This window comes from Cibotium barometz, chromosome 61 (genome assembly GCF_041138505.1).
Source record: "Cibotium barometz isolate CiBa-2024 chromosome 61, ASM4113850v1, whole genome shotgun sequence".
NCBI lineage: Eukaryota > Viridiplantae > Streptophyta > Polypodiopsida > Cyatheales > Cibotiaceae > Cibotium > Cibotium barometz.
In genome coordinates, this window is record NC_141106.1 from 15,598,558 (window position 1) to 15,670,646 (window position 72,089).

General features: G+C 41.7%; 1 protein-coding gene across 2 annotated transcripts; it reads right to left on the reverse strand.

The window, feature by feature from the left end:
- Positions 1-25,798: 25,798 nt before the first annotated feature.
- Positions 25,799-46,466, reverse strand: LOC147604592 (uncharacterized). 2 transcript variants are annotated; one of them, XM_086794766.1, is made up of 4 exons: positions 46,309-46,466; positions 44,822-45,007; positions 26,305-26,658; positions 25,799-26,124 (listed from the first exon to the last, which is right to left on the reverse strand). In XM_086794766.1, the coding sequence occupies exons 1-4, from the start codon at positions 46,376-46,378 to the stop codon at positions 26,105-26,107; spliced, it is 630 nt and encodes a 209-aa protein (XP_086650892.1). In that variant the 5' UTR covers positions 46,379-46,466; the 3' UTR covers positions 25,799-26,104. The 2 variants fall into 2 exon arrangements, with proteins under 2 accessions (XP_086650892.1, XP_086650891.1); XM_086794765.1 differs by having other exon boundaries at positions 26,071-26,658.
- Between the last annotated feature and the right edge of the window lie 25,623 nt (positions 46,467-72,089).

Consider the following 72,089-nt stretch of genomic DNA (forward strand, 5'->3'; position numbering starts at 1 on the left):
TTCTCAATGCAACTTTGAAAGACAAGGGCATCAAAGAAGGAGATCTTGTGCTAAAGTATGACAATCGACTTGATAACCGGTTTGATGCCAAGTTTTAAACTAGATGGCAGGGACCATACATTTTCAAGAAGGTTTTCAACTCTAGCTATTATCAGCTCACGGATCGACTTGATAACCGGTTTGATGCCAAGTTTGAAACTAGATGGCAGGGACCATACATTGTCAAGAAGGTTTTCAACTCTAGCTATTATCAGCTCACGGATTTGGATGGCAAAGAACATTCTAAGAAGGTTAATGGCTACAGACTCAAGCCATACTTGAGTCGCATTCTACCGACAGACTTACAAAAGCAACCACAAAAAGGAGATAAAAGGGCATGTAAGTTCTATGGTTTGAGTGATGTCTGTGGTGCAAAACACGAGGAACATAAGAAAGATGGACAAGAGAACTACATTACACCACTTGATTTGGAAGGCCTACTTTATGATGGTACATGAATATACCATCATCTAGGGGAAGGGCTAAATGATAGCCATTTTTTTTACTATCCACATTACCCCACAGGGAGCTACCGCGGCCAAGGAAAATCATATAAACTCTTTGTCATAAATACATTTTCACTGTAAATAGGCGTGTGTGCGTTAGGAACTTTACCCATATCTTCTATATATTTTTATATTATTAAAAAAAAGATTTTGCTAGATACTTATTAAAAATTAATAAAATTATTATGGCCCATTTTGTGTAAATATTTCATTTCATATAAGGGCCTAAATATGGGGATATCTATTTTCTCTAATTATGTAAATACTTCATTAGGTGTGTGTATTACGAAACCTAAGTATATTTTTATTTTTTATTATTATTATTATTATTATTTTCTTCATAATACTTTTGGACCATCATTGTACATATGCTTCAACACCATGCATAAGTAAATCCTATGCCCTCACATTTCTACCAACACCGTGTAGAAAGCCAAAAAAATAAAAAATCTACTACCTAAATCACTTTTTCCCTTAGACTATTTCATCTTTTATTCTCTCATCTACCCTAAAATAATGAGGGTCTCCCTCCCTTTTGACTTCCATAGTAGAGTATTTTTGTTTTTCCTATATCAATTATTTTTGTATATTTTATTTTAGTATTTTTATTCACAATTAGATCTTTTTGTTTATTTTATTAACCATATTATCATGATATGTTGACTAGTTAAAGTACTAGCTTGTTTTTTTCTTATTATGTAAATCCTTCTATAAAATGGAAAAGATCTCCTCCATGCAAGTGTCCACATACACTTGAGTCTCTAAGGTCAAGATGTGATGTATTGGTGGGGGGGCTCACTCTTGGAGCTATCAAGAAATTCCACCAATGGGGACCCACACAAAGATTTTGAAAATTTTGAAAATACATGATTCTGCTGAATTTTTTGCGCCCACCTCCACTCCGAATTTGGACTGGTCACCAAAAGACAAAAGTTAGCCAGTGAGCTGAGGAATATGCTCAAAGTCTTTGAGAATTTTTGGAGCTAATGGCGGTGAGATATGAAGTCTTTATTGGACCCTAGTAGTCTGCCCTCTTTGTGGCAAGGTACACCTAGTATCTTCTCACCTCCCTTACACATTCATCACCTACACCCTTACTCATTCCTTTCTCACTCCATCAAACCTGCAAACTTCATGTCCTCTCTCACCCTCTCCACCTTTGCCCTCTCCTTCCATCTCCATTTGCTCTCATATCTACTCTACACCCATACCTCATCTCCATTTCTCTCCCTACTACTCCCATATTACTAAATTATTTTTCCAATCTCAAAAAATATATAAAAATTCAGCATGAATGTATCATATTAACCTCTGCAAATATGGGGTTTCCATCTACAAAAACCCCCATGCTCTTCACCTCAATCAACTTTTGTGGCATCAAATGCAAGAAGCAGACCGGCGGTTAACTTAAAGATCTACACATAGGTGAGTCCAAGCTTCTTTGAGCTTTCAGCATGAATGTATCATATTAACCTCTGCAAATATGAGTTTTTCATCTACAAAAATCCCCATGTTCTTCACCTCAATCAACTTTTGTGGCGTCGAATGCAAGAAGGAGACCGGCGGTTAACTTAAAGATCTACACATGGGTGAGTCCAAGCTTCTTCGAGCTTTCAACCACACAAAGGATCTTTCCAAATCTTTACTCCTCTCACTCAACCTCTTAGCCCTTCTCATCCATTTGTACATTATTGTACTACTAACCTTTTATAGTGATTACTAACTACTAACCACTAAACATATGTAAATAAGCACCCACTCTACTACTTTTTGAGTAGGCATTACTTGCTCAAACCTATACATCACACTCTCCTCTCACCTTCAATAATTCTTTCACCTTGAGCCTACATCCATGAGACTCAAGGGATAAGAAGAGGCCCACTCTCATTTCAAAATAAAAAATCCATAATCTATGATTTCTCATAATAAAATTGATTAGGCTTAATCCTAATTGAGGCTTCTAAAACCTATAAATAGAGCCCCTCCATTCCTTGTGGAGAGGGAGATTACACACATTGTACACCACTCCCAACTCTAGTGTGTAAGGAGATAGTGAATTTGTGAGCTCTCTCTATACATCAATACCTTTGATTGCATAGAGAAGCTTGAAGCTAGTTTTGTCATTGTGAGGGCTTGAGTGATGCCATACTCCCTATCATAATTGTATCTTGCCCTTGTTGCATAAATAATATTAGTAGCTTGGGTGCAATTGTGTACAAAGTCTTGGACTCCTACATCTCCAAAGTGTATTTAGCAAAGCGGTCCGATGTTTGATTTAAGGTAAATTCGATCCTTGTATTTTGTGGTGTGATTTTATGCTTGGCAGCTTGAGGGCCTGTTTTTGATTTGTTGCGGTCGTATGGTGAGAGGGCTCCCGTAACCTTAAGACCATGTGTATACCGATAACAAAATCAAGCTTATATTGTCTCTCTAAGTTCTTCTCCAAGTTTGGTGTGCATCTATTTGTGTTATGCTAGTCTCCTACACACACAATATTATATGTTATGAGTGTTTGTTGAGGGTGTGTGTGCCTTTTGATTGATGTATATGGTTAGCTTGTGTTGATTGGCTACAAGGAAAGATCTTTGGTGTCCTAGTTTACACACATAACTAGGTGGTGCCCCTTTTCTTGTTGAGTGTGTGGTTTTGGGGTTCTTATGTTTGTGTTGCATTGTGCCCCAAGCCCATTGAGCAACACGGGAGTCTTAAGGAGTGCTTAAAGGCCGCTCTTCTTGTTACCCATCCCGGACCGCCTCAATTTTGGTGCCCCCACTGAGGACCGAGCAATTTTTGAATGGGTATTTAAGGTACATCAATCTCTTTAACACATAAATTTCCTTGTGTGCTTGTTGGGTATCATATTTTAAGAAGGAAAGTTGGTACTTTTGTGTGATCTTTCATAAATAATCCACCTCCTCCTAATCCTCTTGGGATTCAATTCAACCAGTTTCATTGGGTGCGCTCCATTACAGTGAATGTTTGCATTGATAGAAAAATTTGCTACCAACAACGCATGGTTCTTCTTTTTGGTCCAAAAAGACTAAAAGAGGTTTTAGCATCACCTAATCCTGTCATACTTCCCATTGTAGATTACACCATTTCCTTTGATGTGCATATTTTCATCTTATTTTAGCTTAGTTTTATGAATCAAGAAGACTTATACCATAGGCTACTTTCTTATGCTAGGCAAGAAATACACATAGTTGTTGGTAGTAAGTTGCAATTTCAGCGTGTCATTCGTCGTATGTTTGGACCTAGGCAAGTAGAAGCCATTAATGCCTCAGTTAATCCATTTATTTTGCCTTTGATTCGTTATGACATAAGCTTTGACCTCTACATTTTCATTCTACTTTGAAAAATAAAAAAAAGAGTGAGAGAGAAAGAGGGTGAAGGAAGACCTTTGTGCAATCATATTTGTGCTTCTTCTTCTTAAGCATGGATACCACTAGGCAAATGAGTGGCTACCCCTTATTCTTTGGAGAGCCCGGTGAGGATGCCGAGTTGTTCTTATCAAACTTTAGAATGGCACTCCACATAAAGAGAGTGGTAGGAGACCAAGAGTGCTTAGACATGTTTGAGTTGGTCCTACGAAGAGATGCTTCCACTTGGTTTCAATCTCTACCTGCACATGCACGAGTAGATTACAAGGGGGTCATACAACTTTTTAGAGACAATTACTTCACTCCTTTGAACACACAAAAGCTATGGCAAGAAATAGTTGCTCATAAGCAAAAGGATCTAGAGGACTACTTGAGTTATAAGCAAGAATTCTTACGTCTTTGGACTCTTTGGTTGCGTAGTCTTCCTAACCCTGGAGATGGTGCAGAATTCTTGAAGAAGAAGAGATTTATTGCACGGATATACCCATCACTAAATTTGCAAGTAGAGTCAAGAGAGCCCACAACATTTGATGTTGCTGAGGCTAGGGCTACCAATAAACTCTGAAAGATGAGGTGTATGCTAGGGGGGGCTTTATCTTTGATGATTCAAATCCTAGGGAAGAGGTATAGTCTTGCACTCGTAGGGAATTACGTGAGGTCACAGTCGAGGTGATAGAAAAGTTAAATGAGTCTTTAAATAACTTGTCTATCAACTTTGCACAAGCTCTAGAACAGAAGGGCCAAGCCAAAAGGGTTGAAGAACGAGAGCCACGACCTAGGCAACTCTTGCAATGTTGGAATTGTGGAGAGTCAGGGCATGGGATGTATAATTGTCCTTGGCCTCGTGGGGAGCCAGGGAAGCCTAACATGAATTAACCAATGATGATGAATGCAGGTGAAGGCACTAGTCAACAACAACCGATGATTTTGCAAAGGCCGAATGCAACAAGACCACCTCCACGAGGAGTGGAAGGAATGCCGCCCTTGTCGGACCCAAATGTACATGTGGTAGAGGTAACAAAGGCCAAGGAGGTAGACATTGAAGCAAATGGTATCAAACAAGGGCGTGGAAAAGAGAAGGAAAAGGAGGGTGTGGCATCACAAAAAGTGACCATGGATGAGGAAAGAAAGTGAAGGAAAACAAGGAAGTCAAGAGGAGACGACGTCATATAAACCTCCAAGATTTTCCCCTTGGACATGGTATGGCTCCATACAACCTTTTGGAAGACATGAGAGGTAAGGGTCCTGATATCTCGTGGCCTCAATTTCTAGCCTTATGTCCACAAGTTAGGAGAGAATTAACAAAGGCCGTGAGCACTAGTAGGAGAAAAACAAAAGAGAATGTGCCTGTTGTAAAAATTTCACAAGCCGAGATGGATGAGGACATTACACGTATTTTAGATTGCTACATCAAGGGAAGGCTAGTTAAGAAGGGTCTATTAGATGGGGGTGCACAAGTTTGCATTATGACAGAGGACCTTATGCAAAGACTAGGCATGCATATTCATGAAACACCTGAAATTAAGGTGAAAATGGCAAACAATAGCAAAGCAAAGTGTCTTGGGATTTGTAAGAATGTTTTTGTGAAAGTTTTTGGCATTAAGAAGGTTGTTAATTTTTATGTTATGTCTACCAAGGGAAGTGGTTATCCATTTATCCTAGGTAGACCATGGCTAATGAGAATGCGAGCTTTGCAGGATTGGTAAAATGGAAAGTTAATTTGTAGGAATGAAAATCATAAGAAGATTATCTTTGACATGAAGGAGCAACGACGAGAGGAGATAAATGAAGAATCTTCTCAAGGTGAAACAAAGGCGGATTGGACCGATGACACCGCAGAGGGAGAAAGCAGCAGTAGCACTATGGAAGAGGAGTCTTCCATAGAAGTCATGGGGGTAAGATTCAGAGCAAAAGACAAAGAGACACCCTGTCAAGGTTTGGAGGAGGAGATAGGACAGTATAGTTGCCCTATAGCTTTACTCCTGTGAAGAAAGCTCCTCAATCAGAGATCGTTTGCCGGTGCCTCCCGTAGAGCTCCCGAAAAGGGTGTAGTCACCAACACAAATAGGGAAGAGTAGTTGAAGCTCTTACCCTCGTACCGCTTCATGTGGTTCTCTTGCTTGCAGCTCAGCCCTTAGCACAAACCAGGCTCTGATACCATGAAAAGATGCAGGGGGGAAGAGAGCTTGAGCTCTTGCAAGCACACACACACTCACAAAACCCTAATAGAGAACACACAAGGTGAGAGGCTGAAAATCTTCTTCTTCTTTGCTCAACACTCAACACACCATATACAAGATAAGAGTACACATAATATGAAAGGTACTCAACCAATACATACACGGGTTCTCTATAGTGTGAACCCAACTAAACGAGCTGGCGCTATAACTATGCCAGTCTCTAGAATGGCTGTCACACAGCCTGTCATCCCACTGGCCGCATATCACCCATGATCTCAACCAACCATGCCAGTGGTGTAAGTGTGGGGCCTATCCCCCAAGCGGGTCATCAGTGTCCACCGCCTCACTGGATGAGCTCAATATCTTAACATACCGGACTACCTACCGAGAAGCAATGGGGTTTATGTCCTTTCACTTGGTTTATGGTCAAGAAGCGTTGCAGCCTATTGAGCTCAACATTCCAACAATGCGGCTACATGGAAAAGGTGGACTAGGAGATCAAGATGCATGGGTGGATCGACTTCTCACTTTAGTTGAGCTAGATTGGAAAAGAGAAGCTGCATGTGAGTGTTATAGAAGAAAAGCCATGCGAGAAGTTCAATGCAACTTTGAAAGACAAGGGCATCAAAGAAGGAGATCTTGTGCTAAAGTATGACAATCGACTTGATAACCGGTTTGATGCCAAGTTTGAAACTAGATGGCAGGGTACATTGTCAAGAAGGTTTTTAACTCTAGCTATTATCAGCTCACAGATTTGGATGGCAAAGAACATTCTAAGAAGGTTAATGGCTATAGACTCAAGCCATACTTGAGTCGCATTCTACCGACAGACTTACAAAAGCAATCACAAAAAGGAGATAAAAGGGCATGTAAGTTCTGTGGTCTAAGTGATGTCTGTGGTGCAAAACACGAGGAACATAAGAAAAATGGACAAGAGAACTACATTACACCACTTGCTTTGGAAGGCCTACTTTATGATGGTACATGAATATACGATCATCTAGGGGGAGGGCTAAATGATAGCCGTTTTTTCGACTATCCACATTACCATAGGGAGCTACCTCGGCCAAGGAAAATCACATAAACTCTTTGTCATAAATACCTTTTCACTGTAAATAGGCGTGTGTGCGTTAGGGACTTTACCCATATCTTCTATATATTTTTATATTATTTTAAAAAAAAAGTTTTTGCTAGCTACTTATCAAAAATAAATAAAATTATTACGGCCCATTTTGTGTAAATATTTCATTTCATATAAGGGCCTAAATATGGGGATATCTATTTTCTCTAATTATGTAAATACTTCATTAGGTGTGTGTATTACAAAACCTAAGTATATTTTTATTTATTTATTTATTTATTATTATTATTTTTTCTTCATAATACTTTTAGACCATCATTGTACATATGCTTCAACTTCACCATGCATAAGTAAATCCTATGCCCTCACATTTCTACCCACACCATGTAGAAAGCCAAAAAAATAAAAAATCTACTACCTAAATCATTTTTCCCTCAGACTATTCATCTTTTATTCTCTCATCTACCCTAAAATAATGAGAGTCTCCCTCCCTTTTGACTTCCATAGTATAGTACTTTTGTTTTTCATATATCAATTATTTTTGTATATTTTATTTTAGTATTTTTATTCATAATGAGATCTTTTTGTTTATTTTATTAACCATATAAACATGATACGTTGACTAGTTAAAGTACTAGCTTGTTTTTTTCTTATTATGTAAACCCTTCTATAAAATGGAAAAGATCTCCTCCATGTAAGTTTCCACATACGCTTGAGTCTCTAAGGTAAGGATATGATGTATTGGGGGGTCTCACTCTTGGAGCTATTAAGAAATTCCACCCATGGGGACCCACACAAAGATTTTGAAAATTCAGAAAAATACATGATTCTGCTGAATTTTTTGCGCCCACCTCCACTCTGAAGTTGGACTAGTCACCAAAAGATAAAAGTTAGCTCCTAAGCTTAGGAATATGCTCAAATTTTTTGAGAATTTTTGGAGCTAATGGCAGTGAGATATGAAGTTTTTATTGGACCCCAGTAGTCTGCCCACTTGCCAAGGTACACCTAGTATCTTCTCACCTCCCTTACACATTCATCACCTACACACTTACTTATTCCTTTCTCACTCCATCAAACCTGCAAATTTCATATCCTCTCTCACCCTCTCCACCTTTTCCCTCTCCTTCCATCTCCATTTGCTCTCATATCTACTCTACACCCATACCTCATCTCCATTTCTCTCCCTACTACTCCCATATTACTAAATTATTTTCCCAATCTCAAAAATACATAAAAATTCAGCATGAATGTATCATATTAACCTCTGCAAATATGGGGTTTCCATCTACAAAAATCTCCATGTTCTTCACCTCAATCAAGTTTTGTGGGCGTCGAATGCAAGAAGGAGACCGGCGGTTAACTTAAAGATCTACACATGGGTGAGTCCAAGCTTCTTCGAGCTTTCAACCACACAAAGGATCTTTCCAAATCTTTACTCCTCTCACTCAACCTCTCACCCATTTGTACATTATTGTACTACTAACCTTTTATAGTGATTACTAACTACTAACCACTAAACATATGTAAATAATCACCCACTCTACTACTTTTTGAGTAGGCATTACTACAAGTTATTTGCTCAAACCTCTACATCACACTCTCCTCTCACCTTCAATAATTCTTTCACCTTGAGCCCACATCCATGAGACTCAAGGGATAAGAAGAGGCCCACTCTCATTTCAAAATAAAAAATCCATAATCTATGATTTCTCATAATAAAATTGATTAGGCTTAATCCTAATTGAGGCTTCTCAAACCTATAAATAGAGCCCCTCCATTCCTTGTGGAGAGGGGGATTACACACATTGTACACCACTCCCAACTCTAGTGTATAAGGAGATAGTGAATTTGTGAGCTCTCTCTATACATCAATACCTTTGATTGCATAGAGAAGCTTGAAGCTAGTTTTGTCATTGTGAGGGCTTGAGTGATGCCATACTCCCTATCATAATTGTATCTTGCCCTTGTTGCATAAATAAGATTAGTAGCAAATCACCCAAGATCTTCCTATCAAAAGAGTGTGGGTTCATGCCACTCGGTAAGCACTTAATTGAGTGTCTTAAGGAATCTGACCACCACTATCAAAACTAGTAGTGAAGAATCCATGAAATAAGGGTTGCGATACTTTGGGTTTAGGGAATAGGAGAAACCACCCTCCCCTACCAGATCCAGCAATATCATTGATATAGCTCGTGGATTTTTTGGTCTTCAAACCAGCAATAATGAAGAAGCGCAATCTACGGGAATGGGTCCGTCACAACCAGCACGCTAGACTTGGTCCAAGGCAAGAAGTACCTATCCAACCTTCAAAAGTGTAAACTTACTCCAATCACGGGGTAAAGAGCCTAAAATAGTCATGGGTAGAAGTGAGGGAGAAATTACAAACTTAGAACCCATTAATGAATAGCCTAGAGTGGATGAAGGGTTTATAACCCTAGATGAAGAGGATAATCTACCAAGAGCAACAGGTGAAGTGGAATACCGCCTCTACACCAAAAAGGACATCGAGTAGATGATCAATCATCCCACGTTCCTAAAGGACATAGAACTCTTAATTCTGCAAAGGCATACAGAGGAGGCGGCTAATGATGAGCCATTCGAGAATGAAGTGGCCACCCATAGACCACCCAAGATGCCTAGAAAGAGCCAACATAGGAAGAGGAAGAGGTCTAGGAAAGGGGGGAGCAATTCCTCAAAGACCAAGGATGGATCCAACCATCGATCTTAATGCAACCACAAGGACGAATATGGCTGTGAAAATGGGTCGAGGAATGGTCAGGGAACTAGGCACTGCTCTAGAATCCTGACCCTCCCAAATGAAGCCACACATCATTTGAAAGCTCGTTCAAAAATTCTTTAGGGATGGGGATCCTATTCAACATGTAGATATTTTTGAATCCACATGCGAAACCTGCAGGCCAGTCACAGTGGTATAACAATGATTCATGCTTTCTCATTGACCCTAGAAGGAAAAGCGCATCAATGGTTCCAAACCCTCAAGCCCAAGGATAAGGTTAACTTCACACACGACTCAAGAATGTGTTTGTGCCCAGCTTTGCCCAGAAGTGGCGACAATGGAATCTTGTGTGGTGGCACAACTGCACAACATCAAACAAAAGGAAATGGAGTTGAATGTGAGACTATGTGTCATGGTTAAAACACTTAAATTCAAGGTGCAAACTACAGGAAAGACTAACTGACGATCACTTATTACCTTGATTCCAGAGAGGAGTTAGAGACCACAAAATGCATGATTATTTGGTATTAGCCCGACCGGCTACTCTAGATGCATGTTGCAAAAACTAGCAATTGAATATAAAGATAATATGCTGGAATTGCCACAATCGAAAGATGTCAGAATATATTTGGCAGCAACAACTTTGCATGTTTCAAGTCACCACCAAGAGATTGGAACTCGAAGCAAGCAAGTCGAAAACATGACGGTGGATGAACTCAGTAATGTAATACTAGACAAATTGAAGGTAAAGGAGGGAAGAGAAACATTTGGGCATGGGCATACCCATCTTTACCCCCGTAGGGAATTGGTGTGGTGCTCTATGTGCAAATCACACTACCACCGTATGCCCACAGTTAAGAGCAAGGCCACTACTCTATTGTGCACACTGTGTAAAATTAGGGAATCATGACACCTCCATGTGCAGATATCCAAGGTTCCAAATAGTTGCATAGCTACTGGCACCTAGAGTTCCATTAGCCTTACTAGCACCACCTTTGCAAATCACTGCAGATGCAGGACAACCAAACTCTCCCTATTTACCTAGGGGGTATTTCGGGTACAGGACGCTTCACCTCTGTCGCCACCTATTATACCATCACAACCACCACATACTAAAATCAACCAAGTATTTATTGAAGAGACATCAAAAGATATGGATATGGTGCATGAAGTAGAACTCAGTGGTGGGCGAATACTATGAGGAAGCTATGAAAATTGCACCAGAATTCTATGTCCTAAAGAATAACACACTAGTACCTGTGTTTTAAACCACGGTACAGTGGAAGGGTAAGGACATAAACTCAAACATGAGGAGAGGACCGCTACAATGTTTTGGTTGCGGTGGACCGCATCGAATCGTTGAGCCCAAACAAGAATGTGATTCATACGCAGCAACCCCAACAATTGACTGCTCCACCCAATGACATGCCAGTACTTACTTGTACTAAATGTGGCATTGATCATTTGATCAAGGATTGTCGATACCACACAAGTGGTTTGCCTTCCACTTCTAACCAGGCCACCGTCCAAACCATTAGTGTGTGCAACCTAGAAATATCATGCCACTCAATGTCTTGACATGAGCCCATGCCCAATTGGGGGACAAGGGGAAGAACCGAGTAGATGAAACCACTTCGAGAACTGGCTTGAGAAGGAGAGTGACAAAAGTGGGTAAGGGTGACACTAGGGTCACAATCCAAGATGGATCCGAAGAACATACGATCGACACCGGATCCACCCAATCAAGAGAAGAAGGGGATCAACAAGCGGTCAAAGATCCTGACCTAGAGATGCAAGGGGAAAGACCATCAACCCCTAAAAGAAATGGTGAATACCCAAATGCTGAAGAGGAGATAAGGAAGCTCGAAAACATCAGGGCCTTAGTAGAAGAGTGTCAACGACTGCATGAAGCCAAGTAAAGGGCTATCCGGGTCAGGTATACAATGTATCTAAGAAACGAGCCAACAAGGGAAAGAGAATTGGACGTACCTACTCCAATTCTAGAAGAGACAGAAGAGGGATCTCAAGCAAACACAATTTCAAGGAAACACAATGTCAAGAATGTTTCCAGCGGCGCATCCATCACACAAGTACGATATGTAATTGTGGCCATGGATTATTTCACAAAATGGGCAGAAGCCAGAGCCTCGAGCTGATGCACGAACAATAGCAAAATTCTTATATGAGCAAATTATCTTGAGATTCGACTGCCCATTAGAATTAGTTAGTGATCGCGGGGTTCACATTTCAGTAATGAGGTGATTGATCATTTACTTGGATTCTTAGTAGTCCACCGGAAGTCATCACCTTATTATCCACCACCACAGGGGGGGCTAATGGTCAAGCAGAGAGTACAAACAAGAATTTGTGTACTATCTTAACAAAAACATTGGACTGGGACCATAAGCTAATAGCAGCCTTATGGGCATACTGAACATCATATAAGGTAGCGACGGGATACACTCCCTTCCATCTAGCTTATGGTGTTGAGGTAGTAATGCCTATGGAATACCTAGTTTTGAGCTTAAGGATTGTAGTGCAAGAACGTCTAACGAAGAATGCATTAGCTAAAAGGCTAATCGATTTAGAGAAGCTTGATGAGACCAGACTAATTGCATCGCATGGACTCATGGTCGAAAAACTACGAAGAAAACATCGATTCAACAAAAACTTAAAACAAAAAGAACTAGAAATGGAGGACCTTGCCCTCATGTATGGTGTAGGGAGCACCTAAAAAAAGAAACTCAAGTACAAAGGCCTAGGACCCTTCCGGGTGTTCGAGATCACACTTCAGGGGTTGGTTAAAATTGAGACAATTAAGGGCGTACAGATGGAGGGTTATGTCAATGGGAACAAACTTATATTTTGGACCACTGACCCAAGAGATAATCTTGCAAGAACATCTTTTAAAACAACAGAAGGATCTTGCAAAAGAAAAAATCCAACAAGCTCAAGAAGAGGCTAAGGCAAGGGAGGCCAAAGCCAAATAGATACTCCAAAAGAGAATGTTGCACGTGAACATGGCTTCACTAAACTAAACATTGAGCCAGCACGACTCAGGGTGGGACTCTCTATAGCTAAATGTCATGCAATAAGCATTGCATTGATAGATACGGGATCAAGTCATAACCTAATCTCATATGAGACATGAGTAGCCTTAGATAAACCGCACCTTGAAACCACCAACACACAAGTACGCAGCAGTGTGTACTTGACAACTACGAAAGCTGAGGGATTTTTAAGTGTTAATGTTTCCATCAGAAATAATTCTTGGTTGGGAAGGTGTTTTTCATGCCTGCAGGTTCCATGGAAGAGGAAACAATCCTAGGACGATCCTGGATTTGCACTGCCACAGCAACTCTAATATCCAATGAGAGAAGAGGACAACACTGCTGAACGAGGGCAACAATGTCATTTCCATACACTTATGGAGCCTGATAAACACACAGAAGCAGGCCATGATTGAGGAGATAGAAACACCAAGCACGATGACATCAGCTCATGAAGAAAAAAAGGCATCAATTCCACAATCCCTACGCAAAAAGCATCCCAAGTCACAAGGTACACAGCATTGGGTGCCTAAGGGTCAACTTAAAAACTAGCTCTACAAGGAGGGATAAGGGGATCAACAAGGAACCAACAAGAAGGGTTCAAAAGAGAGAAAAGGGGTAGAAATGGTCTTCACAGGTAAGTTGGTTGGTGATACTCCAAACAAAACAACACTCCACAAAGAATTCATAAGCAATGGGTCTAAAAGGACTTGCTAATGGCACAAGGTTACTACCAAGGCAATACAATAGTATGGGTGCTCAAACCCCACCCAGTGGTGTTTGCTACGGTGGCCCCCACCTAGTGGTGGGGGGCCACTGTAGTAGCAAACACCTATGAATACAAAGGAAAGGGTAGTAAAGGCATTCAGAACCAACTCCCAACTAAAACCAATGCTAAGAGTGCACAAACACTGGTGTGGAGGAAGAAGCCAACCCAACAAGATGGGTTAAATATAGCCAAACCAATACCTATACCACCTCTCAAGGAGCTGGACAAGGACCTTGAAAGGAGAAAAAAGAAGGTTCAACAAATGGACACTGATATAAGCCCCAATCCACAGGACTCATTAGAAAAACAATTCAGTTGGGTGGAGGGGAGAATCAAGCACTCCCACATGGAGTTAAAATGCTTGCAACAACACCTACCCAAAGAGCCAAAGTACCACCTTGGTTTCCATGGCAAATAAAAAGATGAAGGTATCCATTAGTCACAAAATGGATACAAGGTAAAACTGGGTATTATTCACTCCTTTAAATGCATGTTTGAATGTCTGAGCATGAAGAGAAATATAGGGTATCAATCTTGCACACACATGATCCAAAAAGGTTCACGCCAGTGAACTGATCCAAAATGCTTCACACCGTGAACTAGTACAAAAAGGTTCACACCGTGAACTAATCTCAAAAGGTTCATGCCGTGAACTAGTATGAAACGGTTCACACCGTGAACTGGTCCAAAATGTTTCACGTCGTGAAACGATTACTTTTTTTGGACCAATTATAAGAAGACACGTGGCATTCTTCATTAAGGCAGCCGCCCGATCCGACAGCTGCACCATAAATTCGAAATTCTTTCCTTTTTCTGTCATTTTGCAATCGTTGGGCATCATGTGCACAAACGCAATCGTGCCTTCCTTGCATCGCCTTCCTCCTCGCTTCTTCGAGTCAAATCGACACCTACATGTTGAGGTGGGAGCTTGGGCTTTTCTTTGTTTTGTCTTTTCTTTCATATTTTCAAACATTGATCCTAATCAATTAAATAACTTGGGCAAACAATGTCTTTGCATTTCGATCAAAGTTCTTACACTTCAACAATGTCTTAAATTATCGAAACACTATCATCATCATTAATCGCCTCGTGATAGTCCTTATACAAAACTCCGCTTTATGGTGGTCTGATCCAATAATGCATTCATCAAAGTCATAAAAACGAAACCTAAATAACTCTTACTCTTTTTTTATCTACACAAACGCTCTCATTGTGTCAATATGATATAAATCTGTCTCTGAGGACCTAAGCCTAGGAGAACTAACACTCATTAAGCAAAATACTGAATGTGATGCTGATCCCACTATCATTATGGGAATTTTTCAAGGGGATGTAGTATTAACTAATCCACATGATATTTACTTTTATCCCTTGTACCCAATTGTGCTAAACCTTTGTATTTGGTGTTGGGTGCTCCAGAACTCTGAAATCCTAGACAACAGCGTCGACAAATCAGATCTGTTTGTTCTAGATCATATTTCTTACACACCTGCCAACTACGAGGTGGTAGCCCAAAGTTATCAATGGATTATAAGCCATGGGTGGCTGGAAGTATACAATACGCACCAGCACTTAAACTTATGTGAGTCTTCTTTATATCATCCTTTTGGCATTCTAAAACTCTATCATAACATCTACAAGTATCTAGAGGCAATGTTAACAAACATCCTTTACTCTTTTGATAAAACACATATTGAATATCCTAACATAAGTCCTGAGGATATCATTGAGCTCCAAGATTTTATGAAACTCCACAAACCTAGCCACCCACCCCCAAGCTCAGGCCATGGTCAAGAAGAGACATCCAGTTCATCATCTGACTCTACTTACCCCGTGTATTCTAATGTAGCCAGTAAATTACTTAATCCATATCCTAACGCTCCGCCTAATGACAAGTCTCAAGCAGACTGTATTTTTTCTACTCAACCTTTAGAATTTTCCACTAACACTCTCACCCTCGAGGATGTACCATCATCCCCCCATGGCAAACTCACACTTTAATGCGCAAACAGAGCGTATGAATCAGATTGTAGAGGATATGCTTCGTGTATATGTCTCTGGAAAAGCATCAAATTGGAAAAAGTATCTTCCAATGATGGAATTTGCCTATAACAGTTCAAAACATACGGCTATTGGTTTTAGTCTGTACATACTTATGTATGGGTATCAACCCAGGGCACCTATTGATGTCAATCCTAAGGACATCGAGCTTGATGCATCGAGGGATTTCTTGCGTGATATGTAGGAAATGCTGACCGAAGCCTCAGGATTCTATCAGGAGTGCTCAAGATAGAGTACGATTTTATGCTGATAGGGGGACGCTCATCCCGGTCTTTTGAACCAGGAGCGTTGGTTTATTTAAAAAATCTTAAAGATTTTCAGACTGTCAAAAGGAAAATGCTCGAATTTATCTCCTAGATATTGTGGTCCATTTCGATTTATACATCGGATTGGCATGGTTGCATATGAACTTAAACTACCTCCACATGTTAGAGTTCATCCAATCTTTCATATCAATAGTTTGAAAAGGGAAACTGGGACGTGAGGATAACACAGTTACTCCTCAAGAACTCGTTGAAGTCAAAGAACTATCCTATGTTCCACATGAACCTGATAAGGTACTTGAATCCAGGGAAAGGAAACTTTCTAGTTGACTAATCCCTGAGATTAAAATTAGGTGGAAAGATAGGGAAATAGAGGTTTCAACTTGGGAGTCGGTTGAGATTGTTCAGCGCAGTTCTCCTTCTTTTTCATTGCAAGATTCATTGCAAGAGTGCAATGTTTTGAGAGAGAGGAGAAGTATGTTAAAAGCACATTATGTGTGCATATACTAGGAGGCTAACCCACATTATGTGTGCATATACTAGGAGGCTAACCCACATTAGGCTTGTGAGCATGGGAGCATGGGAACAAGGTCTAGTGGAGCATGGGTTAGGACTAACCTTAAGGGTTAAGGTTAGGGTCACACATGGAAAATGGAGAGTCAAGAGTCACTTGAGGGCCCTCCTATATAATAGGGGCATGGGGCACACTCAAGGGAGGCTTGGAGGCTTGGGGCTTGTGAGGCCAAGGCTATGTTATGCTCTCTTGTGTAGAGAATCATATCTACTCACCTACCATTTCACATTTCATGTGTGCGTCCCTTGGGCTCGGGGGGTGGTTGGGAGGATGCGATTATTCTTGATTTATGCATGTTTATGCATAACAGTTATCTAGAGAGATCTTAGGGTTTTAACATGTAGCCACGCCATTCGGTGTGACACACAATTCACGCATATTCCATGTTGTCCAAGCTCAAATGCCATACTCTTGGTGAGCCTTGCTGCATGCAACAGCATGCTTAGAAACTGTGTACACATGGCTACCGATTCCAGCTAACACACTTGCCACACTAGCAATGGAGATGATACAACCCCTTTTCATGTTGGTACCATGACAGGTGTCGCATGCTTCAAGCCGAGGAAAACGCCTTTCACATTAATGTCCATAATCTTGTTGTTGGTTGCCAAGTCTTGCCAAGGCTATTGTGTGGGTGGATGGTGTGCTCGTGTGTGTTTTCCTTCATTTGATAACTGAGTAATACCGATTATGATGACTACATGCCAATTTGGATATGTTTATGCTTCCTCCAACCTAGTTGGCTCTTGTACTTTCATTATTTTAGCCACCATTAAAGCCATATTTGCAATGTGAGTGGAGGCCCTCTTTTCCTTATTCTCTTGGATCTGCGAGCTACTAGCTTTCCTTTAATTTTGCCGGTGGAGCTTTCACATTGAAGAGCTGCTCAGCCCAATAGCATACGGCAACTTTTATGGTGTTGTAGGCTTGTCTTCTTCATCATCTCATGAATCCACCTCTTATGGAGTTGATACTATCACTAGTGACTATGTCTCATGAATCCACCTCTTATGGAGTTGGTACTATCACTAGTGGCTATGTTTAATGAGCTACTTCTTTATTGAAGTATAGTGTGGAGGGAGCCTTCTCCTCCATTTGATGTGAAGCTGTTCACAAACACCACATTATGCTTCCTGCTCTTTGAAATTTCTTTAGCCTCTTTCTTGACTTATTCTTCACCAAACTATGCCATATTTTGAATTTTACAAATTATCATTCTCCACCAAACTATGCTATATTTTGAATTTTCCAAAAGCCTCGTGCTCTTTGAAATTTCTTCAGCCTCTTTCTTACCTTGTTCTCCTCTAAATTATGCCTTTTGAATTTTCCAAAAGCTTTAGCCTTATCTCAAAGGAAATACACCCACATCTTCCTACTAAAGTCATCGATTAGTACAACAAAAAGTAGTAAGAACTACCCAATGTAGTGGTTGGCATTTTACCACCATAAAGAACTACATGGACAATGAGCCTTTGAATGATTCTTACTATTCTTAATTTCTTGCGGAAGTGTATTGCTTGCCCATCATATAAGCTTCACATACATGTGGTTTTTATATACATGTGACACCTTAGAAGATGATGAAAGATGTGCCACAATCCTAGTCCTTTGCATCTCTTTTAAGACTATAAAATTCAAGTGCCCAAATCTTTCATGCCATAGCTTACTTATCCTAACATTGGCTTGGGCTACATATAGTACAAATTGGTGCATCGAATTCCTCTCCCTATGACATTGCCGAAGGCATCGTGTGACTACACCATCCTTATTAAAGAGAACTTTTAATCTACTACCTGACAACAGATTTCTCTCAAGTCTAGCATGTGAGCACATCGGACAACTTCTTAACATCACCATTTCTGGAAACAAAAGAAATGGCACCTATTCCTCTATGGATGGGCATTTAGCATTGTTCTTGACCGCTACTTGGATGGACTCCCCCATAATCTTGAGGGAGATATACTAGCCCTTTTTGACTGGTCATATATCAGGATGCTCCACTATTGATGATCCATCGGGTGCTGAGGAATGTTTTGCCTCTTCATATATTCTGTTAATTTCCACAAACGGGTCCAATTTCACTTCCACTCGCACTCCTTATTCAAAGGCTTCAAAGTGCCATTTTTCTCATCTACTACTTCAATCAGTCTACATGATTTGATCACATGATGAGGCTTGTTGTAGTAGAAACACTTTGCCTTTGATTTCTTCTCCTCTTATGGTTTAATCATAGCTCTTTCCCTTTACATTTTGTGAAGAATACAACGTCACTACCATATGTGGCTTAAAAATGCATTTCCTCCTTTCAACATTATGTCAAACACCTCAAAAGTAACACGCAAGTTGTGCACGTACTTGTTCAGTGAGGTCACTAAGAAATCAAACTTCATGGGGCAAAACTTTGATGTACTTGCAAAGAATACAGCACAAAAAACACATGTATGCTCAACCTTAGGTTTCAAATTGAACCAAGCCTCATAAGAAGTGATAGTCTTCAAAGCTTTAATGATGAGGAACATGTTCAGCACATAAGTAGCATCCAAAACTTGTGTGGAAGCTGCACCTTTTAGCCATGCATCTAGCCATCTCCATGAGAGTCACGTTTTATCTCTCAGTAACACCATTTTGTTTTGGTGTATATAAGGAGTTTTACACTGATGCTTAATGTGTTTTTATGCCAAAAAATCTTTGAATGCATTTCCCCACTCTGTCTAAGCGGGAGAGTTTGAACTTTTGAGCCAATTTCATTTTCAACCATAGAAACAAAGTGTTAAAAATGAGAAAATATCTCTAATTTTTCCTTCATAGGGTAATACTAGCCATACTTGCTATAATCATTAATGAATGTAACAAAATATAAGTTTCCTCCCAAATAATTAGTCCTTATGGACCACACACATCACTATGTATTAGCTATAATTTGTAATCAGCTCTATCTATTGCATTCTTTGGGAAAGGTTGGCGAGAACAATTGCCAAGGATGCATCCTTCACAAACATATCTTGGTGGTGGATCAAGTTGAGGAAAATTAACATTTCATGTTTTTGCAAAAACATCAAACCACCAATAAAAGTGTTGCCAAACCTAGCATGACATAATTGGGCATCTTTTATTACGTTAAAAGTCAAGAAACATCACACTTGTCATACATGTCCAATTTATACTCACCATGAGTGGTTAAACATCTAGTATAAGTATAATCTGTTTGTCATGTTCTCTATCACAGGCAATGCATTTATCATCAACAAATTCAACATTAAGACCCCCTTACTAGAGTGGGCATAGAAAGAAGATTCTTTTGAATTCCTTGAACAAAAAAGAACATTATGAAGACAAAGATCCTCACCACCTTTAACTGGGTAAGAGACATTATTGCACACATAATATTACTATGACCACCTTGCACAATCTCCATATGTTTGACCAAACTTATTTAAGAGTTATGTGCTTAGAAGCACCACTGTTAAGAAACCAAATGTCAGAGATAGTTGCACTAAGACATGCATCATGCTTAAGATTATAACTGCAAATAGCCATTAGTGAGAAGTCTTCATGGACAATGACATTAGCAGAGTCCTCTTTCTTTGAACTCTAATAATTGTTAGAGGCAAAATTGTTGGAACCTTTGTTGGATTCCATTTTCTTCTTTTCCTTATTATAAACTTTGACGAAATTTTCAATTGCATGGCTAGGCTTTCTTGCAATACTAGAAAGTCACCTTCATTGGCTTCGAAATCACTTTTAGTCTCAGAAGTTTTGTTTTAATTAGACTTCCATTGAAATCTCTTACCCTTATCCTTGGCTGCTAGAGCCTGATCATTGTTAGAAATCTTAGAGGCATTCTTTTTAGATTGTTCCTCTCCTGCAATAGTAAGCTAGCAAGCTCCTAATAGGTAAGAGGGGATACATTGCCTCTTAAGGAAAGCTGGAGAGAAATATTGGAACCCAAATAAGGTTTATGCAAAGAGAGTAAGGGTGATGTTAATTGTTTCCTTAATTCCTATAACTTGGATAAGTGTTCATTCATCTACCCCTTCTCCTGCGTTTTCTCATTATCAAGTTGTCTTTTGATGAGGAAAGTAACAAATGCATCATTTTTAGCCTAATACATAGTTTCTAGAGTGTTCCAAGCAAGCATGGATGTTTTATAAGAGCGAATCTATAGAATAATAGACTTTTAATGGACAAGGCAATCAATGTCAAAGCTTGAGCATCATTTGAATCCCACCTTCTTTGTTCAACAATAGGTTTGAGGGACTTGAGATTGGGTCTGTTGGCCTCGACCCCTTTGAGTAGTAAGATAAATTGCAACACGACGAGACTCACCAAATTGTAACACGACGAGACTCGCCACTGATGAGACTCCATAAGCCCTTTGCAACAAGGACATTTTTTACCATAAAACTACATAGGGAGTAATTTAACCCATCTAATGTGTCCTCTTTGGAAAGAATACCAAACAAATCCTTTGTAGAGTTGTTGGCCCTGCCTGGCTCTGGGAAATTTGACAAGGGAATTTGAGAAGGAAAGATGTGAAAAGTAAGCTTGAATTGAAGTTAATAGGTGCTAAATAATCTGAAATTGATTAAAATAATCAGACGATCCTTGAAAGTGGAATTGGCCGATCACAAAGAGTAGAATGGCCAAATAGAAAGTAGAATCAGACGATTCAAAGAAGAATCAGGTGATCCAAGAAAATAAACTCGGGCAATTCAAGAAAGTAGAATCAGGCAATTCATGAAAGTAGAATCGGTCTATCTAAAAAATTCAATCAGTGTCGCTAAAAGTGGAATCGATGAAGTTGGATTATTGAGGAAGGATTGCCCGAGGTAGGATCACGGGAGTTGGATCGATGAATGATCTGGATTTCTTGAAAATGATCATAGAAATGAGAAATTCTATCTGCCATGTAGTCGCCTCTATTTTGGTGAAGTGATGGAAAAGTGGGATCACTTAGACTGTGTGCTAACCCATTCGATAGTATTCGTTGTGGCGAGACAACAAACATGGGGTATGCTAGCCCATCTTTCACAACTTCTCCCTATTGTCACACCAGAGAGATTCGATGGCCATGAGAGTGAAGATAGAGCTTCAATCACCTTTATGGAGGTGAGGACAAAGTTTCCCACACTATGGATCAATTCTTTTAAGAGATGGAAAGAGGGGAAAATCGTATTATACACAAGAGAGATCCTATGATCGAACCTATCAAACTATGCAAAGATTCAATAATAGAACTAATACAAGAGAGTTGGTAGTAGAAGAAGGTAGAGAGCTCACAAGAATTTGACGTATATTAGTGTTCACACTTGGTTGGACAGCTTCAAAACGTCTATGGTCATCTTAAGCAAGTACATAAGACTCTAACTTTCCTATTTGTTATTAGGCACAATTAGGGAAGTTTGGGACTTCCCTATTTGTCTCATTAATAACATAAGGTAAGGCTGCTTCATAAAGTCCAGTGCCATCTTATAAAAAATAGTAAACTTCTATTACATGGGAGTAAGATGTCAAAGCGTCTTATGGTAGGATGGGCAGGCAAAACCATGTTAACTGGTGGAGGGGTTAACATACCCCCTAATGGTGATTGCATCGTTAATATCACCAAGCTTGAGTGGTGATGACGATACTACAAGTATCGAAAATGTAGTCACCATACTGAGAGACATTAACTAGCTTTGAGGCCCATTGGAGAGAGATTTTAATTGGCCCTTGTTGAAGTAAGAATCTTGTCAAAGGCTGCATGTGGGCTGTTGCATATGGTGTAGCTTTGGTGTAAAAATGCTTGATGTGAGGCCTTAACTTTGAGGTCATGAGCAGTTTAGGCCCTTTCAAAGAGGGCCCATGGCTTTGCTTTAAGGATTTATGCACCTAGGCCACCTTCGTTGGATTGGCTATGACTGATGGTGGTCCAAAATTCTTGAAGACGGTAATGTATAGTTCCCAAATCTCATGTTGAGCTAGAGATGTGCTTCGTTGTTGCTTGTTGCATCTTTTGCAATGAGGTTTTTGTTATGTTAATTGTAGTCAAGGAAGTATTAGATTTGAGAAAGAGGGTAATGGAAAGTAAGGAGATATATGTTAATTGTAGTTGAGGAAGTATTAGATTTAAGAAAGAGGGTAATGGAAAGTAAGGAGATATAACAACTATGCCTTGCTCTGCTGCGAAGTAGCCATGCTTTGGCTGACTCCTCTCAACATGTCAACTTCTTCGACCATGATCTCGTTGGAGATCGCTAGGTGTTCACAACAGCCATTCTTTGCCTTACAACCGCCATGGCTCTCTGATGTCACCCCTTTGGTTCTTCTTCCATTCTTTCAATAGGAGCTTTCTTTTAATTCAATGACATTCACTCCATTGGAATACTCTTACTCGCTTTATATCTATCAAGTGGTCCTTTGCTACCAAGCATTTTGTTTGGAGCCATATCTACTGGCAAATATTTCCTTCAGTTACCTCCTTGATGAGGGTGCAACAACCGTCAATATGACCTCATTGAGCTCCACATTGAGCTCTAGTATCCATGCCTCCTTAACCTCCAAGTTGAGGTTTTCCACATAGCCATTGACATGGCCTCTATGAGCTCCATGATGTGCATGCTCCAACCATCCATGCACATTCAACAAGGGTGCCTTCGTCATGGATTTCTCTCAAGAAATCCAAGGTGCCAATATCTTGTGAAAGCCACATATCACTTCCACCAATTCGTGCTCATTTTCATAAGCATACCATGAGCCATGCATGAATTGTTATGCTCCAATATGAACTGCAACCAGCCCATCACCACTTACCATTCACACGGACAAGCATGCACCTTCACACTCTCTGCTCACAAGCAAAGGACCCCATCCCATCAAGCAACCCTTCACACTTGAGCATTCTTCCATGCTCTAATACCCAAATTACGAGGCAAAACATCACAAATTACCTTCTTGAGACTTCTCAAACCTCCATGGAAGCTTCTTCTTGATGATGAAAACTCGATTTTGCATCTCCTATGATTCTAATCTTCACTTCAATCTTAATGATAGTGGCTCCATTGCATCTCCCTTGATGCAATCTTCAATCGGCAGCTTCTAGTCTCCATTTTTTAATGAAAATCTCTCTCAAATCCTCACAAATGCAAATTTAAATGATAATATGAGTATATAATTTTTTCGTAATAAACTGAAAATAATGCTTAATCAAATGAACACACAACCAAAGAAAAACCATACATAGATATTCACCATGACCAAGAGCCCACCCAAGCTCTGGTACCATGTTAAACAATCCTAAAATGAGATTGATCATGGTAGATTAAGCAACAAAATTAAAACGAATTAAACCACACTAAGAACTCCATAACTAGAGAGAGAGAGAGAGAGAGAGAGAGAGAGAGAGAGAGAGAGAGAGAGATTGCACACTCAACACAAGTTCTATTGCATTCCACAAATGAACCATACAATGAAATAGGCCTTCTAGCCTTATCCCACTTTACACATCATCATCCATGTGGCAACTCCTTTTCCACTCTTTTGGTCAACACTCACACACCATACAATATCACATGTGGCATTCTTATCTTACCACAACATCTTGCACCTCTCAGGTGCTCTCCCACGTACACAAAACACCGCGACTAAAGGGTGGCACCCAGATCACCAATCTTTGGATCGGACCAATATCGGCTTTGTGACTTTGGTTCTTCCTCCTTTGGATCTTCTTGTCATGCTACCAAACATGCTGCCAATGAGCCTTCTTTGATCTTCATCCTTTGAAGTCTTGTCCTCGTTCGTCTTCACATCTAAGGAGTCTTCAACATCATCTTCACGCTTGTGGCTTTTAAAAAAGACATAGGCCCCCTCATCCTTCTTGTCGTCTAGGGAGTCTTCAACATCTTCTTTACCTTTAGGCTTGTAGCTTTCAAAAAATGCATAGGCCTCCTATGCCGCATTGGAGAGGTCTTGCGGATACATCTCATGAATCGTGTAAATGGTGACACCTCCAATTGTGAGGGCATGCTCAAGGTATGTGTAGACTACTTCATATACTTGGAGGATATGTTGCATTGTTTGGGTACATGGCATAACTAGGGATGGGTCGACTTTACTCCTCACCCAAAGAGGGAGGGCATGCTCAAGGCATATGTAGACTATTTGATATAGTCAAGAGGATGGGATGTATTGGTTGTTGGGTATGAGGCATAACTGGGGGTAGGTCAACTTCACTCTTCACCAAACGAGGGTCTTCATGGCTACCAAGGAGGAGTGGATTAGATCTTTATTGATAGGGTAGTTGAGGCCGAGGGGTGCTATGAGTTCGAGGAAGTGGTCTTTCTCTATCAACAAGTGGCACCATGTGGACATAAACAAGTGAGATTCCATGGAGTAGAGGAAAGTGGTGTCTAAGAAGGAGAAAGATTGAACATAGAAGGGAGTTGATGCAAGCAAGAAGGATTGCAGTCGGGTTTCCTAACCTTTTGCACCAAAGCCTCGTGTAACATCCCAAAACTACATTCCATTAAGCTACACAAACAAAAGTCGGAGAAACATCATGTATGCTAGGGGGTGGGGAGCATAGCTTAGTGGCTAAGGTGGCATCCTTGTCCAGCCCAAGACGCGGGGTTCAATTCTAAGAAGTACTAAGTTTTGCTCATGGACATGCTTTTGTGGTTATCTATGTAATGAGCTCTGAATTGAGCAAGCATTATGAAAAAAAAAAAATCATACATGAAATGGATCTTCAATATATTCTAACAGTATGGCACAGGATGCTACCAGTATCTTATGTTTATGTAGTTTATGCAATCACAACTGATCATCACAATTGATCTTGGAGTAAATACTACTTTTTGTCAGTGTCTTTGATCATTCAATAGATGAAAGTTTTATAATTACATAGCAATCAAGATTTTAACTAAGTCTTTGCGCCATTCACTGACTAAACTATGGCAGATTTATCACATTGCACTGACTCACAATGGGACAGCCAATTCAGTTGTACAAACAAGTGTGGACTTCATGCCAACTTAGGATGTATTCTACGCATGAGTAGAAAAGAAACAACAGCCTTCAATTGAAACTTCTCCATGACATGGTGCATTTCATGACATGAGCTGCAAATTATCCAGATGCTCAAATGAAACTAGACATCATACTCAGACGAGTCAGCATGGACAAAAAATGAGGATCTTTGTTTCATTCAAATGCATAAGATTTTCCATGTGCTGGACACCTACAGCACAGATTGCATGCGTGACAAGTACCGTAAAGAGTAGCTAGAATGAAGCAGAGGTTGTACGAATATAGAAACTTCATAACTTCAGCTGCCGTTACATGTGTACATAATGCAGCATGCATGAGCCTTAGCGACCCAGCTTGCCTTGGTATTCAGGTGTATCCTCCTTACCAAGGCCCCCAAAAAAAAAAAACCCATTTTGCAATGGCCTAGTTAATAGAGCATTAGATTGCTTGTAGTGTCATCAAAAGTCCAATCTGTGATCTATTTAACCAAAAGATCGTGAAAAAATCAGAAAATTTAATGGAAGTACTTCTCAAATCCAACAAGTGTATGTTCTTAATCTCTACATAGACTACTTGTATTGACAAAATGCACACTAAATCTTGACCAATCCCTTATTTGGCAATCCCACACCGACTCAAACTTTAAGCACATTCTTACCTCTCAGGTACTCCTTCAGCAATGCCTTCTCTGCATCTATCTGAGCCTTCTCAGCCTTACCTGCTGGCTTAATTTTCCTCTTCTCTGCAAGTATCCACTTAAAAATCTCTTGCTGATCCTCGCTAGATAGTTTTGGCTTGTTGACTTCTTGTGAGATGATTGCTTGTGGAGTAACTGCTTGTGTCACCTTAGAAAGTTCGGGGAAGACACTCTTAGTGTCCACACTTTCCTTGTCTTTCTCTCCTCCTTCGGGCTTATCCTGAACCTTTTCCTGCTCTGGTGCCGCTTCTTTGATGGACTGAACTTCCTCAGAGGTTTCTGATGGCTTTGAACTTGTTCTGAACAGCGCGTAACCTTCATAAGAGTTGTTACTCAGTTCAAACAAAGTCAAAACATGGGCCGCAGCACAGAAAGCAGGAAAATTTGCAAAAGGACACTGTTAACAGCAGTTCACAATGACAGCTCACAAACGCTTTTACATGACCACTGAGCTTATGCAGGCTGTGTTACTTCAGCTACCACAAAAAATGGCATCCACTTGGGAAAGCTTAAATACCTTGGCCTACACACACCCACGTATAAAATATATTTGTGCATACATTTATTCGACTGCCTGCATGTCTGCAGCCTTTACATAAGCTCATCAAACATAGAATGCAATCAAACACGGTACAAGCTACACGCGGCATACACATTTTTCTAGGGTTGGAGGAGTTGGGAGGAGCTGGCCGACCTGCTGAAGGAAAACATATCTCCTGGTCAACTTCATCTGGGGCCACATATCTATATATATACCTTCATGAGGTCAGAAAAATCTGAACTTACGAATTGAGAGATTTGAGAAAGAAATAATAGTGAAGAAGGACAAAGACAAAAACAAAGCATTTGAAAGATCGAAAATAAATAAACTAACAAACCTAGCTACTAAGGAGAGGAAATCAAAAGATAATATCAAACGAAGACTTTTAATTAAGACAAAAAACAAAAAAACAAAAACAAAAAAGCAAACAAACAAACAAAACAAACAAAAAAACAAAAAACAAGAAACAAGAAAACAAAACAAAACAAAACAATTACATGAATGAAAGAAACTTTAAAAAATAAAAAATAAAACACACACACACACAAAAGCATCCACACACTTCTTAATAAGAACTTACTTTTCAACTGAGATACTAAAAAACACAAAATAGCAAAACATAGAACTGTATACTCTAGGGCTCGCTGAAGCTCCCGCCCCCCTCCCTGCTCGCGTTGCCTGCACTTCTGCGCCCTTCACCTCCTTGCCTGCTCGCCCCCTCGCCTCCCCTCGCTCCTCGCGCCTTCCCTTGCCCCCCCGCCTGCCTTCGCTGCTGCGGCCCCCTCCCTCGCTGCATTGCCCGCCGCCTCCATTAGCCACCCCCCCCCCCCCCCCCGCCTACCTTCGCTGCTGCGCCCCCTCCCCAGCTGCTCTGCCCGCCGCCTTCCTCACCTTCGCGCCCCCCCCTTCCTTCGCGCCTTCCTCCCCTCTGCAGCGCCCCGTCCCCCCCCATCCGCCAGCTCGCTCTCCTCCCCTCCCTCTTGCGCGCAGCCCCCCCCCCTCCTTTTTTTCTTGCTTCCGCCCCCAGGGGGTTTTGTTTTCTTTTTTCTCCGTCTTCCGCCTCTCTGTGTGCAGCTCGTTTCTAGCAGGATCTCCGCCTTCGCCTCGCCTTCGCCGCAGCTTCAGACTCTGATGGAGGCTCCTCCCGCCCCACCTCAAAGGGACTCATCCGCAGCCCCCTCGCCCGCCCCTAAGGACACCCCCATCAGGCTTTCTCTTTCGCCAGAAGAGGAAGCGAGCCTCACCGCAGAGGTGGAACGCCTCCAGGCTCATTCCACCATCTGCCGTATAGTCGGCACTCGCCCCAGCAGAGGGGAGATCCAAGATCTTCTTCAGGCCCGCCTTCTTGCAGATGTGGGCAAGATCCTGGACGTACAGCTACTGGGCCGTGGACATTACCAGATCGAGTTCGAGGCCGCCCAGAGCATTGCCAAGGTCCTTGCCATGAGTCCCCTTGACATCAGGGGTGCTCAGGCTTTCTTCAGACCTTGGCAGCATGGATTTGACCCAGCAGCGGCGGAGCAGGGAGAGCGCCTTTTTCATGTTACAGTTTGCTTCCCTGGACTCCGCCGGGAGTATCTTCCGCTCCTCTCTAGGCTAGGAGCATTGGTGGGCTCGGTACTAGAGAGTGGCCCTTCAGCAGCTTCAGTGGTGGCCAGAGCAGCTGGGCTACCTTCGGTCAGAGTGTTGGTGTCTGACATCTCCTCCCTTCCTAAGGTCATTCAGCTACCTAGGATAGGGGGGGGATGGATAGATCAGAGAGTGGAGTTCTCGGGGCTCCCGAATCAGTGCTTCATTTGCAGGGAGGTCGGCCATCTGGCCAAGGCCTGCCCTCGCAGGAGACCTCGACCCTCACCACAGCAGCAAGCCACTGATGGCCCACCCACAGATGCGGCTCGGCGGGCTGCCTCCGGGACACCTGCTCAGGCCATAGAGACCTCGGAGTGGCAGCCTGGATAGGGGCGCCGCCGAGGGAGACAGCCACAGCAGCACGCCCAGAGACCGCTGCAGCAGCAGCCACAATCTCAGCCTCACTGGGTTCCCGTGAGGAACAGTTTTTCTCCCCTCCAGGAGGAGACCCCCGCGGCGACGCCCGAGGACCAGGAGATGCCAGCACCCCCTCCTTCACCCCCCCCCCACCCCCGTCCCCTCTCACCGCGTCGCTTCCACCATCGCCTCCTCCCGTCCCCGCTCCGATTTCGGCAGCGGCTCCCTCTCCACCCCCCTCGCCCCCCCCTCCTCCCCCTCCGCCCGCCTCACCTTCCCGGGAGGCCTTGGCAGTCCCTTGGCGTTCACCTGCAGTCCGGAGGGCGCTCAGTACCGACCTCGCTCGAGCATCACAGAGGAGACCTACCATGCCGATTCAGGCTTCATGGATTTCATCTATCCGCAGTCGGCTGAGTCGCCTCGGCATTAGACATCGCTCGGAGGCTTTTGATTACGCCTTCACACGGCTTTTTGGAGCAGAGGGCCCCCATGAGCCAGCACCCATCCGAGTTCATGTAGTGATACCTCCGGCCCGCAGGGAGGAGGCACTAGATTCAGCGGTGGCCTTCTCGTTCCCTCTATGTGGCCCTTGCGACCGGGAGTGGACTCTAGAGCTCGCTCTCAGCACTTTGAAGACTCAGGCAGTTGAGTTTTCTCATCATATGAGCGATCTGGAGGTGACAGATGTGATAGGCCGACTGTGGGAGTTGGCTCATTTTTTCTTGGATCCCGGGAGTGTGGATACCTCAGGGATTCGTCATTTGGTCGTTCGCATAGTGGCAGACTTAGCACGCGACCCTGGATATGTGTGTATACACGAGGTTGCTATGTCAGAGCGGGAGGCAGTTGCCATGGGCCACAGCTACTGGCGCCTGATCCGTGATTCTTGTAGTACACCGGGTGGGCAGATTCGCAGCCGCTCGGATGGGGACTACTCTCCATCCAAGCCACTTGCGAAGGCCCGCCGTACGGCTGAGACAGCATCCACCTCAGCAGGGCATCCATGAGGATCATCTCATGGAATGTACAGGGCCTTGGCAAAGCACATTTTATACGCTATCGTGGTTGCTTGAGGCAGGAGCTTCAGAGATGCCTGGTTGGTGGCAGCATTGATATTTTGATGATGCAGGAGCACCACTTGGGTGAGAGCAGAATCCGGAGATATGGTTCGGTGATGCCTGGTAGATGGGACACTTTTGGTCTGCAGGGTTTGGTCCTTTGGGTGGACAGGGAGGAGTATGCATGGTCATTGCAGATGTATGGCGGCAGGCCATTGTGGATCGAGGGATCATTGTGCCTGGTAGAGCACAGTATGTCATTCTGAGGATGCATGATGAGCTATTGGGCATGCTCAACGTCTATGCGCCCAATCATGCTAGTGCCAGAGCAGAGTTCTGGACCCAGGTTACGGATGCATTGCCAGAGGCCGCACATTGGTGTGTCGGGGGAGACTTCAACATGCTTGAGGACCTGGCCGATAGGATGGGAGGCAGTCATGTTACAGTGCACGGCACGGAGCTTGCAGCTTGGGACCGGTTTTGCATGTCACTGAGGATCACTGATGCATGGCAGCATGGGGCTTTCTCCCGGTCTCAGGACAGTCTTAGTTTCTCTCGGTGGGATCGCCGGCAGGGAGGGACTAATCTATCACGGATTGATCGCTTCTATGTGGGCGACTGGTTAGGGGAGCGAGGGGGCTCCGTCGGCATTCTCGCTGGCACCTCATTTTCAGATCATGCGCCAGTTATCTTGACATTGGAGGAGAGGACACGGGAGCCCAGCTTGCAGTTGAGGATCCCAGAGAGGGTACTTACAGATCCCAGGCTCGCTGAGGACATTGAGAGGATCTGGCATGATAGTCAGTGCTCGGACCAGGATGCAGCGGGCCAGTGTGCCCAGGGACTCATCGAGCTTAGCTCTTTTCTGCACGCTGCAGCTTTGACACGGCTGGGAGAGATTCGCGAGCGGGAGCATCGGCTGAGACGCAGCCTTGCTTCGCTACAGCGCCTTCAGGAGCAGCAGCCTACATGTGAGTGGGTGGCGTCCCAGCTGAGCCAAGCACGCCAGGAGGTTAGAGAGGCAGAGGAGCAGCGACATGAGTTTTACTATCGTCGTCAGGCCTCTCAGTGGACGCAGCTTGGTGATAGAGTGACTGGAGAGTTTTTTGAGATCACTGGACCCCGCCATGCGCGAGCAGGAGTCCGTCAGCTTGGTAGACCGGATGGATCGGTAGCTACTGAGCTCGAGGAGATCAGAGCCATTGCCACTGCATTCTATAGAGACCTGCTTTCAGCGGAGCCAGCCACTGAGGATCGAGATGCTTGCAGACAGATTGTGTGGGCCCATGTGCAGAGGAGGGTCACAGACCGTATGCGTACAGTTCTAGGTGCGCCTCTGTCAGAGATTGAGCTTGCCGAGGCCTTGAGGGTCCTGCCGAGGCCTTGAGGGTCAGGGGAGGACAGACTGACGCCGGCCTTTTTTATGCGCTATTGGGACCTTTTGGGGCCAGGCCTCCGCAGGGGCTTTCAGTATGTTTTGGACACTGGGGTGATGCCACAGAGCTTTTCAGAGGGCTTGATCTATCTTATCCCCAAGGGGGAGGGAGTATCAGATGATATTCGGCATTGGAGGCCTATTACGATCCTCAATACTGTCTACAAGGTCTTAGCAAAGGCCTTGAGTTTGAGGATCCAGCCCTTCCTGGGGGAGTTGATTCATGCTACTCAGACACGATTTGTCAAGGAGCGCAGTATCCTTGACAACATCTTTACTTTCTGGGAGGCGACGGCCCGAGCTAGATTTCTTGGCGAGGACTTGGTCGTGATGCTTCTCGATTTTGAGAAGGCATACGATAGAGTTGATTGGGGCTTCTTAGAGGGCACTATGCTTCGCCTGGGCTTTGAGCCAGGATGGATCAGAGGGGTGGCGGCTCTGTATTCCACAGCTCGCAGCCAGGTGTTGATTGCAGGAGGACGGGGGCCGAGTTTTGAGCTGACCAGATCAGTCCGTCAGGGGTGTCCTCTCACCCCTTTTCTTTTTCTCTTCTTTGCGGAGGCTATGAGCATGTATTTGACGGCAGAGGAGGTTGGTTTGAGAGGACTCCAGCTCCCAGTCCGGGGGAAGGACCTGCTCGATGCTGAGTTTGCAGATGACACGGGCTTATTTTTGCATGGCCAAGAGGCCAATCTTCTTCGGGCAGAGCAGTCGCTCCAGGTTTTTAGTGCAGCTTCGGGAGCATTGATCAATTGGCGCAAGACAGTGGCCTTTTGGATCAGTAGTGCTCCCACTCCGGCATGGAGCCCGGACCCCGGTTTTAGATGGATTCCTCCAGGCACAGCAGTGCGGTATTTGGGATGCCAGATTGGACTAGATTTGTCATCCGAGCAGCAGATTGCCCCGCTTCTTCTGAGCATTCGGAAGAAGCTTTTGTATTGGAGTACAGCTCGACTATCCTTGGCTGGGAGGGTGGTGGTGGCAAATCAGGTGCTGTTAACGACCATGTGGTACATTACGTCTTGCTGGATCTTCTCGAGCTCTTGCATCAGCCAGGTACAGAGGCTGATCAGGAACTTTCTGTGGTCTGGGCGGGACGGTCAGCCAGCCCGGGCAAAGGTTGCATGGGCAGTTATTACATTTCCGCTGGCTCAGGGAGGTTTAGGCATTATAGATCCAGTCGATCAGAGTAGAGCCTTATTGGGGAAGCTTATTGTTCGGGGGCTGCTTCCAGGCGCAGAGCTTTGGAAAGAGCTCCTCTTGCAGCGGCTGCAGGCTCGGGCGTCCCCAGCAAGGGGCACTTGGGCACCAGAGATTCGCTGGATCTTCATAGAGATGAGGAGGACAGGCCTCAGTAGAGGATGGGAGGACAGATTTGCTTTGAGTATCCTGAGAGCTTGGAGCTGCTGAGACCAGGGCTCTCTCAGCGACCTCCTTCTTGTGTTGAGGAGCGGGCCAGACAGCCGCTCATCTGGAGCCCAGCGGTTCGCACAGAGCAGGGTCATATGCTGGGTTCTCGGCCTCGTCTAGCTTGGGGGCCTTTAGCGGCAGGCCCAGCACGTAGTTCTAGAGACTGGCAGGCCTTCTGCAGTCTCCCAGAGGAGATCCAGGTAGAGAGGCTGAGTCACTTCAGAGGGGGGTTGATTATGAGGGATGATATTCACGAGGCACTCACAGAGGAGTGGTTCACGCCACGACAGGCCCGCAGGATCTCGACTTTCCAGTGGCTGGTTGCCCACAGGGGCTCAGCAGTTGGCACTTGGCTTGTTTACAGCGGTCTTCCGGCGGCCTGCGTCCGATGCGGCCACCCTATGGAGACACAGAGACATTGCCTTTGGGATTGCCCTCAGGCGCAGCAGATTTGGCTGCGGATGCTGCGTATTCTGGCTCCCCTCTCTCCAGAGGGTATGTTTACGTGGGGTGCCGCTGCTTGGTCGACTTCGTCAGGGCTTGCTATGGGCTATGAGATGGAGCAGGGCAGTCATGCCATCAGATTCATTAGGAGCCAGCCTCGCCTGGTTCCGGCACCGGATTTCTCGTCCGCCAGCTGGACACAGGAGAGGGATTTACGATGGGAGCTCCTCAGCAGCCTCACCATCTGGTTCACCTGGAGGGCCCGGTGCTTTACGGCCTTCGAGGGGAGATTGGAGCCACCAGCAGAGACTGTACGGGGGATTTGGCAGGAGCTGATCCACACCCTGCGAGGACAGTATGACCGCATCCGGGGAGACTCGGATGAGGTGATCTTGCGGCGCCAGGCCTTTCACACCACTTGGCGCTGTGGCCCCTTCTACACCTTACACACGGGATCCCCCCGGTGGCACTACAGGCCACCTGTTTGGCTTTTCCCCCCCCTATTGTATGATTTAGCCTCTCAGTCCTTTGTACTGATGCTTGTATTTTGCAGCACCTAGGGAGAGTCTCCCGGGCTGCCTGATGTATTCACTGCTCTGTTTCTCTTATGAGCAGGAGAGATCTTTTGTAGCCCTACGGGCGTTTTTTACATAACTAATGAAAGGATCTTTTCTCAGAAAAAAAAAAAAGAACTGTAAACTCTAGACCTAAAGCACTTAAGAGCCAGAACCAAACATTAAGCTAAACTTTAAAAAAGACTTCGACTCAAAAGTGCAACCATTAACTCCAATGTCTGTCCAAACATGAAGTGTAGGTTCATCAACTCTATCATGCATAGCGTGGACAATAAGCTATGACATCCCTACTCACGTCATCAGTGCCCAAGAGTAGGTGTAGATTTGTATAAGGTTAGTCCAAAAGAACATGCTTATAAAACCAGCGAACTGAGTTTCTATCACTCTCCGGAGGTGATGGGCATACTCAGCCATGATAGAGGCTAGCACTCAAAGTCTACTCTAAGGTATAACAACAAAGAATCACAAAACATAGAAAAGAACCAAACTAAGTCTATATTAAGCTAGAGCGAGAAAGAATTACAAAAAGACTAAACAAGGCCTACTCTAAGTTAAAACAACAAACCCTACTCTAAGCTAGAAGAAGCCACTTTTACAAAAAAGAGCATTGAATTATGAATCAAGTGGGCTTTTCAACTCCCCACTTCTATAAAACTTACTCCTTATCATTTTAAACATTCCAAAAACTGAAATACCAAAGATAAACTTACTACCATTCATGAAAGAACGAACCTTTTTCAAAATCTTATTGAAACTATAACCTTTTTCGATAAGCAGCAAAATAAGATGGCATGATTGAGAGATAAGGACCGATTTAGTAGAGCAAAGACGTGAGAATATAAAAAGTTGAGAGAAATAACACCATACTTAGCTGTATCAGAAATATTGGAAGAAAAGTAATTCTGTGAGACAGATAGATGCTGAAAATAAGAGCAGCAGCAGGGATGCTTTTAGGGCAGGTAGTAATACACAGGCAGCCACAAAGCTGAGCCAGTGGCTGCAAACTGTGTACAGGGTAGAGGGCTGGCGGTGCAAGTTGATTCAGTCCAGCAGGCGGCAGATATGGTGGCACAAAGGCGGCGCTATGCTGCTACTGGTGTTGGCAGCCACGGGCAGAAGCAGAACCGACTACGGTTGGCTCAAGAATGGCGCAGCCAGAGGGTGCAAGCGGACTGGAGAGTGCTGATGCTGCAGGCAGCGCACAGGACTGAAGGTGGCACTGTAGGACTGAAGGCGGCGTTGCAGGTGCAGGCGGCGCACCACAACCAGCAGGCAGAGATGGTGGCGGAACAGAGGGCTGAAGGGCGGCGCAGCCGGCACACTGATGGCTGATTAGTGCTGCAGGGAGATCACCGCCTGAGGTGGAGAAGTTGGATGGTGTGAGGAAGATGGTGAAGTTGAAGACTCTTCACAAGTTCTCCTTAAAGAATCCTCAACAAATCTTCTATGCTCCTCCATGAGAGTACTAGACTTAAGAGGGTGCTTGCTTTTTCTTACCACACTTTGCTTTTGCCTTTTTCCACTTAGCTTTTGTTTTATTTTCTTGCTTTTGCTATAATAAGAGTCAAAGTTCTTGATTTATGCTTTTACAACTTCAGGGCCTTGCTTTTGTCAGAATACACAGCGGAGATGATGACCAAATCTGGAAACACGAGCAAGTGCAGAAAATAGACAGCAATGGAGAGAGAGGCGTATAACTCTACTATGTATACACAAGAAAATCCCGAATACAATACAAAAGTGTCAAGGGGCTGTGGGGCCATTTTATATGGCCCTCAAGTGGCAGTCGGCCTGCTCCAAAGGCAACTGACAGGACCATATATCCCACGACCAGCAGAAAGCACCAGTCAGCCAGCTATCCCAAGTCGGCCAACAACTGAAAAAGGTCCACGACCTGTCCAAGACAGTCAGCCACCTCCAGCATAAACAGATGCAGTCAGCCAGCATCAGAGGTCCACCTGCCACCACCACAGGACTGCCCCCCAAGCCACAAAAAGAATGGGAAAAATATGGGGAAAAATACGGGGGGAGAGGAAAAATGAGAAAACACCTACAAGGGCGGGCACACCCACAACAAAGGCCCTGGTGTCAAAATAAAGACAGGAGATGACTTCTAACACCCCCTCTCAGCTCCTGGTTGTGAAACCAACCACAGGGAGCTGGGGTGCCGCCTGAGCAAATCCTGAGATAACGACTTCGTGAAGAGGTCCACCGTACTGTCCTCCGTCGAACAGAACTCTAGCAAGATGTCATCAACAACGATCTGTTCACGAACAAAGTGCCTCTGGATGACCGTGGGTTCCTCCAGTGGAAGCCCAATCCTGCCATGCAACCTCACCACCTCACAAACAACATCACAAGCAACCCGGTACTCTGCCTTTGTCGACGACAAGGCAAAAGATGACTGCCTCTTACTGCTCCATAAGACTGCACCTGGGCCTGAAGTAGATCTCTGCGTGTCTCGATCTCCTCCCCAATCTGAGTCACTTCAACTGTAGAGTCGGACTCCATCTATCAATCCCCCTTCTGTGTAAAAGAGTCCATGATCCTTTGCATGCTGCAGAAACCACAAGATACGCAATCTTGCCTCCCAAAGAGTCATCTTCAACCATGAGCTCAACTGCCTCATCAGGAAGCTCTCGTCCAATCTGGTATCTGTCACCAGCCTGGACATTTCCCAGTCTGAAAGGAGTCTGGTGGACTCCAGGATGTTTAAATATTTGGAAAGTACAAGCTTTGGAAATGGGGGATTATCCTAGAATACAAAGGACCACACTCCTAAAATTTAGGAGAGTTGCTATTTTTGGCCGACTCCGATGGAAATTCTTCTCGCGTCATTACATCTGGAATTGAGCAGATACCAAGAGTTGGCAAAGTGCCTATGACAGAATGTCTACCAGTTGGGATATTTTTAGAGATAAAGTTTATGGAAGGACCCATCTCTTAGATTGGGACATGTGGCAAGGAAGTGGACCAAAGTGAGACAAGTGGCCTGACACTTGTTAGAAAGTGGATCAAAGTGAGACAAGTGGCCTCACACTTGTCACTTCAGCTATTGTGTGGCTCTCCACTTGTCATCGTAGCAAGCTCTTGCCATTTTAGCTCATGGGAGGCCCAAATCTATAAATTGGAGCCCTCTCTCTTCATTAATAGAGGCTCTCTTGCTGCACACTAGCCTCTACCACCGTTACAGGCTGCCCTAATGATGGCTACTCTCTTTCTCTCTCTCTTGAAGGCTGCCCATGAAGAATACCGGCTGTTGGGGACTGTTTTGGAGGCTTCCATCGCGAAGAAATACTGAAGGCAAGGGTATTTAATCATTTATTATGATTTCTAGTCATTGTACTTGTTGCACCAGCATTTGTACTTGTTGTACCTGCTGTACCAGCCACCGTACCAGCTGTCCCAGCCTCTGTACCTGCTGTACCAGCAACCGTACCGGCTGTACCAGCCAATGTACTTGCTGTACTAGTCATTGTACCTACTGTACCAAGATTTGTACCTACTGTACTTGTTGTACCAGCCACCGTACCTGTTGTACCAGCCACTGTACCGGCTGTACCAACCATTGTACCTGTTGTACCGGCTGAATGGAGAGTTGTACTTGTTGTACCCTTTTCTATTGCATGAAGACTCGTGGTTTTTGGGGAAGAATCAGTACCCGCACGGAGGGATAATCCGGCATCTCCCGTGGGGAGAGTAAGGCCCTCAAAGCTTGTACATGATATTATTCTCCTTGGGTAATAAAATACTCCAAGGGGGGGGGGGTCGGCCCATTCCGGCCTCTATGTGGTGTCACACGTGCAAGCTCCATTTTCAGCATTTGTGGATGTTTTGTCCAGCTTTATGTTTTGTGCAAAGTGATAATGGATATGTGTTAAGGCTGTGGCCATGTTCAAGTGTTTTAACATGCATTGATGGTATCAACAAGTGTGTCAAAGGCCCTAGTCCCTGGGGCACCGCCCACCGCCTGTGAGTTTCAGTATCCATCAACCAAATCAATGAACCATTCTGCTTCCGAGTCAAAGAGGCATCACACTGCTCACAAGGATCAGCACCTGTTACAGTGGAAAGCCAAATCCTGGAAACCTGCTGAAGACCACACAAGGCCTTCTGAAACCTGTAAACCACCCCCTCTGAATCTAGAACCACAAAGCCTCGAGAATCCACCTCCTTCTACAAGTAATCAACTGCCACCTGCCTGGCTTTCCGAGAGGTCCCCGTGGAAAGAACATCCTCATCTACAGGAGTTTCCTTGTCCCGAATACTACGAGACATGCATAAGTTACCTGTTCAGTTTCCTCTTACTAATGAACATAAGAACAACCAACATCAGTACTGGAAAGTTCCTGTCAACTGCTGCCATCAACTGACAAGCTATCCTCCATCTGGTCCCAAAAAGCCTCCACCTGCAACGTATCCACACTTAAGTGGCAAACTGCCACTCATCACAAACCCGAGGACCTAGGAGAGAGTGCTGAAAGCTTGTAAACTCCATTCTCCACTCTGCCTTCCCAAACTACCTGGCGTGTTGCTTGTCCCGGAGAGTAACAAAATGCTCATCAAACTCCACCCGTATGCCAGTCTTGCAAACCTGATGCAAGTGACGGAACATACAACACTTGGGACGAATGCTTCCCCCCTCTGCCATCGGGAACTATCTACAACCTGCCCTCACCGTGAACTGGGATAGTGGATGTATCACCAGTAAGAATGTGACCAGAATACCTGCAGAGATCCTGTAAATCTGAATGGGAAGAAGTCATGTGCCTGGAAGCACCACTGTATAGAATCCACTCCCGAGTATCCGTTGCGGAGTGTCCTCCAACCTCCTCCCTGCCTGAAGAAAATGAAACATCGGTGTCCATCACCTCCAAGTGCACAAAAGCCGGAGTCTTCATGATTGCTACTACTAAGGAATCTTCACCCTTCTCGGTCTTCCGCTTGGGACACTGCCTCCAATAGTGGTCTTTCTCGCCACAATCATTACAGGTCCTCTCTTGTCATGTGCACAGTGTGTATCTACCGTGTGCTACACGCACGCAAGACTAGCTTCGAGGTTTGGGGAAGCTTGGAGCTAGGCAGGCTGATTGACGAGCTGAGTTAGGGATAGACTAACGGGCAGGCACCCAAGTATGGACGGGCGGGCACCCAAGTGTGGACGCCCGATGACTGGCCAAGAGCCTATAAAAGAGTGGCCAAGGTTAGTCATTAGTCATATAGAGTCTCGCATGTTTTGTGAGAGCTCTATGGTCTGGACCCTGGATCTAGTGTAGACATGCACCTGCTTTACGCAGCCGAAGCCGGCAACAGTCTCGAGGCCCGCGAGGGTAGCTTCGTGGCGGTATGGGACGTCGCGAGGTAGAGATTGGTCGGTACATCAACCTAGTTAGCTCAGCTCGTGGCTCAGTGGAGACAGCCAAGTCTGTGGGCTTGTCCATGGCTGTCATGGTTGGGTGGTGAGTCAGGCCTGCACCCCCTTCTTGTTTGTTTGTTTGTTTGCAGGTTTTGAGTCTCGTACCAAGAACGTTCTACGAGGAGATGTATGGGGTTTTGATAGTCATATCAGAGCGTGTCTCGTGAACGAGCAAGTCGAAGAAAGGTATGTGTTCAAGAAGCTTGCTGTTTTGTTTATGCATGCTGCTGTTTTTCAGATAGTATGTTGTTTTTTCATCAAAGAAACCCGTGATGAAGGTGTAGGTGGTTAGAAGGGTTGTTTGCTTTGCAAGAAGAAGGTTGAAGTTGTTTGTGCAGTCGCATGAACAGTTTTGAGAGAAGAGGAAAAAAAAAAGCATGTTTGCTTTTGTTGAAAGAGAGAGAGAGAGAGAGAGAGAGAGGCGATAGTGGCGGCGCTAGTCGCGTGCGGGTCGTGGGCTACCAGACGTTGGAGGCGCAAGCGTGCAAGCGGGCGGCGGCCGGCCAGGCCTACGTAGGCAGGCGCCCAGGCCTACGCAGGAGCCACGCCTACGCGGGCAGGCTGGCGCAGGCGGGCTTGGACACCCAACAACACGGTAGGCGACGGCAGCATGGCAGGCCGACGGCGATAAATACACGGGGGGGGGGGGGGGGGGGGAACAGTAAAAGCAATCGAAGGCCGATTTGGGATTGCGTTCGTTTTTTTTAGATTAAACTTTTTTTTTAAAAAGAGTTTAAAGACCCCCTTGAAGGTTTAAAGGTGTGTTTTTTTTTTAAGAAAACAGAATATATATATATCCATATATATATATATATATATATATATATATAACACAAAAGCAAAAGCTCAAGTTGCTTTTGGGGAAGATTATATAAACCCCTTAAGTGGGCTTCTTGCCACACATCTCTCAAGTTTTCAAGCTCTCAAGCTCTCAAGTTCTCCCGCACTTTTCTTGTGCGAGATCGAATTTTCTCTCCACTTGCCCTCTTCAAGATGTCAACCCAAGAATCCGAGTTGGAGCCCCTTGTCGAACGCGAAGGCTTGCCGGCTACGGAAGATACCGATGCCGATCTTTTTGACAATTATGTGTCCAAATCAGATTTCCAAGAGTTCAAAGTAGCTCTCGAAGCTTCTTCTTTGGAACGTCAGGCACAAATCGCCGCGCAGATGCAAGCTTTGCAGAACTCCATCTCTCTTTTGACCACTACTCTATCTACTCTTTTGGGTATGGATACCTTGGCCTCTGTTTTAGGCCCCAACATTACTCCGGAACAGTTCGAGGGGAGCGAGCAAAAGCAGCGTACCAAGGAGATCATGGACACTTGGCTACATAAGTGGCAAGTCCATTTTCAGTTTCATCCATATGATGATAGAAAAAAGATCCAGTTAGCAGCAGGTTTTCTCTCAGGCAAAGCTTTGCTTTGGTGGAAGGAACCCAACCCTAAGCCAACGACTTGGGCCACAATTCGAAGACGTCTTCAAGAAGGAATTCCTCAAGAAAGAGGATGATTATGATGTTGTTGCCCGGTTTACAGCTTTGACCATGACCTCGCAGCACCTCACTTATGAGGTTTACCTCCAGTGAAAAAGAAAGATAAGTCAATGCGACTTTGCATTGATTATCGTGCTTGCAACAAACTGACCACCAAGAATAAATATCCTCTTCCTCCAATTGATGAATTATTTGATGAGTTGCTTTATGCCAAAGTATTTTCCAAGATTGATCTCAAGTCCGGATATCATCAAATCAGTATTCGTGAAGGTGATGAGCCCAAGACTGCCTTTCGCACGACGTATGGACATTATGAGTATTTGGTCATGCCTTTCAGGTTAACCAATACCCCAATAACTTTTATGAGTCTCATGAATGACCTTTTTCGACCATTTTTGGACAAGTTCGTGATTATTTATCTGGACGATATTCTGGTATTCAGTGCTTCAATCGATGAGCACAAAAAGCATCTACATCAAGTTTTTCAGGTTTCGCGAGATAATGCACTTTTTGTCAATCGAGAGAAAAGTGAATTTTTCAAGACATAACTGGAGTACCTTGGACACATCATTTCAGCTGATGGTATTTCCGTTGATCCTAAGAAGATTTGCACACCTGAAGTGCGTGGTACCCATATGATGATGAATTGTAGCTTTCTTTAACATTAAAGTGCCACATTGTCCTGGTTGTTGTTTGTGCTGTATTTTGTGTTTTTTTTATGATGAAAACAACAAGGTATATGGGTTGATCACACGTGAGAGGTGTGTTGTGTTTGAAGAAGCCCGGCTGAATGCAGGTACTACAGGAGTCAGGCACTAAGCAAAAGTTGCAAATAATGGAGACTTGCGATGCCGAAGGCTTGGAACAACACCATGAACACATGCAAGCCAAGAACCATGTGCACTAGGGGGAAAACTTGCCGCCAAAGAAACCACCAAGAAAAGCGCAAAGGGGCTGGCCGTTGTTTTTTTTTTTCATATTTCTTTCTCACTAGGCTGGCCGCAAAAGGTCACCTGGAAGAAGCCACCGAGGAGGGGAACTAGCCAGTGAAATCGCCATGAGGAGAGGGTTGGTTGAAATCCATCGAATGGGAGGGGGGCTTTTTGCGCAAACACTGGCCCGCTTTTTTTTCTACTAACGGTGAGCGTGGGCGTCCATTTGCTCTTTCTTTTTTTTTTTGTTTGCTGGTTGGGTTGCTCGGATTCTAGCTGTCAGCTGCCTACATGACTGGGGAAAGGCTTTTACAAGCCTTAGTTAAAACCATTAAAAAAGACTTTTAATATTTTTTTGTTAATTGAGTAGAGTCGTGGCTCTTCACTTCAACTAGTAACGGCGGTTGAAAATGACGATTCAGCCTGGAGCAACGTGAGCAGCATTCAAGGCCTAGGAGAAGGAGCCAAAATCAGGCATGTGTCAAACCCAGGAACTCGTCGTGAGGCAACTTGCCATGGGTTTTTTTTTTCTTCTTTGCAAAAGAGGCTTCCTGCATATTGGAAAAAAATAATAAATTAGGCAAAATTGGGTGGGACATTCTCTCCTACTCTTCCATACAACTCTTGCTATACCTAATTCTAATTTGCTGATTTAGGGTTTTTGATTTTTAGGGCTAGGGTTAGGGTTTTTTGAATGTGGACATCCTACAGGTTGGAAATTGTTTGCTCCAATACCACTATTAAGCTTTTAGCTTAATTAAACATGATTAAAATATCTTAACGCCTAAATACTTGAGTAAACATGAGGCAAAGAGCGGAAAGCTGTGTTGTTTGCATTAGGACACAAGGCCTTGTTAAATAGGACCTGAAGAGATACAAATGAAGAAGCACATCCCTGATGAAAGGGTGTGACTCTTAAATGAATAGTTATGTCCTTTGAGCGTAGAGATGTGTCCTTTGATCAATAGATGTGTCCCTTTTCAAGCAAGGGTTCCAAGGGAGGATGATCCTTCAAGGCGTGGAGTGAGAGTGCCAGACTCAATACTCAAGAAAAGAAGACCAAAGAAAGTGTTCAAGGACAGGGCATGACGGAAAAGGGAACAAAGTGGAATAGATGCGTATATCTTCAACATAGTCACAAGAAACTTTTGGAGGTTTTGAAAGTTTCGAGGTTTTGAAGGTTTTTTTTTTTTTTGAAAGGTTTCGTCCATCACTAAATAAACCGGAGGACATATACATATACATATATGTATGTGTATGTGTGTGTGTGTGTGTGTGTGCATATGTAATATATATATAGATAGAAATACACGTGTGTGTGTGTGTGTGTGTGTGTGTGTGTGTGTATAGTTATTGGTCCCAAAAAAAAACATGTATGTGTATGTGTATGTGTATGTGTATGTGTATGTGTATATGCATATGTAATATGTATATAGATAGAAATACATGTGTATTGTGAATATATAATAGGTATATAGATAGAAATACATGTATTGTGAATCACGATGAAAGGGAGGTGGTTGAAGGAGAATAAGAGGGTAAAAGAGAGGAAGTGGGAGGAGGGGGGGAGCACAAGACGGAAAGGAAGGAGAGGAGAAGAAGAGGACATGGTAGGAGGAGCAGAAGAGAAAAGGGGAGGAGGTGAAAAAAAAAAAAGGAGAAGTGGAAGAAGAAGATTGGAAGAAAGGAGAAGAAGAGGAGAAGAAAGGAGAAGAGAAGGAGATGGAGAAGAAGGGAAGACAACAGAGAATGGAAGAGGAGACAAGAAGGAAGAGAGGAGATGGAAGGTGAAGAAGAGGAGATGGAAGAAAAACAACCAAAAAAAAACGAAACTTGAAATTTGAGATTTTGAGGTTTTTTAGAGAAAGGAGAGAGGAGTTGCAAAGTGATGAGGAGGATATGAAAGAAAAACCCCCAGAAAAAAAGTCCCAAAAAAAAAACCGAAACCTAAAATTTGGGCGAAGCCTAGCCAGGCAGAAGTTCCACAAGTTTCGTAGAAACGTTTCGCCATGAAACGTTTTCGAGGTTTCATTTAGACGAAACGCGTTTTTTTGTAACTATGGTTTGGAGTGGAGTCCAAGACTCGGTAGGGTTTTCAATGAAAAGGTTACCAAGAGGGGAAGGATAACAAGTTGGGAAGTCCATGAAGAGACAAGGGGATGATGACAGTCATCCAAGGTCAGAAATTGGAATCCAAGGGGAATGGCAATCCAACGAGTCGGATGCCACTAGGGGCATACCAAGAAAGGCTTTCAAGCAACAGTTCCAAGGGAGGAGGATCCTTCAAGGGGTGGAGTGAGAGTGCCAGACTCAATACTGAGGAAAAGAAGACCAAAGAAAGTGTTCAAGGACATGGCATGAAGGGAAAGGGGACAAAGTGGAATAAAAGCACAAATCTTCATCAGGTTTGGGGAGTCCGAGACTCGGCAAGGTTTTCGGTGAAAAGGTTACCAAGAGGGGAAGGATGACAAGTTGGGGAGTCCATGAGGAGACAAGGGGATGATGACAGTCATCCAAGGTCAAAAGTTGGAATCCCGTCATCAGGTTTAGCCCGGGGGGGGGGGGGGAATGTCGTGTGCATGCACATGGACATCCTTTTGCCGAGGCTAATCCTTGAAGGGCAATACATAAAGATCAAATTTAGAACCAGATTCAAAGGCTTCTACAACTACTATTGGCAGGGAAGACAGTTGGATGCACCGGGAAGCTGTTGGCCATACAATAAGGGGTTGATCTTCTGTCGGCTGCAGCAAACAGAGTTTATGTGTTCAGGGACCTGTAACCTAGCTGACAGCAGGTCAGCCAGTCTGATTATGCTTCCAAGGCCTATATAAGCAGGCGCTTAGCTCATTGATAGGCATCTCTCACCACCTTGTTGGGGTGACAGGTCTTAGAATTGGTTTAAACTAGGGTTTCAACCTTTTATGGGGCAGCCTATGGCTAGCCAGATTGTACACCTTTTTGTACTATATAGAATATACTGAAAGTGCAGCTACCTCTCTCTCTACTCTCCATCTCTTGCTTGCGTTTTGCATCAGGTTGTTCCAGGAAAGGTGTTTAGGGCTGAAAGAAGACTCTAAGAGCTTCCACATGCGACTCTCTCTCTCTCTCACACACACACACACACACATCTAGTTGCAAGCTTATGGTGCTTATGGTAAACACGTAAGGCAAAGATGTTCTTCTTACCAACAACAACTGCATTGAAGACAAGAAGGGCAGTGAGGGCCGTGCGAAAGCGGTACCACAGAGGCTGCTTTGCTCCAGGAGGAGGTGAGGTGTCTGAAGCTGTAGAGACACTCCTAGCGCCTCCCGTACTGTCTCCGGCAGGTTTCGAGAAAGAACTAGCAGCAGGATTGGTGGATTGAGATACACCTACAGACATGAAAAATCCTATTAAAACACGCGCAAAGATGCAAGCATTTTGTTCGGCTTGACCTAGCCTGGTATATATGATTAAAAATCCAATGCCTGCAGAAATGAAAATCACTTAAAATACATAGCAAAGATGCAAATTACTGAGATAGCATGTCAAAGCCCTAAGACAGAAAAATACCATATAAACAGAAAGTAAAACAGTCCAACAGCATGCAAAGCGTACTTTGGTCATCCTGAGCTAGTATGATGAATTAGTTTAGCATGTCAAAGCCTACACGCATGCAAACTACTGTGGAACAGTTTCCCATTAAAACAGAACACTGAACTGTGGTCATCTTGACCTAGCTTGATGGACTGATTAGTATATCAAAGCCTACCAACATGAAAACTCTCATAAAAACATAGAGCAAAGATCTTGACCTAGCCTTAGAAGCATGTGAAAGCCAAAACCCTCATAAAACGCAGAACAAAGAATGGCAAAGAGCGTGCATCATCTTGACCCAGCCTGATGAAGTAGCTTAGCAATTCAAAGCCTACATACATGAAAACTACCAAGAAAAAGTTTAAAGGAGCAAAGATCTCCATTAAAAGGGCAGCATGCACTGTGGTCATCTTGATTAACTAACTTAGCATGTTAAAAGCCTAAAATATCAAAAGTTCATCAATTAAAGCAAGGTGCAGTGTGATCATCTTGACCAATTTAGCATGCCTTGCAAATGCATAAATCACTAGAGATGTTTAAAATCCCACAAAAAACAAAGAGTAAAATCTGTTCATTAAAAAACAAAGTGCATTGTGATCATGCTGACCAAGAGAGGTAACCAAACAGCGTCAGTTCAGTGGAATGATAAAATGGAAGAAAGTTGATTTGGGATAAAGTTTTGCAACTCTTAACTTAACAACTCTTAATATGTCAAAGCTGAGAAAACCCATAAAAACATAGAGCAAGGCATCCATAAAAATAGTAGTGAGCATTGTGGTTATCTTGACATAGCATGTCAAAGCTGAGAAATCCCATAAAAACACAGAGCAAAGAGATCCATCTAAACAGCAAGGAGGGCATTGTGCTGATATGAACTGCTTTAGCATGTCAAAGGCGAAAATCCCATTAAAACACAGAGCAGAGGTGTACATCAAAAGCAGAGTGCGCTGTGGTGATCTTGGCCGAGTCTGACTCATCTTGACCTAGCCTGATGGACTAATTTGGATGAAGGGGTTATCTTCCTGCGAGATATGAGAACTTGTTTCTGACTACCTAGCCATCCCACTCGCGCGCGCGCGCGCAGAGTCTCTCTTACCAGGAGGAGATCGCTGGCTCTTCTTTGGCTTGCGCAGGAGAACCTTCGGCTGCTGCTTTGGCTCGCTCATTGCTCTTGAAAAGCAAGCAAACGAACATAGAACGTACCTGAAAGATTACTCAAACTCCAAACAATATTATTTATGGTAAGTTACAATGCAGAAAAAAAGAGATTAAAAAACGAGTTTATATGGAAATCTCCTCAAATATGCACCCAAACCGTTTTTTTGTGCCTAGTGGTGCAGGAGAAAAGGTCAAAATCTTCAAGGTTTGTTTAAGGTTGAAATGTTTGCCGCTCCTAAAATAATATTTCTTTAATGTTTGCCGCTCTTAAAATAATATTTCTTTAATGTTTAGCCGTAAATAGCATGTATTTCTTATATAGAATCTTACTACGTGTCCTCTAGTGAGACCTCTCTCTGTCTCTCTACCCCCTCGTGTTGCATTCTTTCGACGTTAATACCTCGACCTCTCTCTGTCTCTCTACCCCCTCGTGTTGCATTCTTTCGACGTTAATACCTCTCTCTCTCTCTCTCTCTCTCTCTCTCTCTCTCTCTCTCTCTCTCTCTCTCTCTCTCTCTCTCTCTCTCTCTCTCTCTCTCTCTCTCTCTAGACTTTTATTTTCCCACTAGCACGGTCATCTTACGCTACTCGAGCTAAAGCTGGCTGATGATGCTAGGAGGCATAGGAGTTACTGTCTTTCTCTTATGAGGAAAGAGAGACCTCTTTTTCTCTCTCTAGTCGTGTATCTCAGCAAGGTGCAGCTAATGCTAGACATGGGAGAGAGGAGTTGTGAGGAGGATGGACAAAGGAGAAGCTTAGAGAGAGTTGAATAGGTATCTCGACTTGTTTCTGAGAGGAGGACAAAGGGTGGAGCGGTAGTAGTAGGAGGGGTGGTCGATAAGGAAGAGAAGGTGGTTGCTAAAATGAGGGGTGGTCGACAAGGAAGAGAAGGTGGGTGGTTGCTAAAATGAGACCTTCATCGATTAATTAATGCCCGCGTGTAGCGGGCATTAATTAATACACCATCAAAAAAAGTCTGAATATATATTTGTTGAAGTTTCTTTAAAAAGATTCACTTATTTTAACTAAACCTTTTTTTAACACACTCCTCCATGAATATTATTCACTAAATATGTGTCTCCCACATTGAGAGGCATTCAAAATATTTTTTGCAAGGAAATTTTTACAATTTCCTAATGTTTAAATTAAGGTGAAGGCAAATGGGCTGTCATCGTGCAAATTTAGTCTGTGCCAGTTAGATTTAGCACATTAGCATGCATTGCAGATCAGTACATGATACATGTTGATTGCATGGCTTTCAACAATCTCTCCTTCATCTTTTGTTTTTTATCGTTTCTCTCTATCCTACATTGCCTACAGGGTGATGGATGCATGAATATGTTATTGCTAGCGTTGGCACATTTGGGCTTTCAAAGCCTCTGTGCACTATAACTACAAGTGATTACATGTGATTATGCATGCTCGTGTTCTCCTTCCACGAAGCCCCATGTCATATGCTTTTCATATTGTTTGCGTTTGTTTCTAGTATCGCAAACATTTGCTTGTTTATTCATTATCCATGACTTGTGCATTGCCACATTGGGCTTTCAAAGCCTTTATGTGATACGCTTCATGTGATTGCACGAGCTTACTCGTGTAATCTATGTCATATGCTCTTCAAATTATTTTCGTTTGTTGCTAGTATCTCAAATGTTTCCTTTTTTATTTATTCTCCATGTTTGTGAATGTGTTTTTTGTTTTGAGACATCCATTGATTCTCAACATGGCCCAATGAAGGAAGCTAATCAAAGTGCTTAGGTTCATGCATAGCAATTCTTATGTGAACTTGTTGTGACTCTTGTGTCATTCTCCCATGATGATGAAGTTTAGTAATCCTCATGGAGGTGGAGACTTCAAATCAAACCACGTCATATCACGGATAAAGTTCCTTTGATGGGTGACAAAGAGAATATTCAATCAAGATTTGGGACTATTTTAGAGGGATGCAGAGTCTGATGAGTGCAAAACAAATAGCAAGAAGGTCAAGTTACATTAGATTCCTTGCTTTTCCATGTCTATGTTACATGTGTTGCTTTCTTTATATGCTTTATGTTCTCATGACCACAAAACTTGCATATGCCTAGACACAAAGATTCATGCTCATATTTGTCTATGCATAATGATGCATGATCATGAAGTGTTATGTAGTCCTATTGATTTCTATTATTTGTAAGAGGGCACTATGTTTCTTGACATCGGGAGAAAGGTTATGAAGGAGGAACATGATAGTGTTGCATGTGCTGCAATGACAATTATGTTCTTGCATGGATTTGTGACATTCTAATTTTCTTTTAAGCGTGTTCTTTCACTATGTTCTTGCATGGATTTGTGACATTCTAATTTTCTTTTAAGCGCGTTCTTTCAATATTTATTCTCTTTATCACAACATACTATTTCAACATATTCTTCACTCTCATGAGTACTATTGTCATGTGCCATTGTGTAGGCGCCCTCATCATAAAAGGGAGGCTGTAAGATCCCTCCCTACATTCCCCAAGGTCGACATGTGAAAATCCCTTCATTTACTAAGTAAAAAGCCTCATCATAAAAGGGAGGTTGTAAGATCCCTCCATGCATTCCCCAAGGTCAGCATGTAAAAATTTGCCAAGTAAAAAGTGAGAGAGAAAGTTGCATTTTAAAAATTTGTTTGAGTAACAACATTTATGTTGATCCCAGGAACCCGTGCCAACAAATAGAACTCGAATCGGATGTTGTACAAGTGAGATTTTTAAGATACCATCGTGTGACGAGAAATCGTAAAGTCAGATGGAGTGCTAAAATTCTCAAGGATGTTGTACGAGATATGAACACGGTCATGTATCCTCTCGATGTTTCTTTAATAATTGTTTTAAGAATTTTGGGAACATTTTTGCATTGAAATAAAGCTCATATGCACAGTAAATAAATAATTGTATGTTATTAATGCACGTTGCTCACATGGAGCCATAGGATTTGTATGAAGCATTGGTGTGTAGGAAACCCTAGGAATAGGAAGGTAGTGTGTAGAACCAAGTGTGGTTGAAATGAATTTTGGAAATAATAAGGTTAAGAAGCGTTGGCAATTCCTTGCTCAAAACCTTAGCAAAATTAAAAGGATGAGACCTTGGCTTGAGTAGCCTTTGAAATAAATGAGCTTTGGGAATCTAAAATGCATAAAGAAGGTGAAAGGCTCGAGGAGGACACAAAGTTGCATAAGTGAGACCATGTGAATATTATATTCACATGTGTGGGACACTTTAATGTAAGGCTGTAAACTAACCCATTGGGCTTAAGCTTCTTCACTTTTTCATCTTGCAAAATTTCGTGGGCTTCTTCTTGCATGTTCGTGAACTTGCTTTGCCTCAAGCTTGAGAGCTTTCTCTTCCTCTACTCCACACAAGGTAATCACCATGCCCTTCTCCCAATTCAATGCTAATCTTGTAGAAGTTTAATCAAGTATTATTAGTGAAAGAGCTTGTATGATTGCTTATCCCATGTGGCTGATATCAATCCCTTATGAAATTAAAACCTCTCTAAAAGGGGATTTGCCTTAAAATAGATAGATTGTTCATGAGACAAATGATAGGAAAGGCACGTTTATTGTGAATTAACATGATTAATATATGTGGTCGATAGGAGGATTGGATTAAGTCTCATTTCATTCATGAGCCCTCCAAGATGAGGTTGTTTCATATAGAATGGGTTGTTTAAAGGAGCTCATTGTTGTGGTGTTAATGTTTGCCTATTTGGTCATAACATGGATTAAGAGCCAATGTGTATGGCGAGGTGGCTTACTCATTAGGTACAAGGTGTGGAGAGCCATTTGTATGGTAACATTATTAGATATAGTATGTTGGGAGTCATTTATGTGGCAACATGGCTCATGTTAAATCCAATATGTTGAGAGCTTAATGGTGTGAACACATGGTTTACCTATCCATTGGATGCAAGAGTGTAACATGGTTTATCCATTGGATGTAATGTGTTGTGAGTCATTAGCATAATGATATAGCTCACCAATCGGTTACAAAGTGTTGAGAGTCCATGGAGTAAAGGCAAGGCTTATCTAATGGTTCTATTGTGTAGAGTAAAAGGATGTCTCACATGAACAAACTTTAGAAGGTAGCTAAATTTCCTTTCTTTAAGGTTGTACATTAAGTAGAAGTAGGTAGCAAAGCTGAATTTTCTTTCTTTAAGGTTTTACATTAAGTAGAAGTAGGTATAAAAGTAGGCATTCCTTAAGGATGGATTAATGTTTATCAAGATATCCAACTTTGTGAATGAAAGTTAAGGTATGTCTCTATCATCCTTTGAAAGTTTGATTTTCTCCATAAAGCAATGCTTGCCGCTGATTTAGAGATATGAGCAATAGGTTTTGGTAGGTTTTTCTTCTCATAAAAGCGCGCACTTTTAAAACTTTATGGTTAAGATAAGTAATCTTAGAGAAATTAGGGAATGTCTCTCTCATCCTTCGAAAGTGTGTTTTTTCTCCATAAAGCAATGCTTACCACCAATTTAGAGATATGAGCAAGAGGTTTGGGTAGGTTTTTCCTCTCAAAAGCATGCACTTTTGAAACTTTATGGTTAAGAGCAATTAGGGAAAAAGTCTCATACAATGATAGCATAAATATGGAACTTCATGGTTAAAAGCAATTTTTAAACTTTATGGTTAAGAGCAACTAGGGAAAAGTCTAAATATGAAACTTTATGATTAAGATAAGTAATCTTAGAGCAATTAGGGAAAAAGTCTCATACAATGATAGCATAAATATGTAACCCTTAATATGTAACGTCATTTAATGCTCTTTAAATAAGGTTCGTAAGATAAATTGAAAGCACCAGAGTAAGGGGATTATCTCCGTGTTTATTCTTAAGAGTAGGATCAATCTCAAGAGTTAATAAGTGTTAACTCATGAATAATATACAATCTTCAATTCCTCAAGATTCTATATAGTAATCTCAAGGATTACTAAGTGTTGACTCAGTGATAATATAGGATCTTGAATTCCTTAAGGGAGAATCCAAGGTCTATCATTTGATGGGGATGGAGGATCTTTCTTCCTAAGGTTTAATATGTGAAATTTTGAGATAGGGAAGAAGTTTCTAGAATGCTTGTTTAAGTCAGATTGTTCCAAAAAGACAATGGCCTTAACCATCAGTTAATACTCCTAGGATATCTTGCATACAAGCCTCCTAGTAGTAGATGGCCGACCTATCAATGTGATGCTTTTTCCCAAGAGTGTAAAAAGCTTAAAGAATGGTTGTAATGCTATCCTCTTATTGAGGAACTTGTGTGATAAGATTAGAGCTGCAGTCGAATGGGTACGTGTATAACAAGTAGGACCAAGCTCAAAGTTGCCCTAGTCATCACCATCTCCCCACTTACCGTGAGACCATGTTGGTTATTTTAATTAATTTTAAATCATAATTGCACTTGCATAAGCATGACATAGTGTCCGAGCTACCACATCTTAAAGCCCCCTATCAAACATGTTTGTGAGGACTGTATTCTTGGAAAAATGCAGTGGGCATCATTTCCCAAAGATGGTTCAACTAGAACTGTCCAAAAATTATAGCTTATACACAATGATGTATGAGGTCCTATGAGAACACCATCTATTGGGGGATACCCAAAGATGGTTCAACTAGAGCTGTCCAAAAATGCAGTGGGCATCATTTCCCAAAGATGGTTCAACTAGAGATGTCCAAAAAATACGGTTTATACACAGTGATATATGTGGTCCTATGAGGACACCATCTATTGGGGGATATCCCTATTTTGTCACATTCATTGATGATTATTTCAAACATACCTGGGTATATGTGCTTTAAGCGCTTTGTTGCTATGGTTGAAAATGTTTGTACATGTAAGATTGGTGCCATGCATGTACTGATTGAGGGGGGGGATATATGTTTAAGGAGTTTCATGTATACATGGTTGGTGCCTATATACCTCAGCAAAACGATGTAGCTGACATAAAAATAGGTCTCTCAGATGGCATGTTGTATGGTCAAAAGTCAGGACTTACCTCATGGTTTCTGGCTAGAAGCAGTCATGTGTGCAACATATGTTTTGAACAGGCATCTTACAAAGTCTTTACATACAATTGCACCTTTTGAAGCTTGAAATGGTAGAAAGCCCTCTTTGTGGCTCACTTATACATTTTTTATTGTCTTGCTTATGTAATTGTGCTTGAGAAAATTCGTAGCAAGCTTAACGATAAGACTATTAAATGTATTTTTGAAGCTTGGAATGGTAGAAAGCCCTCTCTATGGCGCACTTATACATTTTTGGTTGTCTTGCTTATGTACTTGTGTTTGAGAAAATTCCCAGCAACCTTAACGTTAAGGCTATTAAATGTTTTTTTATGGGATATAGCTCAGAAAGTAAAGGTTACCATCTCTATCATCCTGTTACCAAGCGGATTCTTGTGAGTAGAGATGTTGTATTTGTGAAGATGCAGTTTAGCTCTTGCTTTTGTGTAAAAAATAGCAAAATGTATATTCGCAGGTCATACACTCTCCTTCCATTGTTCAATGCACAACACATTGATGTAGAGCTTTGGGTACTCAAAGGAATGCTGAAAATCAGCCCACATAGGTAAAAAAATCAGCATGTTTTTTAGCCCACAGATCAACCTATTAATGAGGCAAATGTGGATAATGTAGTTGATGAAGAAAGAAGGGAAATTGAGGAATTTAAAAAATGCCAAAATGGCTAGTACAAACACTATTTGGTGGCAAATTGGCCACTCCTTTACCTAGCAGGACACATGCAGGTTCTCATTACGCATCTTATGTTGACATAGGTCATGCTCTTGTTTGCTAGTTTATGTAATGAAGAGGAACATGTATCCTTTAATGAAGCAAAGAAATTAGAACAATGGATGAGTGCTATGCAATCTAAATATGATGCTTAAAAATGGTACTTGGGAGTTGCCTAGCAAGAAGGCCATTGGCATGAAATGGGTTTACAAGCTTAAATGTAAAGCTTTAATGGTACTTGGGAGTTGCCTGATTTGCCTCATAGTAAGAAGGCCATTGGCATGAAATGGGTTTATAAGGTTAACGTAAAGCTAATGGTAGTGTCGAGCAATACAAAGCAAGGCTTGTTGAAAAGGGTTATGCACAGGAAAAAGGCATTGACTATGGTGAGATCTTTGCAGCCACATGCACATGAAAAAGGCATTGACTATGGTGAGACCTTTGCACCCACATGTCATCTGACTACCATACGGAGTATCATTGCATTAGCAATACATAAAGGTTGGAATGTACGTTAATTGGACATTAAAATTGCTTTTTTGAATGGAGATTTTCATGAGGAGGTCTATGTATCTCAACCTAGTGGTTTTGTTCAGAAAGGTCAAGAGTCAAAAACAGGTGTTTCATTACCTAAAGGGAACCAAGCACTTAGGGTTATTTTATCCCAAGGGGGGTAAATCATAGTTGCATGTATTTACAGACTCAATACTGGGCTGGATGTTACGACACAAGTGTCCACGAGTGGTTTAGGTCCTCTAGCATGTTAAAGTCTCCATCTCAGCACCACAAATTTTCATGAGGGAGTGTTTATCACACTTGGGTCTAGAACTCAATTTGCTATTAGGGGTGTAAATCCACTACGCCCTCCCCTGCACAATGGTGTCTGAATTTAATACCGATAGGGAGCGGCAACAACTGCTCACATTGACCAAGATGCAAATCCCTCCCTAGTTACCCTCATTATTGAAGGTAGGGGAAGGACCAGAAAGTATGGCTACATCCAAGCAAGATGTTCTTGCATTTGTGGGTGCATCCTAGAGGTGATGTTTCTACAAGGAACAAGAGATCAATTGGGCCTCTTACATAGGCTCTCTAAAGCTCTTGAAGAAGGAGTGTGAGAACAAAGCATGTTTCTCCGAGCAGGCTTGGAGTGGGTTTTTTTTCACAAGCAATCTCTCTCTATACCCTTGTCTTCCCTCTCTTCTCCCCTCCTCCCTACTCGCAACTCATCCCAGCCCCCCTCCTCCCTACTCTCACCTCAGCTTAGCTCAGCCCAGCTAGCCCACTTCCTCCCCTCTCCTCCCACCACTGCAACCAACTCGATCTCCCTCTCTCTCTTTCTCTATGTGTATGTATCCCTCTCTCTCTCTCATTATGCTCTCCCTCTCTCTCTCTCTCTCTCTCTCTCTCTCTCTCCATGTCCTCCCTCCCTCCCTCTTCCCCTCTTTCTCCCTCTCTCCACCTATCTTATGCTCATCTCTCGTTTTCTCACCACCTCCTCTCCCCTTATCCCCATTTACAACCCATTGCAACCAACTCCTTCTCCATCTCCATCTCCATCTCCCTAGAGCTTTGCCTCTATCCCTCTCTCTCCCTCTCCCTTTACACTCTCTATCTCTCCCCATCCCTCTACTCTCTCTCTCTCTCTCTCTCTCTCTCTCTCTCTCTCTCTCTCTGTCTACCTCTTTCACTCCACACCCTCATGCATGCTCTCTCCACCTTTGTCTATCCTTCCCCCCCTCTCTTTCTCCACCTCCCAAGTGGTGTCGTTTTGAACCGTAAATATATTGAAAGTCTTTGTGGCAAAGTTCACTTCATCTTGGGAACCTTTATCCAACTCTACTAAAGGTAAAGTCACTACAATGATAAGTACAATGTCAACACTCACATTATTAAATATTTATGTTACTAACACTCACACTTCTTATCACATATCCACTATAAAACACCCATGACACCTAATTCTCAGCCAAGGAAATATCACTTGACTCACATTCAAGTGATGAGAGTATTCCCACAATTCTTTGTGGTCTAAGATCCACTAACATGGAACAACCCAAGTCCTATGTGTAATGTGAATAGAGTAGCACTTTACCTTTTTAAACAAAGAAGTGCTATTATTATGGGATGCTTCTTGGTTTTTTATAAAAAGAAATACACTCAATCAAAGTGCAAGATACATTCATATAAGACTTAACTCTTTTAACCATGAACCCACTATTATTGGATGCTTCTCAATTATCCAAGAAACATACTCCATTCAAGTGTAGCTTGGTAGCACATGACATTCACATCTCTTGGAATTCCAAAAAACTATAAGATACATTTATATAAGGCCCGTTACACATACCTCACGGCCCATGTATGGGCGAGGGAGATTGCCTGCCCATGAATTATGGGCAGTGGATACCCCCACCACATCAGCATGGGCAAGCAGGGGTATAGCGATGTATAATGGCCCTAAGACTTAACTCTTTTAACCATGAATGCTTCTTAATTATCCAAGAAACATACTCGATTCAAGTGTAGACATGACATTAACATCTCTTGGAATTCCAAAAAAACTAATCCTTTACATAGTTGGTATTTGCCTTCATAAGCATTCATCTAATTGAGACTAGATGACCTAATACAAGTGCGCTTTCTTGAGGGAGAACGTATTGCATTGTTTCTAGCCACACAGGGGTGAACACATTGTTCAATATGATGGTAGAGTCCGGAAACAGATGGCTCAAACCACAAACAGACAGATATCAGAGGAGCGCAGATGAAGCATTAGAGAAAGAGAAGAAATCGAAGCCTAGCGGGAGATGGAAGCTGTCATGGCCGTCGTTGCACGAGAAAGGTGGAGGCTGCGAAGGCTTATCTCTTGCTTTTTGACACAGTGCGGGTGGAATTCTGTAGTAGAGAGCCTCCTCTTCATGGGCGTGCCCGTGCTGAGTTTTTCGATATTTGCAGACCAGCCCGTGAATGAGAAGCTGGTTGTCAAGTGTGGCAAGTGGGTTTTGGTTTTGAGAGAGAGAGAGAGAGGGGTATCAACGCGTCAAGTGGGTTTTTGGTTTTGAGAGAGAGAGAGAGAGGGGTACTAACGTCCGTAGAACTAGAATGTAACATGAGGGCATATACGACCAACGGTGAGACTTGAACTTGCGTGCTGTATACTCAAAGGTTGTCGCTAGGCTTGCAAGGCGGCTCATTGTACCAAAAGGAAAAAAAGGGGAGGGGCATATGGGCGCTGGAGTCCATGGTGCTGGGCATGCTCAAGTACTTGGAGCACATCTACAAGTACACAAACAGCCTCTCTTGCTTTGTTGGGGCTTAAATTTACATGGATTGACTTGTTCATCAAGAGGATGTCCATTTCATGAGCGATTGGGAACAAGCAAGACCATACAATGAGCAACTCTGAAAACTATGATTTGAATAAAAGAGCATTATGAGAAATTTTAGGTGGAAAAGAAGGTTATATAGGGATACCATGGTACATGTATAAAGATCTAATTTTTTAGAATATGTGTATTAACATGTAGAAAAGGAGGGCTATTTCCCTAGTCGATTAAATGTTAAAGAAATTTACCATGCTAGTTGGTTTTGTAATCAATTTCACAAAAAACCCAACTGAGTTTCAAGGCTGGCTTCACCACTTGCCGATTTTTTAGGAACTCTCCCAAATTTTTACACTAAAGGGTTGTTTTATTCTAACATTGGCTTTGACCCTCTTTCTCTCTCTCTGGTCACCCCAAGAGATTACACTTTCCGTGATGCCTTCTCCTTGAATCACTATATGGATCTTATTGAATATACCATTAGAGATAATTACAAATTTTTAAGTTTAAAATTATTTTTTACATTATAAAATAGCCTACATTAGTGTTAACCATAACATGTTGCCTCTTCTAGGTTAGAGAATAAATTGAAAAATAAACTATAAACATAAAAATTTTCTTTGTTATGTTATCAAACAAGTACTCACATTTATCCAACATGTACATGTATGTGCACCTACTCCTTGTTTCCTTTGGGAATGGAGTCTATAGCGGCTTGAATTTTCCTATGAGACCCTCTTCCATACTTCTCAACAACTATGTTCCTTGATATTTGGAGACTCTTCAAGAAATTTTTCCCTTGAAACAACTTTTAAGACTTTATAACCTCCATAAGAGTTATGTTTAGGCTTCACTAGACCAACCATCAATATGTTCCTCGATACTTGGAGACATCATCTTACTTGAACTTTAAGGAGCATGTGTTATGTGCACATTTTATGTGCATATACTAGGAAGCTAACCCACCCTAGGCATGTGAACATGGGAGCATGGGAACATGCTCTAGTGGGGCAAGGGTTAGGTCTAACCTTTGGTTGAGGTTAGGGTCAGGCAACCAAGGGTCACACATGGAAATGGAGAGTCAAGAGTCACTTGAGGGCCCTCCTATATAGTAGGGGCATGGGGCATTCTCAAGGGATGTTCTCTTGTGTTGTAGAGCATTATGTCTACTCTCTTGCCATTTCAAGCTAGAGCCAAGTGCTGTTGGAGTGAAGTCATATCTCTTGGTGGTATGGGACACTCTAAGGTAAGATATGTGATACTTCATTGTATATATGTGTGCACCCTTGGGCTCGGGGGTGGTTGGGTGGATGAGCATATGCTTGGTTCATTCATGCTTATGCATGGTTATTAGCTAGAAAGATCTTTAGGGTTTTAACAGTGGTATCAGAGCAGTCTCTAGTTAATTTGTGATTAATTCAAAGAGGGAAAACTGCCCCAAAAACAGAGTGAGCTTTGATCAATTGAATGAAGCTCTTCCCAAATGAGAAACATAAAATGCTTTAAACCAAGTGAAAACCAAGGTGTTGGCTTTAAACTCAGCACTCAAACATGTCAAGATGCTGCTTCAATCTCTGGAAATCTTCTCTGCAACACAGCATGTACTGCCACTGATAAATTAGTTCAAACAGCAGCTACAGTGGACCATTGCTCATGAAAATCAACACGTGGGGGCTTCATAGCATCAATGTTATGCTCACAAGAGGAATTAGCAAACCATTCATCGTACAGCGCTAATTTGACGAATTTCGCTAGAAAGAAGCGTGCTGTTGCAGAGTTGATTGCATCGCGTAGAGTTCGTGGGAGCTCATATGGAGCTAGACGTCGATGGAGCCGGCTGCTAGCTTTCTTTTGAATCAAAAAGCTTGTGATTTGATGGACTATAGAGCTCGTATGAAGCAAAAAACCAGCAGGGGGTGAGTTGGAGCTTTAATGGAAAGCTTGAAAAAATGAGAAATCTAATTAATGTGATTAATTACTATGCCTAAGGATAATCATGGCTCTGATACCATGTTGGGAAAAGCATAATGAGTGATAATGCAAGCTTAATGTGAGCAAGGAATGATAAAAGAGCTATGGTGGTTCAAGATAAACCATGGTGGTCACATGAGCAAAAAAGGTAATTAACTAGCACTTAATCAAGGATTAAGGGAACACAATGGCAGCATAATGAGGAGCTTCACATAGCATAGAAATTCGTGTTTTTCTCATTAGGAGGGCCATCATTTTATAGCCAAGGTGTACATGGTTGAGTGACATCATTGCTTACATACCATCAAGGGCATCCAAGGCCATCTCCCCCCACATGGCTCCCTAGAATATAGCTTCCAGAGCATCTTCTGAAACTCGCCTATCTCAAGTGGGGGTTTACCCTTCATTCACCTAGATTCTCTTCATATTACATGGTCCTTTTACATTTCATTGTGTGCCTTAACCTTAGACCATGACATTGATCACATATTCCAACACACAAGCCCTCCCATTTTTCTTCAAAAAAAATTTAAAGCTTTAATAAATCTTTAATTAGCTTTTAATTAAAGCCTAATGAAAATTAGCTTAAGCTTCAAAAAAGAGAAAAAAAAACTTCTTATTTCATGGTTTTTTTGAACAAAAAATTCATGAGTGATGAGTCCTTTTGACCTTTGGGGTCCAATTTTTTTTTTGGCGTTTCAAATTCTAGTATTTTTTGTCTTTTCATTTTCTAGCAACCCTTGACTTTCCGTGTTCCAGGATGACCTTTCGGTTTTCGAATTTATTGACCATTCGTATTCTAATGCGTTCATGGTGCATTAACTTTTTTTAAAAAAAAAAATAAAAAAATCATGGAAAATTAGACAAAGGTTATTTCAAAATTTTGGAATATCTGAGTTTGGTGACCGGCATATGGTGTGTCCGTTTGGACGCCTGTGACCATTCAAATTCCTAAAAAAAACCTTTTTTTTGGCCCAAAAAATTAGTAAATTTATTAAAATTACAAATTTTAATTGGATTTGAGAATTGTCGGGCGGAATTGAAAAATTTTGTATTCGATGGGATTCTCGGGGTAAATTTTTTTAAAATTACCAAAAATTAGAAAAATTCTAGAAATTATTTAGAAATCTTAAAAATTGGTATTTTTGAAATATCAATTGTATTTTGGTAATTTTTATTGCTAAAATTTTCTGAAAAACTTTAGATTTGGAGTGCCATAAGATAGAGTTTGGTGGATTTAAAAATTAATAAATTTTGAGGCCTTAGAAAAATAGAAAAAATTATGATAATTTTTTCTCGAGAATTTAATATTTGTTAAAGTGCATTTTTTACGTGCTAACATTAGATAGATGTGGATTATTCGCATATAATTAATGCGAGTATGCCTTGTATTTCTAGTTGTTTTCGTTTGGTTAATTTTAGACGGAGTTTTCATGATTTTTTTACCATTGTTTAGCCATCAAAATGCTAATTAAAGCAATTCCATTAAGAGTGAATTTCAGGATATATTACCTAATAAATTACCTCCTAAACAAGAGGTGGACCATAAGATTGAGCTAGTACTGGGTGCAGAACCTGTTAGTATTCCTTCATATAGGCTTAGCTAGACTGAGGAAGACGAGATATCAAAGCAACTAGCTGAATACTTGAGGATGGGTCAAATTAGACCAAGTAAGTCTCCTTGGGGTGCACCAGTTCTCCTGGTTAAGAAAAAAGATTAAGGTACTTGGCGGATGTGTATTGATTAGAAACGTCTTAATAAAGTTACAATTAAAAACAAATACCCATTGCCTAGATCAAACGATCTTATTGATAGGTTGCAAGGAGCTAAGTGTTTCACAAAGCTTGATTTGTGAACCGGTTATCATCAGATCTGTATTGCAGAGGAAGATGTTCCTAAAATTGCTTTTAGGACACGTTATGGCCATTATGAATTTTTAGTATTACCCTTTGGTCTCACAAATTCACCAGCAACTTTCCAACAGATGATGAATGATATATTTTGGGATCTATTAAGAAAATGCGTGGTGGTTTTCTTAGATGATATTTTGATACACAGTAAAACTTTGGCTGAGCATGAGAATCATCTTAAAGAGGTTCTAGGAAGGCTCAAAAAGGAGAAACTATATTGTAAATGATCTAAGTGTGATTTCTTTAAAAAGGAATTGTTATACTTGGGTCATAAGATCTCTTAATATGGCTTAAGTATAGATTTGGATCGCATTTAAAAGGTTTTGGAATGGCCAGTTCCGCTACGGTCAAGCACTTAAGATCTTTCTTAGGTTTCGTGGTATTTCTTCGAAAATCTATCAAAGATTATTCAAAGTTGACAATGCCTTTTACCAACCTTCTTAAGGGTAAAAATAAGAAGTCTAATTCTCTAATTGAGTGGAATGAGAAGCCACAAGAAACTTTCGATACTTTGAAATATAAAGTTTGAGATGCTCCTGTGTTAGCCTTACCAGATCCTACAGTAGGTGCAGCTTTGTTCCAGGATGGAAACCTTGTGGCCTTCGAGAGTAAGAAACTCAACGATTCACAGACTAGATACCCAATTCAGGAGAAAGAGTTGTATACAATTACTTATGCTTAAAGGCATGGAGACAGTATCTCTACGGGTCTCAATTTATAGTCTTGACAAATCATCAGTCTTTCCAGTTCATTTGTGATCAAACGGACTTGAAAGGTAGAAAGGCCAGATGGGATGAATTGATGCATGACTTTGATTTCATGATTAAATATAGAAAAGGTAGCTTGAATAGCATTGCTGATGCATTGAGCTGAATTGGTGAAGTTAATGAACTTAGCTTCATGGAAATTACTTCTAACTTGTACGATTCACTCAAGGGAAAATGCAGTATAGATATTTTCTTTGAAAAATGTTAGAATTTGGCAAAATCAGGGTCCAACTCTAAGGTAGATCAAAACCTGGTGAATCCAGGAAAAGCCAACAATTTTTTATTCGGAATGCTCTTTTATTCTGAAATGACAAGGTTTGCGTATCGGATGTGCCGGAAATTAAACTAAGAATCCTATTTCAGTGTCATGATGCACCATTGGCAGGACATCCGGGGATACAACGTACCTTGGCTTTGGTTAGAAGGACTTTTTATTGGCAAAAAATGAAGGATTTTGTTCAGAATTATGTGGTCAAATGTCATTAGTATAAGATTAATAAGGCAAAGTGCCTTAAATTTGTTGGGTTATTATATCCTTTGGGATATTCCGTCTCGAAAGTGGAAAAGTATTTCCATGGATTTCATTACGGGACTTCCACGTACCAGCAGGGTCACGATGCCATTTGGGTAGTCGTGGATAGATTGACAAAGATGGCTAGATTTTTACCCACACAAAGACAACAGTTAAAGCTTTGGAATTGGCTTACCAATTTGTCGAGCAACTATTTAGACTGTATGGTCTACCTTTTGATATTGTGAGCGATTGGGACTCTAAGTTCACGGCTCATTTTTGGCAGGAAGTTTTCAAGAAATTGGAAACTACTTTGAGTATGAGTTCCTCTAATCACCCGTAGTCTGATGGGCAAACAGAGCGTGTGAATCAGATTGTTGAGGATATGCTTCATGCATTTGTCTCTAGAAAACCATCGAGTTGGAAAAAATATCTTCCAATGACTGAATTTGCCTATAATAGTTCTAAGCATTCGGCTACTAGGTTATAGTCTGTTCATGCTTATGTATGGGTATCAACCCATACATAGTTCTAACTACTAGGTTATAGTCTGTTCATGCTTATGTATGGGTATCAACCCATACATAGTTCTAACTACTAGGTTATAGTCTGTTCATGCTTATGTATGGGTATCAACCCAGGGCACCTCTTGATGTTGGTCTTAAGGACATTGAGCTTGATGTATCGAGGGATTTCTTTGCAAGATACGCAGGAAATGCTAATCCAAGCTCCATGCTCTAGTGGGGCAAGGGTTAGGTCTAACCTTGGGTTGAGGTTAGGGTTAGGCAACCAAGGGTCACACATGGAAATGCAGAGTCAAGAGTCACTTAAGGGCCCTCCTATATAATAGGGGCATGGGGCATTCTCAAGGGATGTTCTCTTGTGTAGAGCATTGTGTCTACTCTCTTGCCATTTCAAGCTAGAGCCAAGCGCTATTGGAGTGAAGTCATATCTCTTGGTGGTATGGGACACTACTTGGTAAGATATGTGATACTTCATTGTATTTATGTGTGCACCCTTGGGCTTAGGGGTGGTTGGGTGGATGAGTATATGCCTAGTTCATGCATGTTTATACATGGTTATTAGCTAGAGAGATCTTTAGGGTTTTAATAGCATGTTATAATCTATACTTAAGAAGTAGAATAGCCTCAATTTTCTCTCTATAAGAGTTGATTCTTTGCAAGAGTTGAATATAACCCTTGGACTTTTATTCATGGGATTTTAATAGCATGTTAGCATAGGCATAAGCTCCCTCGGTACATGAGAGGGCTACATATGGACATATTTTTAGCTAAAGAAAAAGGGGCACGTGTACCCCACATCAATGCGGGGTACATGGGCCCCATTGTTTTAGCTTAAAATACTTGTACTTGACCAAGGATGGGAGAGTGTAGAAGATGGGTCTCATGTGATTGCAGCCCATAATCAAGACTTGAAAGAAACTTTACATCAAGCCTACTACCCTAATAACAAGGCTCAGAAAAAGATAGGTTTTACTTCCCCTAGCCCTAGAGCATGTTTTGGAAAATGCATGCTCTAATTTAAGCACAGCAGCCAACTCTCTTTCCACTCTAGGTATGCTCTCTGTCTCTAGCATGGTAGCCAGCTCTTTCCACTCTAGGCATGCTCTCTCTCTCTCTCTCTCTCTCAATTAGGGGGGGTGAATTGCTTCAAGCAAAGGAATGAGAATAAATATTGGAGAAAACATTTCTTTCAAACTATTCTCTCTCTCTCTCTCTCTCTCTCTCTCTCTCTCTCTCTCTCTCTCTCTCTCTCTCTCTCTCTCTCTCTCTCTCTCTCTCTCTCTCTCGTAGAGTACAATTTCCCTCTTAAACAAATCAATCAGCTAAAAGCTCCCCTTTTCAAGAAATTAATGAAGGCAGACAAGCATGGGAAGCTTCCAATGGCAGACAAAATAGAGCTAAGTATGAGCAAAATTTGATTTAAAAAACTATCACTGGGGCTCTGCAATAACAGTCGCGACCTATTTTGGGCTGGCATGGCTGAGGTATATAGCTTCGACAATTTCTTCTTTCTATTGTTGTTGTTGCCGCCTCGTTCCTCCAACATGATGAGCCTCTGCTCTATCTTGAACGCCGTCTCCTCGTCCATGGCACACTTCTTGAGCTGTGATGCATTTGCGCCGCCTAGGACCATCACCACCATGTAGCTCCCTGCTGTCTGTGAAGCCGCTCTGCCTCATGGTAGTCTGGATGCCCGAGCACCACACATGCTAGACCGCCTTAGCCACCTACTTCTCCCTCGGATTGGAGCAACAACAGCACAATTGAGCTCCCTCAACGCATCAGATCCTCCGGGAGGGTAATCAGTAATATATATCAAACCCTATCTGCAAATAAATCGCGACCATGAAGCAAAAACTCCTCCAAAAAGAATAATATATACAGAATCAGGCCATCACCTCCTGAGTAGAATTCGTGTGCCATCAAGGCCTGCCAAGTAGCAGATGACATAGATAAAAGAAATGCATTGCTGCTGCACACTTGCTACTAAAACAGATTGCACTTGACTTCCTGTATACATAATGAGATTTCTAGAGCACCAAATTTTCCACAAAGAAATGTATCTGCAAACTGTAAATGCCACATGCTGTTCCTCCGTAATAGGATGCAATAAGCCAACAATCCAATCCGACCAATGAACCCTAATCCTAAGCCATGCAAAAATCCACCTGGTCATTTGAACCCAAAACGCTCTAAGAGGAGGGCATTGCAAAAACAAATGTTGTAGAGATTCTTCTGCTGCATGACACCTATGGCAAATGGGTGAACAGATATTTCTACTGGTCAGCTTAAGACCCATTGTCAAAGCTCCAACAATGATCTTCCACAAAAAGCAAGTAATTTTCTGAGGAGGGAGAGGACTTTTCCACAATAATTGCAACTGTTGGCTGCCATTTGGTGCGCCAGACCACTGTACCTTCCAAGTTTGATTAAGATGATGAAACCAATCAAGGGCCATGATGAGAGCATAATACAAAGATTTAGTTATAGGAGAAATCAAAGGGGTACCTGAAACCCAACTCCAATCCTTTAAAAAAGAGTAAGGATTTGAGTGTTAATAGGTAGCTCAATAATGAGATCCATGATCTGAGAAAGCAAAGGTGTATGCTGTGGAGATAATCCATACATGACTTTCAGCTGGTGAACATCTCTCCACCCTAGTAATGGACCATCCCACATATCAAAAAAATATTTCAGTCCTTATTGTGCAGTTGCCTAGCTTGCTTAATATTTGTATATGCCAAAGGAAGAGAAAAGACAAGGCTCCACCAAATACTCCAGGTCATCAAAGAATTTCCTGTGCATCTAGAAGATCCCTTCCATTCCAACAATAAAGGAATTAACTGTTTCCACATAGATACCAGAAACTGAGCAAAAGGCAAACCTTTTAGTTGTATTGGAGCCCCTGGCAAAATCATATTACACCATGTCATATTAGACCAATAACCCCCTTGCGTATGAATCTTGGTAGAATTCAAGAGAGCCTTGAGCATAACAGTCCAGGATTATTGTTGTTGCATGAAAGAAACCATAAACTTTGCATTCAAAGCATGAACCTGGGCATTCAATATACCTAAACCAGCCAGCTTTTTAGGCCTGCAGACAACCTGCCATTTGACCCAGGCCATAGATCTCTTGCCTGGGCGTTTCTTCCATAGAAAGCCTTCCAATGAACTTGTTTAAAATTCAGAACAAGAAAGAAGTATTGTACATATGGTAATAAAATAGCATTTATAACCTTGACCCTGGCTGATAAAGGCAGAAAGTGGAAGCCCCATTTCTTAATTTTAACCACCATCACCTTGTGTAGCACCTAGTGGACCAATTGCTTGTTTGATAGCTGCACGCCAACAGGGACCCCTAGATGCCTAAAAACATTACCTTTTGCAATCACATTGCCTTGCCAAGAGGAAGAGTCAAATGTGTACTCTTCTGTGAGAGAAATCAGCCTTGACTTATGAATGTTACATTTAGATCCAGAAGCCCTTCCAAAGTTGTCTACAAATATAAACGCTTTCCCTAGATTATGAGAGGAAGCTTGCAAAAATAACAGGGAATCATTTGCAAAGCACTTTATGAGCAACTGTTGAGAAGGAGAAATCCTGAGACTAGTGATTAATCCCCTAGCTGCTGCAGCATGTTCTAACATCATAATCAAGGGGTGAGTACCAACAACTGCAAATAGTAATGGTGCCAGAGGACAACCTTGACGAATTGATCTCTGCAAATTAATTTCCCCAAAAAACTACCCCTTTCAGCAATAAAGAGGATGAAGCTCCTTTGCACAAAACCAAAATCATACTGACAATTCTAGGACCAAATCCAAATTTAGTAAGAATTGCAGATATATAAAAGACCAATACACCCTATCATAAGCTTTTTCTAAATCCAGTTGAAGTAAAATACACTTTTGAGTAGAGTGCTGTGCAAGCTCACATCCAAGTAAGGCTGCATAGATGTTGTCATATATGGATCTTCCTTTTATGAATCCATGCTGATGAGGAGACACAAGATTAGCAAGTACTGGAGCCATCCTAGAAGCAACTACCTTAGCCAATATCTTGTATAAGACAGTCAACAAAGAGATAGGGCGCCAATGATTTAATGTGGAAGCAGCTACTTGTTTTGAGATCAAACATATAAGTCCTTTTTTGATCTCACAGATTCCATTTAACCATGCATAAAAGCATTATTAATGATGGTACAAACAGGGACTCCAAGGGACTTCCAGAATTGTTTAAAAAAATCCACAGTTAACCCATCAAATCCTGGGACTTATCCTTTCCTAATTTATTGAGAGCTTTCAGACATTCGTCCAACTGTACGGGACGATCTAACCATGCAGCCTGCTCTGCAGAAATACCCTTGGTAACCTGTTCCAGGCAGAGCTGTTGAGCTTGCCATCTTTCTGCTATGGCATCCTCCTCAGAAAGATCAATAGTGGAACCCAAATGTTGAATCCAGGTATCAGCCACGTAATTTGGATTTTTAATGCACAAACCATTGTTGTCAAAATGACAGACATAATATTTGCTCTGTTTCTTTTTGCTTTCAAGGATCTAAAGAAAAAATTGGATGACACATCTTGAGCAGAAACGAGATAAAATTCTTGACTTTTGAACCCGGGTTTCCTCGCACTTCTGAATCAAATCCTTACATTCCCGTAGCTTAATCTGTTTAGTTGGAGACAGAGAAGTTATTTGTTGCTTTTGCAACAAGATTCCCAATTCCTGCACAGCTCTACTTTCAAGCTGATGAGAATAGAAAGCTATCCTTTTGCCATTAGACCGGATAGAGTGTTGAACAACACACACAAACTGAGTCCAAGCCAATGGAGAATGATGTTCTATGGCCACTCTAAGACATTGAATGTGCATCTCAACTTGTTGCTAGAAAGTAACATCTTTGAATAATTGAGAATTAATAATCAGCAACCTGGGCCTACCAATTTGGTTTAGAACCGACACCATTAGGCTCACCAAAATCCCAAAAAAAATGGGTAATGATCTATCACAGAATCATTCCAAACTGCCATTTGCAAAGTGTGTGGAATCCAATCAGCATCATGAGAAACATAAACCCTATCCAATCTAGAGGAAGATGAGACATATTGCAAGCTGAAATAAGTGTGCCAGTCCCCCAAAGACCAAGCATCTTTGAAACTCTTGTTCACTAACAACTGATACCAGTAGGTGCAGATAGCTTAGCCACTTCTTGGGTTCCCTGCCACCACAGCATGACCGAAGTATATCTTCGATTACTTGGTTCACCCTTTCTGTTTGACCATCGGTCTCAGGGTGGTAAGCTGTGCTGAGGTCCAAGAAAGTCCCTACTGCTTCGAAAAATGTAGTCCAGAATCTTGACGTGGACTTGGGATCTCAATCACTTACTATTCTCCTGTGTAGGCCATGCAATCTGAAGATTTCCTTGAGGAACACTCTGGCCACATCCACTGCAGTGTAGGTTTCTTTTACTGGAATCAGATGGGCAACTTTGGTTAGTCTATCAACTACCACGAAGATGGAGTTGTAACTTGATTGCACTAAAGGTAGTCTAGTAATAAAATCCATACTGATACATTTCCACTTCATCTGGGGGATGTCTAATGGATGTAACTTCCCAGGCATTTTTACCATCTCTACTTTGACTTTCTAACATATCAAGCATTGACGTACATGATTAAGTACATCCTTTTTTAGTCCAGGCCAAAAGAAGCTTTTCTTTACTATAGACATGTAGGTTTTGATGAAACCTGGATATCCTGCTATAAGGCTTCATTCGAATGTCCGAGCACGAGACTAAACTGGTGCTCATTCCAAAACCAAAATTGGGAAAATTTTCCTTGCCCAAAAAACGGGGACGATTTAACCTTTTTTGATTTTCTTAACGAATTTTCTAACAGGGTCAAGAGGCTAAACTATCCTTCACCTGACTAAACTAGATAGAAGGAAAACTATTACAGACTTAACTTGAAGAAATCAATGCTTTTTTCCTAACTAAAATCAGGGACAGCCGTTGATCTATTCGTTTGAGAAAGTCTTTAGGTTATTATTTAACTATTCGAGTTCTAAGCGTATTCCTATGATTCAATTTCATTATTAAAACTCCACTGATTCCAGCTTGGCCCATGGGTTAGCCACCACCCAACCACTAGAATCGGTAGAACCAGACAATTACTCACCCACCCATAATTGAATGCCTTTCTTAACTTTTGCTTTCAAATACAAGTACACACACACTCCTCGTTAAAACTTTAACTTATAAAACAATCCATTGACAAACAGTTATTGGTTACAGATGTCATAACTCAAAAATTCCATCCAGTCCTTTGTTTCTCAAAAGAAAGAATCACTTTAGACTCTCCGTTGAGACCAATTGGTCAGCAACAACGAGATCCAGTAACAGATTACAATAATCATTCGTCATCAGCAACAACGAGATCCAGTAACAGATTACAATAATCATTCGTCCATCATACATATCTTCCACGACATATGGATGGGTGTCCTAGGCACCGCGAGCCCGTGCATCGCCTGGTCAGAACCCTCCAAGATCCTCCTCAGGTGTCCTGGCACTTCACACAGGGACCGCTTCGTCGGCCCTCGTCCATCGTAATGGAAGCGTACCATTTTAACCGTATCGAGGCTGGTCAAGACCTGGGCAAGCTTTGTCGCGTGAGCTGTCCTTTGAATACTCCCCGCCGCCAGCTGTTGCAACCAAACTTCCCTTAGAAAAACATATACCAAATACTCCCTCTAGCATTCTGCCGGCCGTAAGACAGTCCTTTAAGAAGACAGGGTTTCAATGCAAATTTTTAGTTTGATTTTCATTTGAATACAAGGAGTATTTCTTGAATCAGTATCCCCAAAACTTTATGATCGTAATTGTGAATTCCATAACAAAATTCCTCGAATTATGTAACCTTGATCCACAGATCAATTCAAAGGGTCTCAAACTTAGTTTCAGATTTGGTGGGAGTTTTAAGAGTATTATCCTGAACTGGTCACATCTTCTTTCCTCATAACTGACGAAAGAGTTTGGTCTTGGTCATAGTTTGATTCAGGGTTCGAGTCTGATAAGATTTTTCCTGAACTATCTTTCTCAAAAAGGGGGTGATATTTCAGTTACTATTTTACTAAATCTCATTCATTGAATATTCACTTAACTAATTTCTAAATTAATCACAAATTTTGATGAGGAATAAAATAATCATTTATCTGAATATTTCGACTCCGATAGATTTTTTGAATTTTCTCTTTATAATCCGAGTGAATATAAAACGATAGAAATTTCTCTCTCAGAGTATTTACTTATTCATTTATCAAATACTAGAAAACCCTTTTATGCATCTATTTATACAAAAAATCAATTTAATGAAAACAACACTTTTATAATAAAAATATCTATTATGCATCTTTCTATGCATAGAAATTAAATTCAATGAAAATAACACTTTTATAATTAAAAAATTTTCCTTTATGCATCCTTCTATGCATAGAAATTAAATTCAATGAAAATAACACTTTTATAAAAAAAAATTTCCATTATGCATCTTTCTATGCATAGAAATTAAATTCAATGAAAACAACACTTTTATAATTAAAAAAATTTCCATTATGCATCTTTCTATGCATAGAAATTAAATTCAATGAAAAGAACACTTTTATAATATTAAAAATTTCCATTATGCATCTTTCTATGCATAGAAATTAAATTCAATGAAAACAACACTTTTATAATAAAAAAATTTCCATTATGCATCTTTCTATGCATAGAAATTAAATTCAATGAAAACAACACTTTTATAATAAAAAAATTTCCATTATGCATCTTTCTATGCATAGAAATTAAATTCAATGAAAATAACACTTTTATAATAAAAAAAATTTCCATTATGTATCTTTCTATGCATAGAAATTAAATTCAATGAAAATAACACTTTTATAATAAAAAAATTTCCAATATGCATCTTTCTATGCATAGAAATTAAATTCAATGAAAAGAACACTTTTATAATAAATTTTTTTTCAATATGCATCTTTCTATGCATAGAAATTAAATTCAATGAAAATAACACTTTTATAATAAACATTTTCCATTATGCATCTTTTTATGCATAGAAATTAATTTTCATAATTATTATCAGTGAGATCCATGCAGATTCATAGGTGAATATGTACATGCATTAAATTAGAATATTTCTTTTAGAATGCACAAATGGTGGGAATTACTCTTTTGGAGTAACATAAAAATAAACTTTCTTTTCCATAAAATTCTAGAAAATTTTACCATAACCTCCTTTGTATGGCTGACCATTTCTCATTTTTAACATTCTAATTTCAACTTAATTTAATCGAATCTAGATGTATAAGACTCTAATCTACTCAATTTTTAGAAATCAAAAGAGTAAACAATAAGAAAATTTAAATTAATATTTTTGTTAATCATTCTAGGATAAAGAAAGGCTGAATTGTAAAGAAGAGAAGGGGATGGCCTTTTCATCAAGGCATAGCATCAGATTTTACTTTAATCAACTATAAGAAACAAAAAAATCAAAAAACCATAGATTTGAAATTAAAAAGTAGAAATTTTAGCTTACATGGAGTTTGTAAGCTTTCCTTTGGCTTGAGGGATTGAGGGTTCTACTCTTGTTTGGATCAAGAGTGGCCACCAATTTCTTTGGAGAGGATAAAGTCAAAAATAATTGAATTATCAAGAAAATTCAATGTAATTGGCTCTGGGTAGGAGTAGAGTAACAGTGCATAAATACTATTAAGCTTTTACAAAGGGGGAGGCTTCTATTTATAGGAAAAAGTGAGCCTCAAACCAAGCAAACTGATTCTAGAATTTTCCAGATCAGTTTGGTCAATTTTTGACCATTTTTGGGTCAATTTAGCTTACTTTTTGGAACTAGACTTGAATTAGGAGAGAGGAGAGATGAAATATCTCATTTGATTGATTAAATTGGGGAGTAATGATGAGAAAAAAGGTGCCTCCTTCATGAGGGGGAATCCCCACTTTGAGGTGTCAAAAATCAGTTTTTTAACTATTTTCTTTGGTCCTTAGTCCACTCTCTTCATCTTATGTGAGCATTTACTTATTTTTTGGGGGGTTTTTCTTTATTTTTTGGGGGGGGGGGGGGGGGGGTTTTCTTTATTTCTTCAATTCATCTCCTCCCTACATTTGGATTAATCTTATTGGTCCCTCAATCCAAAATTTTTAGAAAATCTGGACCCTGCGGGCTAAGGTCTTTTGAGCAGATTATAATTTATTTCTAATGCACCTTAGAAATTTCTTTTTAAACTTCTATTTCGGGGGTTTTATTTTAATAAGAAAGGATATTTTTCTATCCAAAGATATCTAAAAAGTGAATTACCTCTCTCTAGAATATTTTCTCTCTCTCGGCCAAAACAGGTAGAAACAAGATCTTTTATTATTCTGAAAAGGGAATTGATTACAAGGGAAGAAACTGGACATCTTGAGGGCTGGGGAGGAATCTTACATTCTCTCCCACTTGAAAAACGCGAGATGTTCTCATCTTGCAAACTAGGGGTAGTCCCGCATCAGTTCGGCTTCTTTCTCCCAGGTGGCGTCTTCAAAAGGATAGAACTTCCATTTGACTAATAATTCTCTTAGAATTCTGTTCTTGAGAACCTTTTCTCGAATATCAAGGATTTCTTCAGGTTGGAGTTCCATCAACCCTTGGGTTGAAGAAGTTAAGAGTTCATCATTAACCACATGATTTGGGCTCGGTACATACTTGACATGAAATACATTATGTACTTTGAGATGAGGGGGCAGAAGAAGTTCATAGGCTAAGTCACCTACTTTCTTTGTAATCAGATATGGCCCACAACAGTATTTGGGGGATAACTTCTCGTACTTCCCAAGAGATAGAGAACTTCTTTCAGGGGGTACTCGAATGAAGACCATATCTGCTTCTTCAAATTTTCTGTCTAACCTCT

Bases quoted from the DNA above. Each gene is read 5' to 3' on its own strand.
- LOC147604592 (XM_086794765.1), bottom strand. From the start codon at position 46,378: ATGAGCGAGCCAAAGCAGCAGCCGAAGGTTCTCCTGCGCAAGCCAAAG. The intron at 45,008-46,308 runs GTAAGAGAGACT...TCATGTCTGTAG, and splicing joins GAGCCAGCGATCTCCTCCTG to GTGTATCTCAATCCACCAAT. The intron at 26,659-44,821 runs GTAAGAAGAACA...ACTCTTATGAAG, and splicing joins CTTCAATGCAGTTGTTGTTG to GTTACGCGCTGTTCAGAACA.